Source organism: Elaeis guineensis, unplaced genomic scaffold, assembly GCF_000442705.2.
Source record: "Elaeis guineensis isolate ETL-2024a unplaced genomic scaffold, EG11 Super_Scaffold_1000033, whole genome shotgun sequence".
Lineage (NCBI taxonomy): Eukaryota > Viridiplantae > Streptophyta > Magnoliopsida > Arecales > Arecaceae > Elaeis > Elaeis guineensis.
Genome location: NW_027332424.1, coordinates 11,224,810 through 11,296,898, shown reverse-complemented (window position 1 = coordinate 11,296,898; position 72,089 = coordinate 11,224,810).

Here is a 72,089-nt window from a genome sequence, read left to right as displayed (position 1 = left end):
AGAATTCTCATTTCAATTGACAAGATTTTGGCTTCTAATTTATTTAGACTTCCCGAGTAAGCTCCTCCTAAAATTACATTGATCCCCTCTTCTTTCACTGGGAGTTCCATGTTAGAATATCCCTCACAGGGCAAATGTAGAATTTCTCCCAAAATAATAGGATCTAAGCAGATATCAATTTCCTTAACAGTAGAAGTTACTGTTCCATTGCCATAGTGCAGATTTAGATAAAACTCTCTAACCAAGTCTACATATGTAACTTCCTTGAGAGAACAGTAAAATCCCCAACCTTGGTTTTTTATCTTTGTCCCAAAGGAGAAACCTTCTTTTTCAAAGAATCTAAAATCCATATTCTTGCCGGTTTCAACCTTTCTGTCAGAGAGAGGGATTTTGCTAGGGCTAAGGGGAGACTGAGAGGGACCTGGTGCAGACGCTAGTGCAGACACTGAAGCTGGAATGGGAGCAGAGGAGGTCTGAGAAGCTTGCCTTTTTCTGCGGACGCCTTCTTCCAGCGCACGGACTGATTTTCTTCTTTGAGGGAGTTTCATCTTTGGGGCCATTCTCACCACAAGAGCAGGCAGGGAGACTCGGAAGATTAAATGGGTGAGGAGAAGGAAGGTTACTAGAGGATGAAAAGAGATTTTGGCAGAGAGAAATGATGATTTTGAGAAGAACGGTGGAAGCTAGGGCACGCTCCAACCGCTTTAATCAAGGGAGAAAGATACGAGAAGCTCCTTTCCCAAGGGGGATTTGAGGTGGAGATGAGAAAGGGGAATGATCTTGGGCTAAATCCTTAGTTTTGGAGAGAACAAAGATGAGGACGAAGAGTCTTGGAGGGAGGAAGACGAAGAAGAAGAATGAGTCGGCTCATGAACGGGCTTTAGGTTAAAAAGAAAAGAGCCCGTGGGAAGTTGGCAATAATTTCAAGTATGCCATTGGGTCGACCCTAGGGGGTCGACTCATGAATCACAAAAATTCAGAAAAAAAAATATGAATAAATTCCAAAAAAATTTAAAATTTTAGGAGAAGAAATTTTGCTCAATGACAAGTTGTGAGAATGATAATCTTGAGCTTTTAGGTTTAAGAGAGATGATGGAAATTGAGCTCAAAGATATTTTGACATCGATTTCTTGAAATTGGAGAAACATTTAGGCAAAAGGATCAAGAATTCCTAGATTTCTCCTAATTTCACAGAATCTATCCTCACTAAGGGCCTTTGTAAAGATATCAGCTAATTGATTTTCAGTGCAAACATATTCAAGAATTATATTTTTATTTTGAACATGTTCTCTTATAAAATGATGTCTTATTTCAATATGTTTAGACCTTGAATGTTGAATTAGATTTTTAGTTAGATTTATGGCGCTAGTGTTGTCACATCTTATGGGTATTTCATTAAGTTTGATACCAAAGTCTTCGAGTTGTTGCTTAATCCACAAGATTTGAGCACAACAACTTCCGGCTGTAATGTATTCAGCCTCAGCCGTAGACAATGCTACCGAATTTTATTTCTTACTAAACCAGGAGATTAGGTTAACTCCAAGAAATTGGCAAGTTCTACTCGTGCTTTTTCTGTCTAATCTACATCCAGCAAAATCAGCATCTGAGTATCCTATTAAGTCAATTAGTGAGTCCTTAGAGTACCATAATCCTAGAGTTTGAGTACCATTTAAATATCTAAGGATTCTTTTAACAGCATTCAAGTGAAACTCTTTAGGATTAGATTGAAATCTAGCACACAAACAAACACTAAATATGATATCAGGCCTACTTGCAGTTAAATATAATAGTAAGCCAATCATACCTCTATAATACTTTAAGTCTACACATTTACCTTCATCATCTTTGTCAAGCTTACATGAGGGGCTCATGGGTGTGCCAATTGGTTTGGAGTTCTCCATTCCAAATCTTTTGAGTAATTCCTTGATGTACTTGCTTTGGGTGATGGAGATTTCCTCTTTTGTTTGTTTGATTTGGAGTCCGAGGAAGAAAGTAAGTTCTCCTATCATGCTCATCTTGAACTCCCCCTGCATGAGCTTAGCAAAGTCTTGACAAAGAGATTCATTAGTAGACCCAAAAATTATGTCATCAACATAAATTTGTATAATTAACATATCATTTTGATTTCTTTTAATAAAAAGGGTTGTGTCTACATTACCTCTTGAAAAACCATTATTTAGTAAGAATTTGCTTAGCCTATCATACCAAGCCCTAGGTGCTTGTTTTAAACCATATAGAGCTTTATTTAATTTATAAACATGATTAGGAAAAGCATGATTTTCAAATCCTGGGAGTTGTTCTACATAGACTTCTTCAGCAATATATCCATTCAAAAATACACTTTTGACATCCATTTGAAATAATTTAAATTTCATAAAGCAAGCATATGCAAGTAGAAGTCTAATAGCCTCTAATCTAGCAATAGGTGCAAAGGTCTCATCAAAATCAATTCCTTCTTCTTGATTATAACCTTTAGCAACCAATCTTGCTTTATTTCTTATTACATTTTCATGTTCATCTAACTTGTTCCTAAAAACCCATTTTGTGCCAATTATTGAATAATTTTTAGGTCTTGATACTAAGGTCCATACATTATTTCTTTCAAATTGATTAAGTTCCTCTTGCATTGCATTAATCCAATTATAATCATTTTCAGCTTCTTCAATAGTTTTTGGTTCAAGATGAGATACAAAAGCACAATGATTAAATACTTCTCTAAGTGAAGAATGAGTTTTTACCCCATGCATAGGATCACCAATAATTAGCTCCTTAGGGTGATTGTGAACATACCTCCATTCTTTGGGTAGGTCATTTTACCTTGAGGTTGTTCTTGATGTTCTTCACTTCCCTCATCCTGTTTGTCTTCATGTTCCTTATCCTCTTGAATTGTTGAATCTTTCAGAGTGATCTCCTTCATTCCTTCTATAAGAGGATCTGCATCATCAGCACTTTCATTCTTCCTTGAAGGAAGATTGTTAGATTCATCAAAGACAACATGTATGGACTCCTCTACTACTAAGGTTCTTTTGTTAAAAATTCTAAAAGTTTTACTAGTAGAGGAGTAACCAAGAAAGATTGCTTCATCTGATTTTGCATCAAATTTTTCAAGTCTTTCTTTACCATTATTTAACACAAAACATCGGCAACCAAAAATATGAAAATAAGAAATATTAGGTTTTCTTTCTTTCCAAAGCTCATAGGGGGTTTTCTTTAAAATTTGTCTAATCAAAGCACGATTTAAAATGTAACATGCTGTGTTGATTACTTCCACCCAAAAATATCTTGGAAGGTTGCTTTCACAAAGCATGGTAAGGGCCATTTCTTCTAAGGTTCTGTTTTTCCTTTCTACTACCCCATTTTGTTGGGGAGTCCTAGGAGCAGAGAAGTTATGGCCAATTCCCTTTTCATCACAAAAGTTTTCAAAGTCTTGATTTTCAAATTCAGTTCCATGATCGCTTCGAATATTTTGAATTGAAAATTCTTTCTCATTAGTGACTTTTCGGTAAAATTTAGTGAAAACATGAAAAGTTTCATCTTTGTGTGCTAAAAAGAAAATCCAAGTAAAATGAGAGTAATCATCTATAATTACAAAATCGTATCATTTTCCTCCTAGACTAGTGGTTCTAGTAGGTCCAAATAAGTCCATATGCAAAAGCTCTAAAGGTCTAGAGGTAGAAACAATATTTTTGGATTTAAATGAAACTCTTGTTTGTTTACCTAGTTGGCATGCATCACAAATTCTATCCTTTTCAAAATTCAGTTTTGGCAAACCAAGAACTAATTCTTTCTTAATTAATTTTGAAAGAGAATGCATGCTAATGTGTGCAAGTCTGCGATGCCAAAGCCAACTAGTCTCATTAACTTTAGCATTCAAGGATACTAGGCATTGCATGTTTATTTTGGCTAAATCATTTAAATCTACCATATAAACATTACCATGTCTATGTCCAATAAATTTAATGCCATCATTAATAGACTAGTTACAATGCAAACAGATGATTCAAAAACAACCTTATATCCTTTATCACAAAATTGACTAATGCTTAGTAAGTTATGCTTTAAACCATCTACTAACAAAATATTTTCAATGTATTTGGAGGGAGTGATACCAATGTTACCTATACCGATAATCTTTCCTTTGCCATTATCTCCAAAGGTGACCATCCCTCCATCCTTAGCATCAAGAGTGATGAATTGGGATTCATCACCAGTCATGTGTCTCGAGCATCCACTGTCAAGATACCATTTCCTGTTTCCTCCTTGGGATGCTAGACACACCTCATTTTCGTGTGCCATAAGGCACAGGTTGGCTTGTTCGGTTGAGTTTTCTTTATCGGAGCTTGAGTCATCACTCGCACTCCAAGTGGCCATCATGGCCTTCTTCTTGTACTTCTTGGGACCTTTCTTCAGTTGTGGGCATTCGGATTTGAAGTGTCCCAGCTTCTTGCTTTCGTAGCAGATAAGGAGTTGGTCTTTCTCTTTTTCTTTGCTCTGTTCCCCTTTTGTGAATGGCCTCTTCCTCATCCCCTGTTTCCTTTTTCTTAAAAATTTCTTGAATCTTCGGGTAATGAGTGCCATCTCTTCATCCTGTTCTTCATCTTCAGTGTCATCAGTTTCTTCATCTGGTGGAGCTGTGGATTTGAGGGCAATGGTTCTTTTCTTTTTGACTTCTTCCTCTTGATGTTGCTTCATGCTCAGCTCATGAGTCATCAATGATCCTAGAAGCTCTTCCAAGGGTAGAATGTTCAAGTCCTTAGCTTCTTGAATGGCAGTCACTTTGGCTTCCCAAGTTCTTGGTAAGGACCTGAGAATCTTTCTTACAAGCTCACTGTTAGTATAGGACTTGCCAAGACTCTTTAAACCATTAATAATATCAGTAAAGCGAGTAAACATTCCAGTTATGGACTCATCATGCTCCATTTTAAATAATTCATATTTATGCACAAGCATGTTGATTTTAGACTCCTTTACTTGATTGGTTCCCTCATGGGTTACTTCTAACCTATCCCATATTTCTTTAGCAGATGAGCAAGTAGAAATGCGATTAAATTCGTTAGCATCAAGAGCACAATAAAGAATATTCATTGCTTTAGCATTTAATTGGGCCATCTTCTTATCAACCTCATCCCATTCTTTCTCGGGTTTGGTTGATTCCTCACCATCTATAATTTTAGTGGGTGTGTGAGGACCATTCACTATGATACTCCACATATCATAGTCGAGTACTTGAATGAATATTTTCATCCGAGCTTTCCAATAGGTGTAATTAGACCCATTGAAAAGTGGAGGTCAGTTGGTGGATTGCCCCTCGGCTAGAGAAGTGCCGACATGGGTTGCCATAGATCTTTGGCTCTTTGATTGTTTAGATCAAAGAAGGGCTAGAGCACCGGGCTCTAATACCACTTGTTGCCCAGCTATGCACCCAAGAGGGGAGGGGTGAATTGGGTTTCTAAAAATTTTAAGCTTAACTAATGACTTATGAGAAATGTTTGATAAAGCTAAATAGATAGAGTGAGTAGAATTAATTCAAGACTAATAGCAAGAGCAAGAATGCAAGAAAATAATGAAGAGATAAAGAAGAGCAATTAGACACACACCAAACAAAAAGATTTATAGTGGTTCAGTGCCAACCTTGCACCTACATCCACTCTCCAAGCTTCTACTTAGAAATTCCAATCCACTAATCTTGTATTCAACCCGAATACAAACGTCAGAAACTCCGACTCTAGCTATCCCAAGCTAGTTCACTTATTTTTCGGATACAAGCCAACCCTATACACTCTGATTCAAGGTTCGAAACAACTTTTTCTTGTTTTGGAACCCTTCCAAAACAAAACCAATCACTCAAACTGAGTATAATAATTTATAGCACAATTAAGCACAAAGAAAAGCTCCTACAATGAGCGAATATAACTTTAAATACACTTTACTTAAAAGAAGAAGACCCTTTTTGGATTTTCTCAAGGTGGATGGAGACTTCAAAGTGCACTTGAGGAGTTGGTGAGCTTGGAGTAAAGGCTTCTTGAAAGATTTGAATGAGCTCTTGCTTAGGGCTGAAACGTTGGCTTGAAATCTCTTTTCAAAATCTCTCTCTTTGAATCCTCTCTCTTTCTTCTTTTTGCTCTTCTTTTGTTCTACTTGTTCTTGTTGTTGATTTCCATATTTTTATCCCTTTTATAGCTTTAAGAAATAGTGGAAAATATTCTAGGCTGAAAAAGAGCCGTTAGACCACAATAAATGAGCATTAAAAGTACTTAAAATGGGTTAAAAACTAGCCATTGCGGAAAAATTCCGTCACAGGGGTCGACTCATGAGTCGACTCATGCCTGGGGGTCGACTCATGGGTCGACCTCTGTGTAAAATCGACACAGAAGTGAACGGGATCCATGGTTCTGTAAAACTGGCAAAAAGACCCACAGAGGTCGACTCATGAGTCGACTCATGTCTTGGGGGTCGACTCATGGGTCGACTCACAGGTTTTACCAAGTCTGTGCCGGCCAGAAAAATCAACGTACCAGTCATCTCATGTGCTATGAGTCGACTCATGGGTCGACTCATGAATTTCAATCATGCATATCTTTCAACATACAAGTCCAAAATCAATAAAATTTTCACCATTGGATCACAAATCTTTTGTTCTATCATTTGATACTATCAAATCAGGGTTTTGGTAAAATTATAATTTTGCCTCTGAAGAGCAATAAGGCTTTTTCAAGTGAGAAAATATTGGTACCCCTTCAACTGCTTTGTAATCATCAAAATCAATCTAAGGAGCAACAGATGCCCTTTTTGACCCCAAGCATTCTTCACGCCAATCTTCGCCATCTCCGCCAGCTCCCCGCCGCCTTCAATCTTTCGAGCCCTTTCGGGGAGTTCTCCCACCAGGGCTCCTGCCCCGGAGGTCAATCTCGAGAGGATGCTATGGATCGAGAGGAGTAGGAGGGGGGAGACAGTGGCCTGCAAGTTCAGCGACTGTCGAACTGCCACTGAGGGTTCCCACAGCTTTGAAGGGGGCTCGAGGGAGAATTCCTTCAACAACAGGAATTTAATAACGGAACCAGCCGGTGAGCACGTCCTGCCCGAGAATTTCGAAGTAGTTGAATGGGGCGACACCGATCAAGGGGGTAGAGTTGCCGTCATGAGCTGTGGTGGGTTTCTTGACGTCGTCGGGGTCGAGGGACCAGAGGCGGTCGGCGCTGATGGTGGGATAGTAGAACTTGTTACGGGGGCGGTGGAAGTAGCACATGCCGACCTTGCCGAAGTACCTAGGATGGTGGTTGTTGGGGAGCACACGGTGGTGGTGCATGCTTCCGGTGTCATCACGGCCTCCGAGGTACCTTCATTTTTCCCAATATAGGTCGTCGTTGCCACTGCCGTCGCTGCCACCGCCCCTTGAATTCTATCCCCCCCTTTTCCCCCTAGGGTTGGGGTTTCGACAATGGAGCGGAACGAGGCGGGGGGCTAGAGCCGATGGGATCATCACACGCACTGGAAAATACTGCTGAGAAGGATGGAGCCAGAAGGAGAAGTCGAAAGCTTGAAGCGGTCTCTAATGTATTCTTTTCAAGTCTTGTAGTAATGCTCTTTTTTTCCCGATCCTCAGGGCTTTGTAACGTACACCTTGTTAATCGAGAATGAAAAGAAGATTTTTGTCACCTTGTCCGCACTTTGCGTCAAATTGTCACCTACCGAACTTCTTTCATTCACTATTGCTATTGTTGTATCCCCCCCCTTTTTTTTTTTTCGATGCCGATGTCGTCTGGAGGTCCTTGGTCATCGCCACATCAGCTTGCTTTTCTTGTCGTCTTTCTTCTTCAGCCTCAAGGGCTCTGTAATGTATACTTAATTAATGACATGAGAAAGAAATTTTTCGTTACCTCTTTTACTCACGTGTTGAATTATCATTTGCCGAGCTCCTTTCGGCTTTTGCCTTGCTCGATATCAATGCCGTTCGGAGGTACCCGATTGTCGTCGCATTGACCCATCCTTTTGTTTATGGCCGCAGATTTGTCCGGGGCCACTCGGATTTGATGCCTCCTTTTAGAGTTCGAGCTCGAAGGTCTGAGCTTCCCGTCGCCCCGAGGAAGCCATCTTATCCTTGGCCTGTGTTGAGAGCTCTCTTGGAGACCGAGGATTTTGATAAGAACCCCAATCCTCGCTGAGATGAGGTTCCCTGTATCTTTGATGTAATTTATTTTCCATTCGTCGCTGATGCAGTTCGTCGCTTTCCTTTTTAACCCCCCTCCCCTTTTTCTTTTTCTTTTCTCGAGTGAGGGTTTTTCCTCTACTCTTAGTGGGGTCGCGGGAGCATGGAGGGGCCGCTGAGAAGGTTCCCTTTTTCTTATCTGGTCTCGAATGATCTGATCTTAGTTGGTGTCAAGATGAGGTTCTTCTCCTATTTCTGATGTAATCGGTTTCAGCTCAGGTTAGGACGAGGTTCTCCTTCTGTTCCTGATAGGGCTGCAGGGACACACATGGGCATTGCAGGACCTCTCCTCCCATTCGATTTAAGGGTAACCAGGTCTTCGCCTTTGCTTATGTTAGGGCGAGATTCTCCTCCTGTCCCTAACAGGGCTGTGGGGGCATATATGGGCATTGCTGGGCCTCTCCCTCCATTCGGTCTAAGTGTAATCGGGCCTTCGACTTTGCTCCTGTTAGGGCGAGGTTCTCCTCCTGTCCCTAATAGGGCTGCGGGGGCACGCATGGGTGTTGCAGGACCTCTCCCCCCATCCAGTCTAAGGGTAATTGGGTCTTCGCCTTTGCTCATGTTAGGGCGAGGTTCTCCTCCTGTCCCTAACAGGGCTGTGGGGGCATATATGGGCATTGCTGGGCCTCTCCTCCCATCTGATCTAAGTGTAACTGGGCCTTCGACTTTGCTCCTGTTAGGGCGAGGTTCTCCTCCTGTCTCTAACAGAGCTGTGGGGGCACATATGGGCGTTGTAGGGCCTCTCCCCCCATCCGATCTAAGTGTAACCAGGCCTTCGACTTTGCTCCTGTTAGGGCGAGGTTCTCCTCCTGTCCCTAACAGGACTGAGGGGGCACATATGGGCGTTGCAAGGCCTCTCCCCCCATCCGATTTAAGTGTAATCGGGCCTTCGACTTTGCTCCTATTAGGGCGAGGTTCTCCTCCTGTACCCGATACGGTTTGTTTCGATTGTCCTGTCGATATAGGCTCGTGCCAAGAGAAAAGACATGTGGATATAAAACTTTTATTTAAAGTAAAGTTATCCGTAATACATTCGTAAATTTTTCGAGCTCCATGGTTGCGGGAGGTCTGCTCCTCCGAGCTCCTTGAGGTAGTAAGTTTCGGGCCGGACTACCTCCTTGACTTCATACGGGCTTTCCCAATTTGGGGCAAGCTTTCCTCTATCCTGAGGTTGTGAGACAACGGCTCGTCGAAGCACTAGGTCTCCCACTCTAAAGGCTTTGTTTTTAACCCAGGAGTTGTAATAGCGAGTGACTTTCTGTCTGTAGGCTGCCATCTGGACTTGAGCTACCTCCCACTTTTCTTCTAACAAGTCGAGGTTGGCTTTAAGGCCTTGCGAATTGTGATGTTCGTTGAATGCCACGAATCGTGCTGACGGGAATTTGAGCTCAATTGGGATAACAGCCTCCGTTTCGAAGGCTAGAGCGAAGGGGGTCTCCCCCGTGGGCAATCTTTGGGTAGTTCGGTATGCCCACAATACATGATAGAGTTCGTCTGCCCAAGTTCCCTTCGCTTTTTTGAGCCTTGTCTTGATTCCTTGCAGCAGAGTTTTATTGGTCACTTCGGCTTCGCCATTGGCCTGAGGATGGGCTACCGATGTGAAGTTATGAGAGATGTTCAGGTCTTCACAAAATTCGACGAATCTCACTCCCGTAAATTACCACCCATTATCAGTAATTAGGGTCCTCGACAGGCCGAACCTACAAACGATTGACTTCCAGACGAAGTCTTATACTTTAGCTTCTGTGATTTTCGTCAGTGGTTCGGCTTCAACCCACTTGGTGAAATAGTCAATTGCTACCAGGAGGAACTTCCTCTGCCCCGACGCCACGGGAAAGGGTCCAAGGATATCCATTCCCCATTGTGCAAACGGCCATGGGGCGCTCAAGGGTGTAAGCTCGGAGGCGGGCTGTCTCTGGATGTTGGCATATCTCTGGCATCGGTCACACTTTCTGACGTATTCACTGGAGTCACGATACATTGTCGGCCAGTAGTACCCTTGGCGGAGCAATTTGTGGGATAAGGATCTAACCCCCAGATGGCTTTCGCAGATTCCTTCGTGCACCTCCCACAAGGCGTAGTCGGCTTCCGAAGGCCGGAGACATTTTAAAAGGGGCAAAGTGTATGATCTCTTGTACAACTTGTCCTCGTAAAGGATGTATCGGGAGGCTTGATTTCTGAGCTTTCGAGTCTCTTTTGCATCATGAGGAAAAATCCCGTCTCTGAGATATACCACCAGTGGGTCGATCCAACTGGGTTCATGGCCAATTTTCATCACGGACTGTGATTCTTTCGTACTTGGGCACTTCAGAACTTCAAAGAGAACACCCTTGGGCAATTCAGCCGGAGCCAGCGTAGCCAACTTGGAGAGAAGATCGGCCCTGATATTTTTCATTCTTGGAATCTGCCTGATGTTGAAGCTACTAAAGGCGGGGACAAGCTCCTTTACCTTTTCAAGATATTTAGCCATGCTGTCCTCCCGTGCTTCGTAGTTTCCACTGACTTGTCCCACTACCAATTGGCAGTCGCTGTAAACTTGGAGCCGATCTACTCCTAATTCTTTGGCGATCCTCAATCCTGCGACCAGAGCTTCGTATTTCACTCCATTGTTCGTTGCGAGAAATTCGAAGTGCAGCACGTGCTCCACGACGATCCCCTCTGGACTGATCAAAATCAGGCCTGCGCCTGCACCCGACATGTTGGAGGTTCCATCCACGTAGAGGGCCCAAAAGCAATCAGGGGGGTCTATTTCTTCTTCAAAGGGGTTCGGTCGGGACTTCAGGCCGTCAACTTCACCTTGTTCAGGCTCGGCCTCCTCCGAGATAGTACATTCTACTATAAAATCTATCAATATCTGGGCTTTTACTGTCGGCCTAGGTTGATAGTTGATGTCGATCTCTGTGAGCTCGATTGCCCATTTCGCTATCCTCCCGGAAGCTTCCGCCCAGTGCAGAATTGTCTTAATCGACTGGTCGGTGAGCAACGTTATGGTGTGCCCTTGAAAGTAAGGTCGGAGCCTCCGGGCTGCAATCAACAAGGCGTAAGTTAGTTTCTCTAATTTGGTATACCTGGTTTCGGCGTCTCTCAACGTGCGACTGATGTAGTAGATCGGCCGTTGGATTTTTGCTTCTTCCTTGACAAGAACTGCTGCGAGGGCCATAGGGGAGACCGCCAAGTACAAGAACAACTCCTCTCCAGGCTCGAGGTTCGCCAATAGCAGAGGCGAGCCGAGGTAGCTCCTTAATTCTTCGAATGCCTGTTGATACTCAGTGGTCCAACAGAAATCCTTCGGCCGCTTGAGGGTTTGGAAGAAGGGTAAGCACCGTTCAGCCGACCTCGCAACGAAGCGATTCAGGGCTACCACCCTCCCTGTAAGGCATGGAACCTCTTTTATCGACTTCGGGGCGGCCATCTCCTGGATGGCACGAATTTTCTCTGGATTGGCTTCAATCCCACGCCCCGATACCATGAAGCCCAGGAACTTCCCCGAGGTCACTCCGAAAGTATACTTAGTCGGGTTCAGCTTCATCTTATATCTCTAGAGTGCATCGAAGGTCTCCTCGAGGTCGGCGATGTGGTTCGTTGAAGATTTATTTTCACGAGCATGTCGTCCACATAGACCTCCATGTTGCGGCCGATCTGCTCCTTGAAGATTTTGTTCACCAGCCACTGATAGGTCGCACCTGCATTTTTCAGGCCGAAAGGCATGACCCTGTAACAGTAAAGACCGCGGTTAGTAATGAAAGCAATTTTTTCTTCATCTTTTGGCGCCATTCTGATTTGATTATAGCCGAAGAATGCATCCATAAAGGTGAAAAGCTCATGGCCCGAGGTTGCATCCACCAATTGATCAATCCTGGGTAGAGGGTAGCTATCTTTTGGACAGGCTTTATTCAGCTTTTTGAAGTCTATACACATCCTCCACTTGCTGTTTGCCTTTTTGACTAGGACAATGTTGGAAATCCAGTCAGGATAATTGACCTCTCTAATGAATCCGGCTTCCAGGAGTTTATCCACTTCCTCGGCTATCGCTTTTTGTCTTTCCGGTGCATGACCTCAGATTTTTTCTTTCATCGGTCGATGCTTCAGATCGACGGCCAGACGATGTTCCATGACCTATGCGTCAATCCCCAGCATGTCTGCTGAAACCCAAGCAAAAACATCCATATTTTTTTATAGGAAATCAATGAGCTGCGTTCGCACCTCTTCCCCCAGGTTGGAGCCGATCTTCACCACATGCTCTGTATTCCCATCACTCAAAGGGATCGAAACCAGATTTTCGATTGGCCCGCCCCTTTCCTCAGCGAGATCATCACGGGCGTCCAATCCATCAACCGGACAGAGGTCAGATCGGTCACTTCTTTGCAAGGCTATGCTGTAGCAGTGTCTGGCCAGGGCTTGGTCCCCCTTGACTTCTCCGACCCCCTGGTTAGTAGGAAACTTTAATTTCAGATGGTAGGTCGACACCACGGCCCGGAGGGCATCGAGGCCAGGTCGGCCGAGGATTGCGTTGTAGGCTGACGGTGCCTTCACCGCCAGGAAATCCACCAAAGCCCTGGACTATCTTGGATATCGACCCACAGCTACAATCAAAGTTATTACCCCTCCACTGGGATAGCATCGCCGGTAAATCCTACCAGGGGGGAGCTAATCGGCCCCAAACGATCGTCAAGGATGGATATTTTTGAGAAGGCATCGTAGAACAAAATGTCGGCCGAACTTTCATTATCGATAAGAATGCGGCGCATATCGTAATTAGCTATATTTAAGGAAACTACAACCGCATCGTTATGAGGGAATTGAACTCCCCGAGCATCTTCCTCAGTAAAGGTTATGGACTCCTCAGTCCTTTGCCGCTTGGGAGGTCCAGCCAATACGCCAGTTGTTCCCTACCAGGATTCTCCCGAGATGGTGTTGGTGAAATCGATCGGAAGCCGATCATCGGACTGCTCCATGCCGACTGCTACCGTCGAAGGAAGAAGAGCCTGGGAAACCGAAGATGGGGCCGGGGCTTGCGAAGCCCGCTGAGATCTGGCCGCGGAGGCCGTTGACCGCTTGGAGGATGCCCTTCGAGGAGGCATCAGGTGGAGATCAGGCAGGAAACTGGAAGAGAGGATGCCGGAGAAGATGACTGGAGGCAGGTCCCGTTGAGCGCTCCTTTAAGAATAAGGGTACAGCGAAGACACAGGCCCTTCCTCTAGCGCCAATCCTGTTGGTGCAAAAATCCACCGGCGTTGGAGAAGCTGGAGTCGGGGGAGTCGCGGTCGCCGCCAGGACCTGCAAAGGAAGTCTAAATCGGAGTTGGGGTTGCTCCGGCAAGACCCTCCGATGCTCAAGTCAGTTCTTTGCCTCAACAAGAATGGAGTGCTCGAACAAAAATTTTAGCAGAGTTTCGAGATAGAAATTAGAGCTTAGAGAATAACGTATCTGGGGTCCCCTTTTTATAGGCGGAGGGTGCAACAGACTGATAGCGACATTTGTAACCGTCTGGCGGTGGGCCGCTTGGGGCCAGGAGGAGTTTGTTATGAAGAGTAGTGGAGTGGAATCATGACCATCACCGTGGCCTGCCACGTGGAGCCTGTTGCGAGAAGTGGAGCGGCGTCCATTGTCACGACTTGCCAGAGAGTGGAGGAGCTGCGTAGAATCCATCGTAGGAAGTGGAGCAGAGTCATGGCCATTACTATGGCTTGCCAGGGAGTGGTGGAGCCGCGCGGTATCCGTCGCAGGAAGTGGAGCAGAGTTGTGGCCATTACTGTGGCCTGCCAGGGAGTCCAGGCCTGTCGGCCAAAGCTCGGTTAAGGTGCCTGGCAGAGAGAGGTAGCTATCCATCTGAGAGGAGCTCGAATGTTACTGGCGAACCTTCTACCGTTGGGTGCCTTGGGCGTTAATACTGCAGGCGAGGGCCACTTGCCGTAGGAACTCGGTTAGAGGCTTTCCACAGACGAAGTTCGATTTTGCACAGAATTCAGTAGAGGGTTGACCGACAGTGGATGTCGGATGGTGCTGGAGAGGTTCATTCGCTGGAGGGGTCTAGTTGCTGGATTTCGTGTGTCGTAGGAGTTCACCCGGAATCTGTCTGCTACAAAAGTTCGGTCGGAATTCGATCTCCGTAGAAGCCCGGATGGGGATCATTTGTCGAGGGAACTCGACCGAAGCCTGCCTGCAATGGAGATCCGGAAGGAATGCATCCACAATGGGAGCTTGGGTGAAGGCCTACAGTGAAAATCTGGTGCGGACCGCTCGTAGTAGAAATTTGAAGTAGACCGCTTGTAGCAGAAGCTCGGAGTAGATCGCTTGTGCTAGAAGTTCGGAGTCCGACCTTTGTAGGAGTTCGGATGAGGTCTACCTGCAACAGAAGTTCTGGGCGAAAGTCCGGCTCTCGTAGGAGTCCGGACGAAGACTACCTGCGGCCGGAGTTTGGGGACGAGGTCTGGCTCCCGTAGGAGTCCTGATGAAGACTACCTGCAGCCGGAGTTCGGGGAAGAAGTCCAGCTCCCGTAGGAGTCCGGATGAAGACTACCTGCAGCCGGAGTTCGGAGAAGAAGTCCGCTCCCGTAGGAGTCCGGATGAAGACACCTGCAGCTGGAGTTCGGGGAAGAAGTCTGGCTCCCATAGGAGTCCGGATGAAGACTACCTATAGTCAAAGTTCGAGGATAAAGTCCGACTCCCGTAGGAGTCCAGATGAAGACTACCTGCAGTCGGAGTTCGAGGAAGACGTCCGGCTCCCGTAGGAGTCCGGATGAAGACTACCCGCAGTCGGAGTTTGGGGAAGACGTCCGGCTCCCGTAGGAGTCCGGATGAAGACTACCCATAGTTGGAGTTTGGGGAAGACGTCCGGCTCTCGTAGGAGTCTGGATGAAGACTACCCACAGTCAGAGTTTGGGGAAGACGTCCGGCTCCCGTAGGAGTCCGGATGAAGACTAGAAGGTGGTCGACCACCGCAGAAACTTGGGTGGAGTCCGTCCGTCGTGGAGAATCCGACCTACACTGGTGGGAGTTTATCCGTCGGCAGAACTTGGGAATGTCGCGGAGGCTCGGCCGTCGGAGAGGTTCAGAAAGATGCTGTCGAAGGTCGGATGTTGGTAGAATCCCTGGAGGGTCACTCCTGATACGAACTTCGGTTGGGGGGTATTTTATACCCAACAAAAACTATTTAAGTTCTAAACTTAACTTCTTATTAAGTTTTTTTAATACTTGATCCCTCAATATCTCACAAACTCTCTAATCTGTACATCAATTTTTTTTTAAAAATGCTTGGTTTAACTCGATTCTTAAGTATAATCAAGTGCTTAAATACTAAATACTAACTTACTTGAAGACTTAAGAAATTCAAAAAATTTTATTATTCTCCCCCCAACTTAATCGACATTGTCCTCAATAGAGTAAAATAAAGGGTGCATAAAAAGAGAAAGAAAAGGAGAGATGTTACCAGATCCAGACATCTTTTCAAAATTAGTTCTCCCCCCAACTTAGCCAATGTTGTGCTCAAATTCCTTCAAAAGATACGAAGCAAGACTTGATTAACTTAAATAAAATGCAAAGGAAAGCAAAAGCAAAAGCTGAAACTGGGTTGCCTCCCAAAGAGCACTAAGTTTATTATCTTTAGTTAGATCAAATTATTGACAGGTGCTTCCATATAGAACGATCCTTTATTCTTAAAAAAATAAAGATCAGTTAAAATAAAATAAAAAAATTTGGGTTGCCTTCCAAAAAGCACTAAGTTTATCGTCTTCAGTCAGATCCTACTAATTCTACCTCACTTATCTCGTATCAAATATTGGATTGACAAATTCAAGTGGGTAAAGTAGGTAAAGTGAATCAAGCAGGGCATTAACCTCCTGGACTTGAATTTCTTCAATTGGTTCATTCAGAAAATTTATCTTTACAAGTGATTCGACAGGTAGTTGCCATTGTGGATGAACTCTCTGATCACTAGATGAAAAAATTTTATAAACTATTTCAAATTTTTGATCTGGCCAGAGATTACAGTAAAAATCTTCTTCCCTTGGGTCAATGGTCTAATAGATCTCATCCTGGATCAAGTTTACATCAACTAAGTGATCCTTTTTGTTTTCAAGATTAAAAATATTAAGATCAATGGACATTTTTGTAAATGAGAGCTTCATGAGCCCATCACGACAGTTGATCAGGTGTTGATGGTTGCTAAAAATGGTCTACCTAAGATGACTGGGATGTGACCTTTTGGGTTTGACGCTGGTTTAGTTTCTAGGATCACAAAATCCATAGGGTAAATGAAATCACTGACCTTGATTAGCACATCCTCCATAACTCCCTTGGGGATTCTCACTGATCGGTCTATCAATTGCAATGTAATTTCTATAGGCTTTAATTCTTCTATCCCTAATTTCTCAAAGACTGAATAAGATAAGATATTCACACTAGCCCCTAGGTCTAATAAGGCTCTATCAATGATAATTTTTCTAATGACACATGAGATTGTAGGAGACTCTGGATCTTTGTACTTGACTGGTATATGGCTTGAAAGATATGAACTCACACTAGCTGCCCCAATTTGAACTTTGCTCATCCTCGAGTAAAGAAAGAATTTAGCCTTTTAACTTAAAATTTTGAATTTCACCAAACAATTTTCTAAAGAGCCACTGATGTTCAATGGAGCATGAATAAGGTATGTTATTGGAGTATTAATACTAATCAATGTGGGAGTTAAGCTAAGAACACTAAATATTTTTTGATTTTTTTTAAAATTATTCCTATCTTTATCTCCAAATCATTAACCTCATATGAACAAGTATATTGTTACTTCTATTTTTTATTTATTATTATTATTATTTTTAACGTTGTATTGCTATTAAGTGTCTTAACCCCTTAAGCTTTCTGTTTGACCTATGTAGCGAGTTTTCAGCCAATGACTCTCAAACTAGATGGCTTTAGGGCATTAGGTATAGAATACCCCTCAGACCTACTTACTCGAATCAAACAGACTACGAGTTAAAACTAGCTTTACAATAAAGCTTCTTTACCCTTCATACCTTTTGACGTGAAACTCAATGCTTGCTTAGGCAAAGAGGCCCAGTTACTCAGCATAAAGTACTTAAATTTTTTTTTTTAATATTAAATATATAAAAAATATATATAGTTATCCTACACTAGTTCATAAGAAGTAAACTCTTCTTTGATGCTAGTAGAAAAATTTAAAAATACTCAAAGAAAACTATTTAAGTTCTAAACTTAACTCCTTATTGAGTTTTCTTAATACTTGATCCCTCAATATCTCACAAACTCTCTAATTTGTACATCAATTTTTTTTTAAAAATGCTTGGTTTAACTCGATTCTTAAGTATAATCAGATGCTTAAATACTAAATACTAACTTACTTGAGGACTTAAAAAATTCAAAAATTTTTATTATTCTCTCCCCAACTTAATCGACATTGTCCTTAATAAAGTAAAATAAAAGGTGCATAAAAAGAGAAAGAAAAGGAGAGATGTTACTAGATCCAGATATCTTTTCAAAATTAGTTCTCTCCCCAACTTAGCCAATATTGTGCTCAAATCTCTTCAAAAGATACGAAGCAAGACTTGATTAACTTAAATAAAATGCAAAAAAAAGCAAAAGCAAAAACTGAAAGTGAGTTTCCTCTCAAAGAGTACTAAGTTTATTGTCTTCAGTTAGACTAAATTATTGATAGGTGCTTCCATATAGAGCGATCTTTTATTCTTAAAAAAATAAAAATTAGTTAAAATAAAGTAAAAAAAATTGGATTGCCTCCTAAAAAGTACTAAATTTATCATCTTTAGTCAGACCATACTAATTCTACCTCACTTATACCGTATCAAATATTAGATTGACAAATTCAAGTAGGTAAGGTGGGTGAGGTAAATCAAGCAGGGCATTAACCTTCTGGACTTAAATTTCTTAAATTGGTTCATTCAGAAAATTTATCTTTACAAGTGATTCGACAGATGGTTGCCATTGTGGATGAACTCTCTGATCACTAGATGAAAAAATTTTATAAGCTATTTCAAATTTTTAATCTGACTAGAGATTACAATAATAATCTTCTTTTCTTAGGTCAATGGTCTCATAGATCTCATCCTGGATCAAGTTTACATCAACTAATTGGTCTTTTTTGTTTTCAAGATTCAAAATATTAAGATCAATAGATATGTTTCCAAATGAGAGCTTCATGAGCCCATCACGACAGTTGATCAGGACATTGGTGGTTGCTAAAAATGATCTACTTAGGATGACTGGGATGTGACCTTTTGGGTTTGACACTGGTTCAATTTTTAGGATCACAAAATCCACAGGATAAATAAAATCACTGATCTTGATTAGCACATCCTCCAAAACTCTCTTGGAAATTCTCACTGATCGATCTATCAATTGTAATGTAATTTTTGTAGGCTTTAGTTCTCCTATCCCTAATTTCTCATAGACCGAATAAGGTAAGATATTCACACTAGCCCCTAGGTCTAATAAGGCCCTATCAATGATGGTTTTCCCAATGACACATGAGATTGTAGGAGACCCTAAATCTTTGTACTTGACTGGCATGTGACTTGAAAGATATGAGCTCACACTAGCTGCCAAGAAGATTTTCTTAGGAATATTAGTGGTCTTCTTCTTTGTGCACAGGTTTTTGAAAAATTTGGCATATGTGAAAACTTGTTGGATCATATCTAGTAGAGGAATATTTACTTTCACTTGTTTAAACATCTCTAAGATTTGATCCATATGGGCTGAGTGTTTGTTGGATCTAAGTCTATTTGAAAAAAGAGCTACAGGATTGATGGGTGATGTCTCAAATTGCTTATTCCCTGATGTGGATTCTTCAAGTGGCTTAGGTGGTTTATTAATCTTTGTTAACTCCTTAGACTTATCTGGATCCTTAAACTCGATCTGATCGGTTACTTGCTTATGAGGTGATTTAGACAATGGATCATCTTGATCTTCAGGTGTACCGACATGATTATCTACTTGTTTTTCAGACCTTAAAGTATGAATTACATTTAATTGGTTTATCAGGGCTTCTTGTTGTAGTCCTTGATTGTTTTGAGTTTTAGGATTTGCCTCGGGTTGACTCGATAGTTTATCTTTTTTTCTTCACTTACAGCCATGGCTAATTGACCTAATTGCATCTCTAAACGGGTAATAGCCGGGGTATTGGAAGTTAAAAGCTGGCTTGTGGTCTGCATGAAGTTGTTCAGTGTAGTGTTGGTGCTAGCAGTCTATTTCGCTAGGATTTTCAAACTCTTTTCTAGCGAGTTAAGCCTTTGATCATTGCTGAAACTTGATGGATTATTTGATGATTGAGGGGGTCTGGGGTTGGATTGAGTGAAGGTAGGTCTATTTGAGTTTGACCCTTGTGACCAAGAAAAATTAGGATGGTTCCTCCATCCTGAATTGTAAGTTGGTGCATAGGGATCATTTGTGGGTCTTTGATAGGCTGCGTTCACCTGTGCTACTTCATTCTCAACTGGACCCATCAAGAAAGGATATCCTTCCATCGTGTGGTCTATGGCATTATACCCATTGCAAGTAGTTGTTGCAACTTGGTTCACTTGGATGTATCTCTTGAGTTCTAGGGCCTCTATCCTATGAATTAAAGATGCAAATTTAGCCTCTTCAGCTAGGAAAGGTTGAACTTGATATACACCCCTTCTTGAAGGTGTGAGTCTATCGGGTTCCCTAGTTATCTCCCATTGTAAGCTCTTTTCTGCTAGGTCCTCTAGAAATTGCCAGGCTTTTATAGGCTCTTTGTTCATAAATTGACCCTGACACATTGATTCTAACATGGTTCTAGAGTTTGGGTCTAGTCCTTCATAAATGATTTGGCACAGCCTCCAAGTTTCTATTCCATGGTGTGGGCATTGACTTAAAAGGTTCTTAAAATGATCAAAATACTTCCAAAAAGACTCATTGGGTAATTGATAAAATTGATTAATTTCATTCTTAAATTAGCAGTCTTATAGTGTGGAAATTTTTTTTTCAAGAACACTTTAACAAAATCCTCCCATGATGCTATGGATTGGTTAGGAAGACTGTATAACCATTTTTTGGCACTATTCTTGCGGACAAAGTTGATCAATCTAAGTTTTACAGCATCCTCAATGAGCTGTTGAAGCCGCATCGTGGCGCATACTTCCTCAAATTTTCTCATAAAAATGTATGCATCATCAATTCCAGTGAATTTGGAAAGCATGTTTATGATCTGAGATTTAATTTCAAAATTGACATCAGTTTGTGGCAGTCAGATACATGAGAGTTGGGCTGACTCAATTGGATAGCAAAGATCTTTCAGTACCTGAGGTTCATGTTCGAATTCACCCATGGTGGGTTTAGATGCAAGGTTTGGATCTATTCTCACTAATCAACTAGATATCCTTGTCCAAAAAATTTGAGCATTTTTAGTTATTTTTATCATTTTTTTTTAAAGAGAAGAGGAAAGAGAGATAGATGAGAAGAGAATTCTAAAGATGAGAGCTTAAGAAGTCTTAAATCGAGAGACGATAGAGAAGAGTATTTTAATTAGGATTAATGATTGTAGGTTAGTAATCAAGTTATACAGTCAATCCTAGCTAAGGATAATCCTAGATCTAGACAGCTCCTATCTGTCAAGGTTGTCTTTGAGCACTCCAGGTAAAAGACTAGCCACTCAACTGGTCAGGTAAGTGTAAGGTTGGTGGGGGTCCCCCCGTTGCTTTCTTTAGACACCAACTTAGTTGGCCAGATAAGCGAACGGAACCAATTAAATAACCACCTTCCTTCAGGATGTAGTCCCTGAACTACTTTTCTAGACATCAGTCAAACTGACTGATCCTAACTTGGTCCAACTCTTTGGATCCCTTGTCCTATTGAGCTCGAGAGTCCTTAGAGGGCAACATCTAATTGATTTTAAATTAAGATTTAGGTCAATGCAATATGCAGAATGGTGGTTTGTGGGCCAAAGAAGGGTGATGAAATCTTTACCTTATCTTGTTTAGGGTTTGTGCCCTTAAGATGTTTTATGAAATTATGCAATGCAAGAAGAAAAGATGGCCAGATTTGGTAGTTAGTCAAGAGTAAATTGATTTGTTTTACTTTTTAGGATTTGTGATTAAGTATCTAATTTTCTAAATAGATTATGAGGTGTCAATGTAGAGATTTCTTTTTTTTTTTGAAGAAAATTAGTTTGACTAACTAAGCAAGTTAGAAAGTGTTGGGTATAAAATAACCCCAGCCGAAGTTCGTAAAAGGCCAATCCTTCCAGGGCTCTTCCAGCTTCCGACCTTGTGTGGCATCTTTCTGAACTCCCCCGACCGTCTGAGCTTCCATAATACCATCCGGACTTCTTCGATAATGAGCTCCTCCATTCATCCACTGGGCTGCTCCAAACGCCTTCTGAGCTTCACTATCAGCCTATTTTCTACAGTGATCGACTATTCTCCGAATCTCTTCCAGACTTTTTTCGACCATGAACGACCTTACTCCAAACTTCTTTCGAACTTCATCAATATCCGAGCTTCTCCAACAGCAGGACTTCTACAATAACCAGACTCCATCCAAGTTTCTACAACGGTCGACCGCCTTCCGGATTTCATCCGAGCTAATTTCACCCAAGCTCCTACAAAAGTCGGATTCCAACCGAACTTCTACAACGGATGGATTCCAGACGAATTTCTACAATGGACGGGCTCCACCAGCCGGATCTCTACTTTGAACTTCTATCGCAATCGGACTTTATCCAAGCTCCTACAAGAATCGAACTCCATCCAAACTTCTACAGTAGATGGATCACAGACGAACTTCTATGATGGATAGGCTCCACCAGATCTCTACCCTGAACTTCTTTCGGACCTCGTCAATGACCGAGCTTCCTCAGCAGCAGGACTTCTACAATAAGAAGTCTCCATCTGAGCTTCCATGATAACTAATCTTCGATCGAGCTTCTACAATAAGCGACCTCCTTTCGAACTCCTACGAGAGCTGGACTCCATTCGAACTTCTACAACATAACTGTATCCCAGACTCCTCCAATGTTTGACCTTCCATAGTGTCCTCAAGACTCCTCCAGCAGACGAACCTTCATAATGCCATCCGAACTCCACTGTCGGTCGACCCTCTGTCAGATTCCTCATGAAATCGGACTTCTCCAACAGAAAGTCTCCGTCCGAGCTTCTATAGCAGATGACTTCTGCCTGCAGCATCAGTGCCCAAGGCACCCGACAGCAGTGGACTCGTCAACAACCTCGAAAATATCCGAGCCTCTCTTAGATTGCAGAGACAAGGAGCCATTCCGCTCCATCAGACATCCCAATCGAGCTTCAGCCGTCAGGCCCAAACTCTCTGGCAAGTCACGACAATGGCCACTATCCCACTCCACTCTCTGTAATAGATTCCATATGGCCCCACCACTCTCTGGCAAGTCACGACAACGGACACCACTCCACTCTCCATAACAAACTCCACGTGGCTCTGAACGGCCCACTGACGCCACTACTCTCCGTAACAAACTCGCGTGGCCACGAACGGCCCACTACCAGACAGTTACAGACATCGCTGTCAATCAGTTACGCTCTCCATTTATAAAAAGGGACCCCCAGATACGTTCTTCTCTAAGCTCTAAACTCTATCTTGAAACTCTGCTAAAATCTCATTCGAGTGCTCCATTTCTGTTAAGACAGAGTATTGACTTGAGCGTCGGAGGGTCTTACCGGAGCACCCCCAACTTCGGTTTAGACTTTCCTTGCAGGTCTCGATGGTGGATGCGATCTCCTCGACTCCAGCTTCTCCAACGTCGGTGAAAGTCTGCACCAACAGAATTGGCACTAGAGGAAGGGCGTGTGTCTTCGCAGTACCCTTGTTCTTAAAGGAGTACTCAATGGGATTGCTTTTGATCATATTCTTCAACATTTTCTCCTTCTTCTCCTGCCCGATCTCCACCTGATGCCTCTTCGAAAGGCATCCACCAGGCGATCCATGGCCTCCGCGGTCAGATCTCAACGAGACCCACAAATCCCGACCTCGTTTTCAGTTTTCTAGGCTCCTCCTCCTCCGGCAACGACAGTCGGCATGGAGCAGTTCAACTTGCTGGTTCAGCAGGTTAGGGGCCTCACCAAAGCAGTGCAGGCCATGTAGCAGCAGCAGCAACAGCCGCAGGCATCTGTGCAGCTGAAAAGAGCATCAGCGGAGTTCCAGAATCCGACGATCGGGTGGGCCAGTTGGGCCAGTCACCCTATCTTCCCCAAAAAGGGGAAGCAGAAGGTGGAGAGCTCTCCATCTGATCATGATTCCACCCCCGGAGGGTCCCTACCTCCGTTCCACCAGAAGACCTCCGAGACTCGCAGTCGAGAGGACCTCCTGGATCAAAGATTCTAGGAGATGAACTGACGGATCGAAGAGCTCCGTCATGCTCCCACGGCTTACGGTGAGGATATCTATACTGACCCTCCTTTCTCTCAAATGATTATGCAGGAACCAATCCCGTCAAACTTCAAGCTCCCCCAATTCAAAAGCTACGACGGGACCTCAGATCCGGTTGACCATCTGGAGGTCTTCTGGATAATGATGCTGCTCCATGGTGCGTCAGACACCATCCTATGCTGAGCTTTTCCATCCACCTTGAAGGGAGCGACAAGAAATTGGTACTCGATGCTGAAGTTGGGTACTATCTTCTCCTTTGATCAGATGAGCCACCAGTTCGTTGCTCATTTCGTCAGCAGTCGGCATCCCCGGAGAGGTTCGGAGTCTCTCATCAACATCAAGCAAAAGGAGAGAGAATCCATCCGAACTTACGTCAACCGCTTTAACGCCACCGTGTTGGAGGTCCAGAATCTGAACCAATCAGTTGCAATGACCACTCTGAAGAGTGGTCTTCAAAAGAATGATCTTCTATTTTTTCTGAAAAAGAAGTATCCCAGGGACTTCGCTGATCTGCTGGCTCAGGCTGAAGGATATGCCCGAGCAGAGGAAGCCTTCAAGATGAAAGACGAAGAGGCCTCGAAGGAGCGGCAGGCAGGTGACTCCGACAAGCCCACAGCTAAAAAAGGATCGAGTGAAGCTCGACCATGTTCTCGAACTCCCCCTGGACACAAGCGTGTCCGCACTCCTCCCTGAGCTTGTAGGCAGAGGAGCCCGAACCGTAGGGTTCGACGGAGCTCTCCCCCAGAAAGATTTCACAGCTACGTCCCCCTTAATGCTCTAAAAGTTCAAGTGCTGATGGAGGTCAGGGAGCAGCTGCCAAGGCCGGAAAGGATGTACACACATCCCGGGAAGTGCAACCCTAACAAGTTCTACCTCTATCATCGTGACCACGGCCACGACACAGAAGAGTGTATTCAGCTCCAAGACGAGATCGAGAAGCTCATCAGACGAGGTCAGCTCGACAGATTCATTCGACGCTGACCTGAAGGTAGGGAAGATCGATCGAGGGTCCTGCCACAACTGGAGCCACCAAGGAGGGAGGAACAGCCTGAAGATCAGCCTCCAATCGGGATCATCAACACCATCTCTGGAGGACCCCGATGGGGAGCAGACCTTCTGCGACTATGGGATTCGAAAAATCTATGAATGTATTACCAATAACTTTGCCTTAAATAAAAGCTTCTTTCATATTCGCATATCTTTTCTTTTGGCATGAGCTTGTAACGACAAGGAGTAGCTCCTTCAGACAATCGAAACTGAGTGTGTCAGGAACAAGAGGAGGACCTCGTCCTGACACAAACGAAGGCCCGATTATTTAGAGACCGAATGGGGGGAGAGACCCTTGCAACGGTCTTTATGCGCCCCCACAGCCATGTTAGGAACAGGAGGAGAACCTCGTCCTAACATGAGCAAAATCGAAGCTTTGGTTATTTAGAGATCGGATGGGGGGAGAGGTCCTTGCAACGGCCCTTATGTGCCCCCACAACCATATTAAGAATAGGAGGAGAACCTCATCCTAACATGAGCAAAGTCAAAGGCCTGATTATTTAGAGATCGGATGGGGGGAGAGGCCCTTGCAACGGCCCTTATGCACCCCCACAGCCATGTTAGGAACAGGAGGAGAACCTCGTCCTAACATGAGCAAAGTTGAAGGCTCGATTATTTAGAGACCGGATGGGGAGAGAGGCCCTTGCAATGGCCCTTATGCGCCCCCACAGCCATATTAGGAACAGGAGGAGAACCTCGTCCTAACATGAGCAAAGTCGAAGGCTCGATTATTTAGAGACCAGATGGAGGGAGAGGCCCTTGCAATGGCCCTTATGCACCCCCACAGCCATGTTAGGAACAGGAGGAGAACCTCATCCTAACATGAGCAAGGTCGAAGGCTCGATTATTTAGAGACTGGATGGGGGAAGAGGCCCTTGCAATGGCCTTTACGTGCCCCCACAGCTCTGTTAGGAACAGAAAAAAAATCTCGTCCTAACATGAGCTGAAATTGACTGTATCAGAAACAGAAGAAAACCTCATCCTGACACAAATGAAGACCTGATCGTTCAAGACTGGATGAGGGGGAAAGTCTCCTCAACGGCTCCTCTACACCCCTACAACCCCATTAAGAGCAGAAAAAAAACCCTCACTCAAACACAAAAAAAGAAGAGAAAGAGAAAAGGAGAAAGCGACGAGCTACGCCAGTGATAAGAGAAAAACAAACTACATCAAAGACATAAGGAACCTCATCTCAATGAGGAAGGAGACTCTTGTCAAAAACCCTCAGTCTCTAAGAGGGAACCCAATACTGTAGGAGAAAATCGACTTCCTCAAGGTAATGAGAAGTTCGAACCCCCAAGCTCGAGCGTCGGGAGGAAGCGTCAAACTCGAGTGGCCTCGAAAAGACCTTCGATCATGAACAAAAAGAGCAAATAACACGACGACGATCAGGAACCTTCAAACGACGTCGACATCGAACAAGACAAAAGACGAAAGAAGCTCGGCAAACAATAACTCAAAGCAAGAATAGACAAGGTAATGAGAAAAATTCTTTTCATTTCATTAGTAAAGTGTGCATTACAAAGCCTTTGAAGGCCAAAAAAGAAAAACGACAAGAAAAAAAAGAATACATGGAAGAACAAAAGGTAAAAGAAGCTCTAAGGAAGCTCGGCTTCTTCCGACTTCGAGCTCTCGGTTCCAGTCATTGTCAGAGATTGCTTTAAGTTTTTGACTTCTTCTTCCAGTTTCTTCTTTCTTAAAAGCATCTCCCGATATATCTGGTGGAATCATCGGCTTTCACCCTCCGACTCCTGAAGCCTCTTCCTCAGAACCTCGGACTCTGCCTCGGCATCCTTGACCGCCTGCTGCTCGTAGGCCAGCTGAATCTTCAGCCACTGTAGTTCGGCCTTCTTTTGCCCAAGGGCCACGGACAGTTCTTCCATGGTCCCCCTCAAAGAGAGAAGCTCGTCGGAGCCTTGTGCAGAGATAGCCTGGACTCTCTCAGACAACTGCCTCTGAAGGCGAGCAACTTCATCGGTCACCGTCTTGAGCTTCCTTTGGTAGTCGTCTATTTGCCCACACCAGCCGACTCGATAGGCATTGTAGTTCGCCTCGGCATCCTGTAGCTACTTCTGAAGGTCAGAGAATTTCTTCAATCAGTCTCAATCGTGGTCGGCCTGAGTTGCGAGTCAAGACGAGCTCCCTTCCAACTGGCCGATCTTCTCTCGTGCAGCCGCCAGCTCGACTTCAAGGGAGCTGATCTTAGAAGCCTGAGTCCAAGATTGGTCACTGGCATATTTTCGGAGTTCCTCAAGCTCCGTCACGAAGTCAGCCTTCCTCTGGGTGTAGTCCATGAAACCCTTTTTGTGGAGGTCCCGAAAATGAGTAGCCTCCGCAGTGACTTCCGAATGGCTCTTTTTCAGCCGGTGAAGTTCATCATCCAACTTCTTTGATTTCTTCATCAAGTGACGAACTTTCCTTCTAAGGTTTCAGATCATCGACTTTAGAGGAATCCCCTGTGGTAGGGGAAGAGCTTCGGTAGGGCACTGTCGTTGGAAGATAAGAGCGCCACAACACAAATTAGTGCCAGAAAATAAAAGAGAAGAAACTTCTAGGCAAAGTGAGACCCCTGAAGGAGGGAGGCGGGTTTAAATAAGCGACGAGGTCTGGCGCAGTAATGATTGTGGATCTCCTCTGGTCGATCTACAACTGCCACGTGTCCCACTCACCATGACAGGCGGCTGAAAGTGGCTGACAGCTGACAGAACCATTATTGTGCCATACCTAGAGCAATGCTCCAACGAAAATCTTAAAAAAATCTTTTCGGATCGCCTCGATTTGAAAAGGCTCTAGCGCCAGTGCACCAAATGCCAAAATATCTGAAAACAATCGAGTACGAAAATCGAGGGAGGCAACTTCGACTGTGAAAATTTCTCTGTACTTCCTTCATTCGAAACACGAACTCGGAAGTAGGGGGACTGGTATTGGGTATAAAATAACCCCAGCCGAAGTTCGTAAAAGGCTGATCCTTCCACGGCTCTTCCGGCTTCCGACCTTGTGTGGCATCTTTCTGAACTCCCCCGACCGTCCGAGCTACCATAATACCATCCGGACTTCTCCGATAATGAGCTCCTCCATTCATCCACCGGGCTGCTCTAAATACTTTCTGAGCTTCACTATCAGCCTATTTTCTACAGTGATCGACTATTCTCCGAATCTCTTCCAGACTTTTTTCGACCACGAACGACCTTACTCCGAACTTCTTTCGAACTTCGTCAATGTCCAAGCTTCTCCAACAGTAGGACTTCTATAGTAACCAGACTCCATCCAAGTTTCTACGGTGGTCGACAGCCTTCTGAATTTCATCCAAGCTAATTTCACCCAAGCTCCTACAAGAGCTGGATCCCAGCCAAACTTCTACAGCGGATGGATTCCAGATGAATTTCTACAACAGACGGGCTCCATCGGCTGGATCTCTACTCCGGACATCTATCGCAAGCGGACTTCATCCGAGCTCCTACAACAATCGGACTCCGTCCGAACTTCTACAGTTGATGGATCATAGATGAACTTCTACGACGGATAGGCTCCACCGGATCTCTACCCCGAACTTCTTTCGGACCTCGTCAATGATCGAGCTTCCTCAGCAGCGAGACTTCTACAATAAGAAGTCTCCATCCGAGCTTCCACAACAACTGATCTTCGATCGAGCTTCTACAATAAGCGACCTCCTTTTGGACTCCTACGAGAGCTGGACTCCGTCTGAACTTCTACAGCAGAACTGTATCCCGGACTCCTCCAATGTTCGACCTTCCATAGTGTCCTCAAGACTCCTCCAGTGGATGAACCTCCATAATGCCATCTGAACTCCACTGTCGATCAACCCTCTATCGGATTCCTCATGAAAATAGACTTCTCCAACAAAAAGTCTCCGTCCGAGCTTCTACAGTAGATGACTTCTGCCTGCAGCATCAGCGCCCAAGGCAACCGACAACAATGGACTCATCAGCAACCTCAAAAATATCCGAGCCTCTCTTAGATTGCAGAGACAGAGAGCCATTCCGCTCCATCAGACGTCCCAGCCGAGCTTCAGCCGTCAGGTCCGAACTCTCTGGCAAGTCACGACAATGGCCACTACCCCACTCCAGTCTCTGTAACAGATTCCACGTGGTCCCACCACTCTCTGGTAAGTCGCGATAACAGATACCACTCCACTCTTCATAACAAACTCCATGTGGCTCTGAACGGCCCACTGACGCCACTACTCTCTGTAACAAACTCCGCGTGGCCACGAACGGCCCACTACCAAGCAGTTACAGACATCGCTGTCAATCAGTTATGCTCTCCATCTATAAAAAGGGACCCCCAGATACATTATTCTCTAAGCTCTAAACTCTATCTCGAAACTCTGCTAAAATCTCATTCGAGTGCTCCATTTTTGTTGAGACAGAGTACTGACTTGAGCGTCAGAAGGTCTTGCCGGAGCACCCCCAACTCCGATTTAGACTTTCCTTGCAGGTCCCGACAGCGGATGCGATCTCCTCGACTCCAACTTCTCCGACGTCGGTGGAATTCTGCACCAACAGAAAGCAAAGAAAATAAAAAACTAAGAATAAGACTATTTTTTTTTAAAAAAAATAATCGTATCTAGATTCTCGACAATGGTGCCAAAATTTAATCACTGTCGTAGGAGGTCAAGAAAAAAAACCAACTCAAACTATATAGATAGGGTGAGTCGGGATCGTTTCTACAAAAATTTAGGATGATTATCTTTTTTTTAAAAAAAAATAAAAAAAAATGATTATAAAAGGATTAAAAAGAAATAGAATACAAGAATTAAATTAAAAGTATAAATTAATTTATGAAAGAAAACAATTCAAAGAAATAACCCAGAAATTTCAAATCCACCATGCAAATTAGATTTATTTTTTTTTTCTTATGTTGCAATATTAATTCTTGTGATTAAGATATTACTATAGCTTATCTCTAAGGGATACGGACTGTATCAGTAGATCACAGCTCATCCTATTAGAGTATAAACTATCTAAATTCAATTACAAGATCTAAAGTTTAATCTCACATACTACGATCTATCTCTCTTAAGCATGTACCGTATCCAGAGATCATGGCACGTCAATAGAGGATATAGATCGTGTAGGTTGGATCAATACCTCAAAAAAGAATAAAAAAATACAAAATAAAAGTATAATTTTATTACATAAAAATTAAATACAAAAAAAATAAATTTTTTTTTACAGACTTCATCGTATTTTTAGATTGAAGGGATTTAGTCACGCATCAAGCTCTCTAGTTTCATAATCTCTCAATATTTGATTCTTAAAATTTTTATTTTTTTTTTATTTTTTTAATTTTTTTGATTTTTTTTACTTCCTTGAGTATCTTTTTCTTATAGTCTGATTTTTTATTTTTTTAGCTGCCGGATAGGGGAGGAATTTTTTGATTTCAAGGTATCGGATTATGTCCGACTTCCTAATTCTCTGCGGACTCTTTTTTCTATTAAAATTCTATTTGGCTCTGTTGGTGCAAAAATCCGCTTGCGCCGGAGAAGCTGGAGTCGAGGGAGTCGCGGTCGCCGTCGGGACCTGCAAAGGAAGTCTAAACCGAAGGTGGGGTTGCTCCGGCAAGACCCTCCGACGCTCAAGTCAGTTCTCTGCCTCAACAAGAATGGAGTGCTCGAACGGAGAATTTAGCAGAGTTTTTAGATGAAAGATGAGAGCTTATAGAAAAACGTATTTGGGGTCCCCTTTTTATAGACGGAGGGGGCAACAAATTGATAGCGACGCCCGTAACCGTCTGGTCGTGGGCCGCCCAGAGCCAGGAGGAATTTATTGCGGAGGGTAATGGAGTGGGATCGTGGCTATCGCCGTGGCTCGCCACGTGGAATCAGTTACGGGGGGTGGAGCGGCGTCCTCTGTCGTGACTCGTCATGGAGTGGTGGAATCGCACAGGATCTGCCGTGGAGAGTGGGGCAGAATCGTGGCCATTAATACGGCCTGTCAGGGAGTAATGGAGCTGCATAGGGCCCGCCGTAAGGAGTGGAGCAGTGTTGTCCGTTACAGTGGCCTGCCAGGGGGTCCAGACTTGTCGGCCGAAGTTCGGTTGGAGTCGGTAGTGAGGTCCGGTATCCGTAGGAGTTTGGGCGAGGTCTTTCCACAGTCGAAATAGAAGACGGAGTCTGGTTTCCGTAGGAGTTCGGATGAAGTCTACTTGCAGTTGAAGTCGTGGGCGGAGTCCGACTCCCGTAGGAGTCCGGACGAAGTCTGTCTGCGGCCGTTGGAGTCGAGGACGAAGCCCGGCTCCCGTAGGAGTCCGGGTGGAGTCTTCCTGCAATTAAAGTTAAAGGCAAAGTTCGGCTCCCGTAGAGTCCGGACAAGGCTTACCAGCAGTTGATGTTGAGGACGGAGCCCAGCTCCCGTAGGAGTTCGAGCGGAGTCTACTTGTAGTTGAAGTTGTCGGCGGAGTCCGGCTCTCGTAGGAGCCCGGGCGAAGTCATTCTGCAGCCGTTGAAGTCAAGAATGAAGCTCGGCCCCCGTAGGAGTCCGGGCGGAGTCTTCCTGCAATTAAAGTTAAAGGCGAAGTTTAGCTCCCGTAGGAGTCCGGACAAGGCTTACCAGCAGTTGATGTTGAGGACGAAGCCCGGCTCCCGTAGGAGTCCGGGCGAAGTCCCCCTAGAGGTTGGAGCTGTGGACAGAGCCCATCTCCCGTGGAAGATCGGGCGGAGTCCTTCTTCAGTTGAAGTTGGCGACGTAGCCCGGCTCCTGTAGGGGTCCGAGCTGAGTCCTCCTGCAATTGAAGTTAGGTGCGAAGTCCGGCTGACGGATCTTACCAGCAGTTGAAATTGGTGACGGAGCCCGGCTCCCGTAGGAGTCTGGGCGGAGTCTACCCACGGTTGAAGTTGTCGGCGGAGTCCGGCTCTCGTAGGAGTCCGGACGAAGTCTGTCTGCAGCCGTTGGAGTCGAGGATGAAGCCCGGCTCCCGTAGGAGTCCGGGCGGAGTCTTCCTACAATTAAAGTCAAAGATGAAGCCCGGCTCCCGTAGGAGTCCGGGCGGAGCTCGCAAGGGCTAATCCTGTTGAGAACTTCGGCCGTGGGTATTTTGTACCCAACATTAGTCCTCCTACTTTCGAGTTTGAATTTCGAATGAAGGAAGTACAGAGAGATGGGCATGGCCGAAGTTCTCCCCTCAAATCCTGCGCGTAACCGCCCTTGGATATGTTGGCATTTAATGTGTTCACGTCAGAGCCCTTTTTTCGGTTAAGGCGACCTGAAGAGTCTTTTCAGAACTCCCGTCGAAATATGATCCCAAGCATCGCGCTACAGAAATTTGCGAACAGTCAATCCTCGATAGCGGCGAGTGGGACACGTGGCATGCACCAGTTAGCTTAGGGACACCCGCTGCCATAACTGCGCTAAGATCCGTTGGCTATTTAAACCCCCTACTCTTCCTTCGGGGCTTCATCCTGCCAAAAGGACGGCACCTTTCTTTCATCTGAGAGCCTAACTACTCAGCCACTTCCTCCGCACCAGCCCTTGCCGTCTTCAGCCCCTCGATTCTTCTCTAAGGGGTTCCCACGTCATGCCCTCCACTCCGGAGGCCATCCTCGAAGGGATGTATAGGGCTTGGAGGAAGGCGAGGAGGAGAACAGCGGCCGATGAGTTCTCCGATCATCAAGTGGCCGCTGAGGATCCCCGTCGTTTCAAAGGGGGCCCAAGGAAGAATTCCTTCAACAACAGAGGTTTAATAACGGGGGCCGTCGGTAAAGGTATTCTGCCCGAGAATTTCAGAATATCAAGGTGGGGTGATACCGGTCAAGAGGGCAGAGCTGTCGTCACAAGCTGTGGCGGGATCCTTGATGCCGTCGGGGCCGAGGGACCAGAAGCGGTCGACGTCGACGGTGGGGCAGTAAAACTTGTTGCGGGGATGGTGGAAGTAGCGCATGCCGACCTTGCCGGAGCATTTTGGACGGTGGCTACCACGGAGTATTCGGTGATGACGCATATCTCTGGCGCCATCGTTGCCCCCAGGGTGACTCCGGTTCTTCTTGAAACAGGTCTCCGTCGCCGCTGCCGTTGCCCTTACCGTCCCCGGGAATCTATCCCATCCTTTTCCCCCTGAGGTTGGGACTTCGGAGGTGGAGCGAAACAAGGCGGGGCGAAAGACGATGAGCCCGTCACACGTACTGGACGATGCGGCTGGGAAGGACAGAAATGGGAAGAGAAGTTTGCAGCTTGAAGCGGCCTCCGGTGCATCCTTTCCAAATCGTGTTCGCGAGACTTGCAATGATGTATATATTTTTTTTTCCTGGCCCACCGGGTCTTGTAACGTACATCCTGTCAGTTGAAAAATGAAAAGGAGATTTTGTTACCTCGTCTGCATCTTACATCGAATAGTCGTCTGTCGAACTTCTTTATTCTTCTTTCTTCTCTCTTCCTCCTTTTCTTCTTTTCTTTTTCACGTCATCCCAAGGTCGTCGACAATCTCTTTTATTCATGTTGGATTGTTATTTGCCGAGCTCCTTTTCAACTTTTACGTCGTTCGAAGATACCCGGTTGTCATTTTCCCATCAATGGCTGCAGGCTCGCTTGGGGCCATTCGGGCCTGGGGTCCCTCCTAGGGCTTGAGTTCGGGGATCCGAGCTTCTGTCATCCTAAGTAAGTTGTCCTGTTTTGTGTTGAAAACTTCCTCAAAAGTGGGACTCCCGATGGGAGCCCCAGTCCTTGCGGTGACAGAGTTTTCTGTACCTCGACCGCTGTCCATTTTCCAATCGTAGCTGTCATAGTCCGTTGCCTTCTTTTTTCCTTTTCGCTCGAAGTTTTTCTCTGCTGAAGTCAAGGCGAAGTTCGGCTCCCGTGGGAGTCCGGACAGAACCCTCCTGTGATTGGAGTCGCGGGCGGAGCCCGGCTCCCGTAGGAGTCCGGGCGGAGTCCCCTGCAATCAAAATCAGGTGCGAAGTTCGGCTCCCGTAAGAGTCCGGGCGGAGTCTACTTGCAGTTGAAGTTGTCGCGGAGTCTGGCTCCCTTAGGAGTCCGGACGAAGTCTGTCTGCAGCCGTTGGAGTCGAGGACGAAGCTCGGCTCCCGTAGGAGTCCGGGCGGAGTCTTCCTGCAATTAAAGTCAAAGACAAAGCCCGGCTCCCGTAGGAGTCCGGGCGGAGCTCGCAAGGGCTAATCCTGTTGAGAACTTCGGCCGTGGATATTTTGTACCCAACACTACCCCCATCCGGTCTAAATAGAACCGGGCCTTCGACCTTGCTCAAGTTAGGGCGAGGTTCTCCTCCTGTCCCTAACAGGGCTGTGGGGACTCATATGGGCGTTGTAGGGCCTCTCCCCCATCCGGTCTAAATGGAACCGAGCCTTTGACTTTGCTCAAGTTAGGACGAGGTTCTCCTCCTGTCCCTAACAGGGCTGTGGGGGCTCATATGGGCGTTGTAGGGCCTCTCCCCCCATCCAGTCTAAATGGAACCGGGCCTTCAACTTTGCTCAAGTTAGGATGAGGTTCTCCTCCTGTCCTTAACAGGGCTGTGGGGGCTCATATGGGCGTTGTAGGGCCTCTCCCCCCATCCGGTCTAAATGGAACCGGGCCTTCGACTTTGCTCAAGCTAGGGCGAGGTTCTCCTCCTATCCCTAACAGGGCTGTGGGGGCACATATGGGCGTTGTAGGGCCTCTCCCCCCATCCGGTCTAAATGGAACCGGGCCTTCGACTTTGCTCAAGCTAGGGCGAGGTTCTCCTCCTGTCCCTAACAGGGCTGTGGGGGCACATATGGGCGTTGTAGGGCCTCTCCCCCCATCCGGTCTAAATGGAATCGGGCCTTCGACTTTGCTCAAGTTAGGGCGAGGTTCTCCTCCTGTCCCTAACAGGGCTGTGGGGGCACATATGGGCGTTGTAGGGCCTCTCCCCCCATCCGGTTTAAATGGAACCGGACCTTCGACTTTGTCGGGATGACGTTTCCCTTTCGCTTCTGACACTGTTTGCGCGAATTGTTCAAAGACATACAGGTATGCAACTTTCAATTAAAATGAAGTTATTGGTAGTACACCCATAAGTTTTTCGAGTTCCACGGTCGTGGGAGGTCGGCTCCTCCGAGTTCCTTAAGATAATAAGTTCCTGGCCGGACTACTTCTTTGACTTCATACGGTCCTTCCCAGTTTGGGGCGAGTTTCCCCCGGTCCTGAGGTTGCGAGACAGCAGCTCATCGAAGCACTAGATCTCATGCTTTAAAGACTTTGTTCTTGACCCGGGCGTTGTAATATCGAGCAACTTTCTGTCTGTAGGCTGCCATTCGAACCTGAGCGATCTCCCATCTTTCTTCCAGTAGGTCGAGGTTGGCTCTAAGACTTTGTGAATTTTGATGTTCGTCGAATGCCATGACTCGTGCCGATGGGAGTTTAAGCTCGATTGGGATGATGGCTTCTGTACCGAAGGCTAAAGCAAAGGGGGTCTCCCCCGTAGGTAACCTCTGGGTAGTTCGATACGCCCATAGCACATGATAAAGCTCGTCCGCCCAAGTTCCCTTTGCTTTTTCAAGCCTTGTCTTAATCCCCTGCAAAAGGGTTCTATTAGTCAACTCAGCTTCGCCGTTCGCCTGGGGATGGGCTACTAATGTGAAGTTGTGGGAGATGTTTAGATCTTCACAGAATTCGACAAATTTTGCTCCCGCGAATTGCCATCCATTATCAGTGATTAGGGTTCTAGGCAAACCGAACCTGCACACGATCGATTTCCAGACGAAATCTTGTACTTTCGCTTCTGTGATTTTCGCTAGTGGTTCGGCTTCAACCCATTTGGTGAAGTAGTCGATCGCTACAAGGAGGAACTTTCTTTGTCCAGACGCCATGGGAAAGGGGCCAAGGATATCCATCCCCCATTGTGCAAAAGGCCATGGGGCGCTCAAGGGTGTGAGCTCGGTGGCGGGCTATCTCTGGACGTTGGCGTATCTCTGGCATCGATCACACTTTTTGACATATTCGATCGAATCATGATGCATCGTTGGCCAGTAATATCCTTGGCGAAGCAACTTGTGGGATAAAGATCTAGCTCCCAAATGATTTTCGCAAATTCCTTCGTGTACTTCCCACAAGGCGTAGTCAGCTTCCGAGGGCCGGAGATATTTTAAGAGGGGTAAAGAGTATGATCTTTTGTACAATTTGCCCTCATAAAGGATGTACCAGAAGGCTTAATTTTGGAGCTTCCGAGCCTCCTTCGCGTCCTGGGGGAGAACTCCATCTCTGAGATAGGTTATCAGCGGGTCGACCCAGCTGGGCTCGTGGTCGATCTCCATTACGGGCCGCAATTCTTCTGTACTCGGGTGCTTCAGAACTTCAAAAAGAATGCCTTTGGACAACCCGGATGGAGCCAACGTTGCCAGCTTGGAGAGAAGGTCGGCTCTGGTATTTTCAACCTTGGAATCTGCCTAATGTCAAAGCTACTAAAGGCGGGGGTAAGCTCCTTTACTTTCTCAAGATATTTGGCCATACTGTCCTCCCGCGCTTCATAACTCCCGCTGACTTGCCCCACCACCAGTTGAGAGTCACTGTGTACCCGGAGTTGACCTATTCTCAGTTCTTTGGTGATCCTTAGTCCTGCGATCAGAGCTTCATATTCCGCTCCATTGTTTGTTGCGGAAAACTCGAAACGCAGGGCGTACTCCGTGATGACCCCCTCTGGACTGACCAAAATCAGGCCTACGCCTGCCCCCGACATGTTGGAAGATCCGTCCACATAGAGGGTCCAAAAGCGATCGGAGGGATTAGCCTCTTCGTTGGGGGAGTTCGGTTGGGACTTCAGGTCGTCACCTTTGCTTTGTTCAAGTTCAGCCTCCTCTGGGATGGTGCACTCTACTATGAAATCTGCCAGTATTTGGGCCTTCACTGCTGGCCTGGGTCGATAATTGATGTCGAATTCCGTGAGCTCGATCGTCCATTTCGCCATCCTCCCGGAGGTATCTGCCCGGTGCAGGACCGCCTTGATTGGTTGGTCGGTGAGTAGTGTCACGGTGTGCCCTTGAAAGTAGGGTCGGAGCCTCCGAGCTGCAATCAACAAGGCGTAAGTCAGTTTTTCTAATTTGGTGTACCTGGTCTCGGCGTCCCTCAGCGCGCGACTAATGTAGTAGATTGGTCGTTGGACTTTCGTTTCTTCTTTGACAAGGACGGCCGCGAGGGCCATGGGAGAGACCGCTAGGTATAAAAATAGTTCCTCCCCAGGTTCAGGTTTTGCCAACAACGGGGGTGAGCTAAGGTAGCTTTTTAACTCTTCGAACGCCTGTTGGCACTCAGAGGTCCAACAGAAGTTCTTCAGCTGCTTGAGGGTTTGAAAGAAGGGCAAGCATCGTTCGGCCGACCTCGCGACGAAGCGATTAAGAGCCGCTATCCTCCCTGTGAGGCGCTGAACCTCTTTGATCGACTTTGGGGCGGTCATCTCCTGGATGGCGTGAATTTTCTCTGGATTGGCCTCAATCCCTCGCCCTGATACCATGAAGCCCAGGAACTTTCCTGAGGTTACTCCGAAAGCGCATTTAGTTGGGTTCAGCTTCATTCTATACTTTCGGAGAGCGTCAAAGGTCTCCTCGAGGTCGGCGACATGATTTCTGGAAGACTTGCTTTTCACGAGCATATCGTCCACGTAGACCTCCATGTTTCGGCCGATCTGCTCTTTGAAGATTTTGTTCACCAACCGTTGGTAGGTTGCGCCCGCATTCTTGAGGCCGAAAGGCATGACCCTGTAACAGTAAAGACCGCGATTAGTGATGAAAGCTGTCTTTTCTTCATCTTTCGATGCCATTCTAATTTGATTATAGCCGGAGAACGCATCCATAAAGGTGAGGAGCTCATGGCCTGAGGTCGCGTCCACCAGTTGGTCGATTCTGGGAAGGGGGTAGCTGTCCTTTGGACAAGCCTTATTCAGCTTTTTGAAGTCTATGCACATCCTCCACTTGCCGTTTGCTTTTTTGACCAGAACAACATTGGAAATCCAATCAGGACAATTGACTTCCTTAATGAATCCGGCCTTGAGGAGCTTATCTACTTCCTCGGCTATCGCCTTCTGCCTCTCCGGGGCATGACTCCGGATTTTTTCTTTCATCGGTCGATGCTTTGGATCGACGGCCAAATGATGCTCCATGACTTCTGTGTCAATCCCCGGCATGTCTGCTAGAACCCAAGCGAAAAAGTCTGCATTCCTTCGTAGAAAATCAATAAGATGCGTCCGCACTTCCTCCCCCAGGTTGGAGCCAATTAGCGCCACATGCTTCGCGTTCCCATCATTCAAAGGGATTGGTACCAGATCTTCGATTGGGCCGCCCCTTTCTTCGGCGAGATCATCGCGAGCATCTAGTCCATCGACAGGACAGGGGTCAGCCTGATCGCTTCTTTGCAAGGCGATGCTGTAGCAGTGTCTGGCCAGGGCTTGGTCTCCCCGGACCTCTCCGATCCCCTGGTTGGTGGGGAACTTCAACTTCAAATGGTAGGTCGAAACGACAGCTCGGAGAGCATTGAGACCGGGTCGGCCAAGGATTGCATTGTAGGCGGATGGCGCCTTCACCACCAAGAAATTCACCAGAGCCCTGGATTGCTTTGGATATTGACCCGCGGCCACAGTCAAAGCTATCATTCCTTCCGTCGGAACGGCGTCACCGGTAAACCCTACCAGGGGGGAGCAAATCAGCCTTAGATGACCGCCAAGAGCGGATATTCTTGATAAGACGTCGTAGAACAAGATGTCGGCCGAACTTTCATTGTCGACAAGAATGCGACGGACGTCGTAATTTGCCATATTCAAGGAAACTACGACTGCGTCGTTATGAGGGAATTGGACTCCCTAGGTGTCTTCTTCGGTAAAGGTTATGGGCTCTTCAACCTTTTGCCGCTTGGGGGATACAGTCGGTATGTTGGTTGCCTCCCGTCGGGATCCCCCCGAAATGGTGTTGACGAAATCCGATAGAGGCCGATCGTCCGGCCACTCCTCATCGGCGACCATAGCCGGAGGTAGTTGCGCGAATGCCTCACGAGAAGGCATCAGATGAGGAAAGGAGGAGTGGGTGCCGGATAAGATGACCGGAGGTGGATCTGTTGAGCGCTCCTTTAAGAACAAGGGTACTGCGAAGACACGGCCCTTCCTCTAGTGCCAATCCTGTTGGTGCAAAAATCCGCTTGCGCCAGAGAAGCTGGAGTCGAGGGAGTCACGGTCGCCGCCGGGACCTGCAAAGGAAGTCTAAACCGGAGGTGGGGTTGCTCCGGCAAGACCCTCCGACGCTCAAGTCAGTTCTCTGCCTCAACAAGAATGGAGTGCTCGAACGGAGAATTTAGCAGAGTTTTTAGATGAAAGATGAGAGCTTATAGAAAAATGTATCTGGGGTCTCCCTTTTATAGACGGAGGGGGCAACAAATTGATAGCGACGCCCGTAACCATCTGATCGTGGGCCGCCCAGAGCCAGGAGGAATTTATTGCGGAGGGTAATGGAGTGGGATCGTGGCTATCGCCGTGGCTCGCCACGTGGAATCAGTTACGGGGGGTGGAGCGGCGTCCGCTGTCGTGACTCGTCATGGAGTGGTGGAATCGCACAGGATCCGCCGCGGGGAGTGGGGCAGAATCGTGGCCGTTAATACGGCCTGTCAGGGAGTAATGGACCTGCGTAGGGCCCGCCGCAGGGAGTGGAGCAGTGTTGTCCGTTACAGTGGCCTGCCAGGGGGTCCAGACTTGTCGGCTGAAGTTCGGTTGGAGTCGGTAGTGAGGTCCGGTATCCGTAGGAGTTTGGGCGAGGTCTTTCCGCAGTCGGAATAGAAGATGGAGTCTGGCTTCCGTAGGAGTCCGGACGAAGTCTACTTGCAGTTGAAGTCGTGGGCGGAGTCCGGACCGGACGAAGTCTGTCTGCGGCCGTTGGAGTCGAGGATGAAGCCCGGCTCCCGTAGGAGTCCGGGTGGAGTCTTCCTGCAATTAAAGTTAAAGGCGAAGTTCGGCTCCCGTAGGAGTCCGGACAAGGCTTACCAGCAGTTGATGTTGAGGACGGAGCCCGCTCCCGTAGGAGTTCGGGCGGAGTCTACTTGCAGTTGAAGTTGTCGGTGGAGTCCGGCTCCCGTAGGAGCCCGGGCGAAGTCTGTCTGCAGCCGTTGAAGTCGAGAATGAAGCTCGGCCCCCGTAGGAGTCCGGGAGGAGTCTTCCTGCAATTAAAGTTAAAGGCGAAGTTCGGCTCCCGTAGGAGTCCGGACAAGGCTTACCAGCAGTTGATGTTGAGGACGAAGCCCGGCTCCCGTAGGAGTTCGGGCGAAGTCCCCCTAGAGGTTGGAGCTGTGGACAGAGCCCATCTCCCATGGGAGATCGGGCGGAGTCCTTCTTTAGTTGAAGTTGGCGACGTAGCCCGGCTCCTGTAGGGGTCCGGGCTGAGTCCTCCTGCAATTGAAGTTAGATGCGAAGTCCGGCTCCCGTGGGAGTCAGGACGGATCTTACCGGCAGTTGAAATTGGTGACGGAGCCCGGCTCCCGTAGGAGTCCGGGCGGAGTCTACCCGCGGTTGAAGTTGTCGGCGGAGTCCGGCTAAGTCTGTCTGCAGCCGTTGGAGTCGAGGACGAAGCCCGGCTCCCGTAGGAGTCCGGGCGGAGTCTTCCTGCAATTAAAGTCAAAAACGAAGCCCGGCTCCCGTAGGAGTCCGGGCGGAGCTCGCAAGGGCTAATCCTGTTGAGAACTTCGGCCGTGGGTATTTTGTACCCAACAGGCTCTATTTTATTTTGCATCTCAGATGTAAACTCGCACCCAATTCTCCTGTTTACATCGCTCTCCAGCTCTCATGTCGCATCGGCATCCCAATCGTAAGAAAACCGCGTCGCTCGCCCTGTTCACGCGCTCCACTCGGATCCACTCTTCCAGGACCGCACTCCACGGTGAGCTCCCACGCCCAAACCCACGCTCGGACCCACATGAATGAAGCCTGTCACTTGAACCATGCTCCAACTCCCTGTTTTGAATTCTTCCCTAAGGTTCCCACCAAACGCTGAGCCGCTGGGTCCTTGTCCCATGAACCATCCAAAAGCCGCTGGTCCCATGTGCATTTGAACCACTGTTAACCCGCCAACAAACCACTCCTTTCAAACTCATGTACCAGGCCAAGGTTCTTTCTCCCTTGCTTCATTTAATTGCATTGATCCCTCCAAATAGCTTGATCCAATTCTTTCTCTCTCTCTTCTTTTTTTTTTATTCATAAAACCTCTATCAGATATCAATAAATTATTATATATCATACACGTGAAAGATCTAAATTTGGACATGAGCTTCAGCGGCACATGCTGACGGACCTTTTACTTGTTGATTTACGATTAAATCTCATAATTAATTATTTTTTACAAAAAAATATAAAAAATATCAAATATAAAATAATATGATTAAATATTAGATATTTTAATACTTTTTATGTTACATTTGATGCACTGATCACTGATCATAGGATATAAATGTAGTCATAGTTAAAAGCTGATAAATTGAGTGAAATTTATTTTGAATCAGATTTTTTAATATAATTAGTTTCAAAATTTGATATATAATTATATATTTTAATATTTGAAATATACTGATATTATTAAATTTATATTTTGAAAATAAATTTAACTACGTTTGTATACTAATTAATGATAAATTATGTTTTGATATTTGTAACTTATATTATCACATAAATTATTTAGTTAAAATAACTATTACTTACTAGGCTGTTTAGTTTATTACTTTATATTTTACTATTTTTATAGATTTAAAGATCTAACTTAACTAGGAGATTTTATATAAGAGAGAGAATTAGAAATAGAATTTGATATTTTTATTTTATATCAGAATTTATTGAAGTTGATGAAAAACTATAAAATTTTATTTTATAAGATATTAGATTTAGTTATTTGAATTAAAATTAAATATTAATTATTTAAATTTTATTTCACTGTTACTTTATGATATCCTAATGAGATGTCTTATATGCTCATAGAGAAAAATTCTCTATTAGTATGCAGTAGTTACTATGACCCTTGGCTAGTGATCTTGGATCAAAGGCGTGATACCAAGATAATATATTCTCCTTTCTCCTTTTTTTTTCTAGCATCGCCGTCACCGGATTTGCCCAGTAAGCCATCGATTTCTCTGTGAATAAGGTCTCCCCTATTCTCTTGACTTTTTATCTTTTATTTCATCAACTATTGTCGATTGTTGATGTGTCAGGGGTGTTGCCGTGTCGTCGCTCGATGCTGTCGAAGGTTGCTGTCTCAGGCTTCACAGCTGTGGTGGGAAGAAGAAGGGAGGGGAGGGGTGATCAGTTTAAAGAAGAAGAAGAAAAGGGTGAGAGGGCTATCTCTCTCCTCTCTCTTTCTTCTTTTATTTTATTTCCTTTCTCTTTCTAACCAAGATGATGAATTTGTATAAGAAAAAAGATTTAAGTGACTTGATGGTGGAACCCCTAGCGAGTTGGCGGAGGGTTTAAAATAAATAATTTTTATTTTATTTTTTAAAAAAATTATAAAAATATTTTCTCAATTTTAGTCCAATTTTACTTACATATCTTATACTTTAAAAAATATTAAACTAATCCTTCTATTTATCGATATGTTTCAATATACTCCAACCGTCTACATTCATTTATAGAATTTTATAAAAAGATGAAAATATCCTAATCTCCATCTCCTTCTTCCTTCCTTCCTCCTCTCTGATTGATCCCCTTCTCCTCTATTACTAACATCCTACTTTCTCCCTCCTCCTTCCCTTTCTTCTCCTCCCCTTCTCACCTATTTCCCCTCCACGGTGGCTTTCTTCACCTTACATTCCTTTATCTCCTCTCCTTCCACCTCATCCACTTCTTCTCCTCATCCTCCTCTTCCAAACCATCCAAAAACCATTTCCCTCCATAGTGATCCCCTCCACCTCCATTCTTTCTTACCGGCAACCCATCCTTCTTCCTCTTCTTCCTCTCCATCCTCTTCTTTTCCTTATCCTCCTCCAACTTATTTTTTTCTAACGGCCCCTCTCCCCTCCTTCCCTTCCTCCACACCACTTCTTCTCCTCATCCTCTCAGCTCCTTCTCATTCTCTTCCTCCTTCAAACTCACCCATGAGCCTTATCCTTCTATGATGGTTCCCTCCACATCCATCTCTTCTCACGAGCAATCCATCCTTCTCCCTCTCCTTCCTTCTCATCTATTTTTCTCCATAGTAGCTCCCTCCATCTCCATCCATCCCTCCACCTCCTTTCCTTCTCATCCTCCTCCTCCTCTAAGTCACCTATAAATCCATCCCTCTATGGTATCCCCCTCCACTTCTGTCCCTTTTTGCCGGTAACTCATCTTCCCCCTCCCTTAGTCTTCATCCTCTTATGCTCTTTGTCCTTCTTCTCCTCCTTCAATCAATTCCTTGCCAGCCACCCTTCTTTCCTCCCCTTCCTCCTCATCAACTCTTCTTCTTCTCATCCTCTTCGTGCTCCAAGCCCCCTCAATGAGTGAGAGATATTTCCATCCATTGAGAGAAAAAGTTAACATCATTTATTAGTAAAATGAATGGCTAGACTATATTAGAATAAATCGATAACTAGAAGAGTCAGTTTGATAGTTTTTAAAGTATAGAGGTGTAAATAAAATTGAGCTAAAACTGGAGAGATATTTCTATAATTTTTTTAATATTAAGATTGATTCTATAGGAGAATAATTTTTTGGACAAGAAACCTTTGAGCAAGTTCCTCAGCACTTGATTTGTAAATTGAGGTGTGGATTGATATTTAGGAGGTTAATTCATTGCCAATGGAGATAAGGATTCTTAGGCACAAACATCGGTATATATATTTAGTTATGCACTGCATGATTTTGATTTTTTATGGCTGATATTTATTTTATAATTATCAATATGATTATTTATATTTTTTATATCACATGTTTGTATGAAACATCGAAGGCTTTTCAAATAATTTGGGTTATAATAACATCCTTGAGAATCTTGAAAAGAATATAATATGATACAATATTTTTTTTAAAATAATTAAGATTTAATCAATTGATGATCAAGAAAGAGATGTCTAGACTAGCCACATTAAACTATGAATAGCCTCATTATAGGCAGGAACGTGACACTGAGAATAGCGTATCATGGGTGTTGGGTATAAAATACCCACAGCCGAAGTTCTCAGCGGGATTAGCCCTTGCGAGCTCAGCCCGGACCCCTACAGGAGATGGACTCTGTCCATAGCTCCAACCTCAAGAGGGACTCCGCCCGGACTCCTACGGGAGTCGGGCTTCGTCGCCAACTTCAATCGCCGGTAAGATCCGTCCGGACTCCCACGGGAGCCGGACTTCGCACCTAACTTCAATTGCAGGAGGACTCCGCCCGGACTCCTACGGGAGTCGAGCTCCATCGCCAACTTCAACTCCAGGAGGACTCCGACCGGACTCCTATGGGAGCCGGGCTTCGCCCACGACTCCAACCTCAAGGGGGACTCCGCCCGGACTCCTACGGGAGCCGGGTTTCGTCGCCAACGTCAACCGCCGGTAAGATCCGTCCGGACTCCCACGGGAGCCGGACTTCGCACCTAACTTCAATTGCAGGAGGACTCCCCCCGGACTCCTACGGGAGCCGAGCTCCATCGCCAACTTCAACTGAAGAAGGACTCCGTCCGAACTCCCACGGGAGATGGGCTCTGTCCACAGCTCCAACCTCAAAAGGGACTCCGCCCGGACTCCTACGGGAGCCGAGCTCCATCGCCAACTTCAACCGCCGGTAAGATCCGTCCAGACTCCCACGGGAGCCGGACTTCGCACCTAACTTCAATTGCAGGAGGACTCCGCCCGGACTCCTACGGGAGCCGAGCTCCATCGCCAACTTCAACCGTCGGTAAGATCCGTCTGGACTCCCACGGGAGCCGGACTTCGCACCTAACTTCAATTGCAGGAGGACTCCGTCCGGACTCCTACGGGAGACGAGCTCCATCGCCAACTTCAACTGCCGGTAAGATCCGCCCGGACTCCCACGGGAGATGGGCTCTGTCCACAGCTCCAACCTCAAGAGGGACTCCGTCCGGACTCCTACGGGAGCCGAGCTCCGTCACCAACTTCAACCGCCGGTAAGATCCGTCCGGACTCCCACGGGAGCCAGACTTCGCACCTAACTTCAATTGCAGGAGGACTCCGCCCGGACTCCTATGGGAGCCGAGCTCCATCGCCAACTTCAACTGCAGAAGGACTCCGCCCGAACTTCTACGGGAGCCGGACTTCGTCCGCCACATCAACTCTGAGAAGACTTCGCCCGGTCTCCTACGGGAGCCGAGTTTCATCCTCGACACCAACGGCCGCAGACAGACTTCGTCCGGACTCCTGCGGGAGCCGGACTCTGCCCACGATCCCAACTGCAAGTAGACTTCGTCCGGACTTCTACGGGTGTCGGACCTCGCTACCGACTCCAACCAAGCTCCGACCGACAAGTCTGGACCCCCTGGCGGGCCACAATAACGGACAACACTGCTCCACTCCCTACGGCGGACCCTACGCGACCCCATTACTCCCTGACAGGCTGTATTAACGGCCATGATTCTGCTCCACTCCCTGCGGTGGATCCTGTGCGATTCCACCACCCCCAGATGAGTCACGACAGCGGACGCCGCTCCACTCCCCGTAACTGATTCCGCGTGGCAAGCCACGGCAATAGCCACGACCCCGCTTCACTACTCTCCGCAATAACTTCCTCCTGACTCTGGGCGGCCCACTACCAGACGGTTACAGGCGTCGCTATCAATATGTTGCCCTCTCCGTCTATAAAAGGGAAACCCCAGATACGTTATTCGATAAGCTCTCATCTTTCATCTAAAAACTCTGCTAAATTCTTCGTTCGAGCACTCCATTCTTGTTGAGGCAGAGAACTGACTTGAGCGTCGGAGGGTCTTGCCGGAGCAACCCCACCTTCGGTTTAGACTTCCTTTGCATGTCCCGGCGGCGACCGCAACTTCCTCGACTCCAGCTTCTCTGACGCAAGCAGATTTTTACACCAACAGGATTGGCACTAGAGGAAGGGGCCTGTGTCTTCGCAATACCCTTGTTCTTAAAGGAGCGCTCAACGGATCCACCTCCGGTCATCTTATCCGGCACCCACTCCTCCTTTCCTCATCTGCCCACTCCTCCTTTCCTCATCTGATGCCTTCTTGCGAGACATTCGCACAACTACCTCCGGCTATGGTCGCCGACAAGGAGTGGCCGGATGATCGGCCTCTATCGGATTCCGTCAACACCATTTTGGGGGGATCCCGGCGGGAGGCAACCAACATACCGGCTGTATTCCCCAAGCGGCAAAAGGTTGAAGAACCCATAACCTTTACAGAAGAAGACACCCAGGGAGTCCAATTCCCTCATAACGATGCAGTCGTAGTTTTCTTGAATATAGCAAATTACGACGTCCGTCGCATTCTTGTCGACAACGGAAGTTCGGCCGACATCTTGTTCTACGATGCCTTTTCAAGAATGTCCGCTCTTGGCGGTCATCTGAGGCCGATTTGCTCCCCCCTGGTAGGGTTTACCGGTGACGCCATTTCGACGGAAGGAATGATAGCTTTGACTGTGGCCGCGGGTCAATATCCAAAGCAATCCAGGGCTCTGGTGAATTTCTTGGTGGTGAAGGCACCATCCGCCTACAATGCAATCCTTGGCCGACCCGACCTCAATGCTCTTCGAGCTGTCGTTTCGACCTACCATTTGAAGTTGAAGTTCCCCACCAACCAGGGGATCAGAGAGGTCCGGGGAGACCAAGCCCTGGCCAGACACTACTACAACATCGCCTTGCAAAGAAGCGATCAGGCTGACCCCTGTCCCGTCGATGGACTAGATGCTCGCGATGACCTCACCGAAGAAAGGGGCGGCCCAATCGAAGATCTGGTACCAATCCCTTTGAATGATGGGAACGTGGAGCATGTGGCGCTAATTGGCTCCAACCTGAGGGAGGAGGTACGGACGCGTCTTATTGATTTTCTACAAAGGAATGCGGACGTTTTCGCTTGGGTTCCAACAGACATGCCGGGGATTGACACGGAAGTCATGGAGCATCATCTGGCCGTCGATCCAAAGCATCGACCGACGAAAGAAAAAATCCGGAGTCATGCCCCGGAGAGGCAGAAGGCGATAGCCGAGGAAGTGGATAAGCTCCTCAAGGCCGGATTCATTAAGGAAGTCAATTATCCTGATTGGATTTTCAATGTTGTTCTGGTCAAAAAAGCAAACGACAAGTGGAGGATGTGCATAGACTTCAAAAAGCTGAATAAGGCTTGTCCAAAGGAAAGCTACCCCCTTCCCAGAATCGACCAACTGGTGGATGCGACCTCAGGCCATGAGCTCCTCACCTTTATGGATGCATTCTCTGGCTATAATCAAATTAGAATGACGTCGGAAGATGAAGAAAAGACAGCTTTCATCACTAATCGTGGCCTTTACTGTTACAGGGTCATGCCTTTCGGCCTCAAGAATGCGGGCGCAACCTACCAACGGTTGGTGAATAAAATCTTCAAAGAGCAGATCGGCCGAAACATGGAGGTCTACGTGGATGATATGCTCATAAAAAGCAAGTCTTTCAGAAATCATGTCGCCGACCACGAGGAGACCTTTGACGCTCTTCGAAAGTATAGAATGAAGCTGAACCCAACTAAATGCGCTTTCGGAGTAATCTCAGAAAAGTTCCTGGGCTTCATGGTATCAGGGCGTGGGATTGAGGCCAATCCAGAGAAAATTCGCGCCATCCAAGAGATGACCGCCCCAAAGTCGATCAAAGAGGTTCAGCGCCTCACAGGGAGGATAGCGGCTCTTAATCGCTTCGTCGCGAGATCGGTCGAACGGTGCTTGCCCTTCTTTCAAACCCTCAAGCAGTCGAAGAACTTCTGTTGGACCTCTGAGTGCCAACAGGCGTTCGAAGAGTTAAGAAGCTACCTTAGCTCACCCCCGCTGTTGGCAAAGCCTGAACCTGGGGAGGAACTATTTTTATACCTAGCGGTCTCTCCCATGGCCCTCGCGGCCGTCCTTGTCAAAGAAGAAACGAAAGTCCAGCGACCAGTCTACTACATTAGCCGTGCGCTGAGGGACGCCGAGACCAGATACACCAAATTAGAAAAACTGACCTACGCCTTGTTGGTTGCAGCTCGGAGGCTCCGACCCTACTTTCAAGGGCACACCGTGACGCTACTCACCGATCAATCGATCAAGGTGGTTTTGCACCAGGCTGACACCTCCGAAAGAATGGCAAAATGGGCAATCGAGCTCATGGAATTCGACATCAACTACAGACCTAGACCAGCAGTAAGGGCCCAAATACTGGCAGATTTCATAGTAGAGTGCACCATCCCAGAGGAGGCCGAACCTGAGCAAAGCAAAGTTGATGACCTGAAGTCTCAACCGAACTCCCCTAACGAAGAGGCCAATCCCTCCGATCGCTTTTGGACCCTCTATGTGGACGGATCTTCCAACATGTCAGGCGCAGGTGCAGGCCTGATCTTGGTCAGTCCGGAGGGAGTCATCGCGGAGTACGCTCTGTGTTTCGAGTTTCCCACAACAAACAATGGAGCAGAATATGAAGCTCTGATCGCAGAACTAAGGATCGCCAGAGAGCTGGGAATAAGTCAGCTCCGGGTGCACAGTGACTCTCAACTGGTGGTGGGGCAAGTCAGTGGGAGTTATGAAGCGCGGGAGGACAGTATGGCCAGATACCTTGAGAAGGTAAAGGAGCTCACCCCCGCCTTCAGCAGCTTCAACATTAGACAGATTCCAAGACTGGAGAATACCAGAGCCGATCTTCTCTCCAAGCTGGCGACATCGGCTCCGACCGAATTGCCCAAAGGCATCCTCTTTGAAGTTCTAAAACACCCGAGTACAGAAGAATCGCGGCCCGTAATGGAGATCGACCACGAGCCCAGCTGGGTCGACCCGCTGATAACCTATCTCAGAGATGGAGTTCTCCCCCAGGACGCGAAGGAGGCTCGGAAGCTCCGAAATCAAGCCTCCCGATACATCCTTTATGAGGACAAATTGTACAAAAGATCATACTCCTTGCCCCTCTTGAAATGTCTCCGGCCCTCGGAAGCTGACTACGCCTTATGGGAAGTACATGTGGGGATTTGCAGAAACCATTTGGGGGCTAGATCTTTATCCCATAAGCTGCTCCGCCAGGGATATTACTGGCCAACGATGCATCGTGATTCGATTGAATATGTCAAAAAGTGTGATCGATGCCAGAGATATGCCAACATCTAGAGACAGCCCACCACTGAGCTCGCACCCTTGAGTGCCCCATGGCCTTTTGCACAGTGGAGGATGGATATCCTTGGCCCTTTTCCCATGGCATCTGGGCAAAGGAAGTTCCTCCTCGTAGCGATCGACTACTTCACCAAATGGGTTGAAGCCGAACCACTAGCAAAAATCACGGAAGCAAAAGTACAAGATTTTGTCTGGAAATCGATCGTGTAGGTTCGGTCTGTCTAGAACCCTAATCACTGATAATGGACGACAATTTGCGGGAGCAAAATTCGTCGAATTCTGTGAAGATCTAAACATCTCCCACAACTTCACATCAGTAGCCCATCCCCAGGCGAACGGCGAAGCTGAGGTGACCAACAGAACCCTTTTGCAGGGGATTAAGACAAGGCTTGAAAAAGTGAAGGAAACTTGGGCGGACGAACTTTATCATGTGTTGTGGGCGTATCGAACTACTCAGAGGCTACCTACGGGGGAGACCCCTTTCGCTTTAGCCTTCGGTACGGAAGCCGTCATCCCCATCGAGCTTAAACTTCCGTCAGCATGAGTCGTGGCATTCGACGAACATCAAAGTTCGCAAGGTCTTAGAGCCAACCTCGACCTACTGGAAGAAAGACGGGAGATAGCTCAGGTTCGGATGGCAGCCTACAGACAGAAGGTTGCTCAATATTACAACGCCCGGGTTAAGAACAAAACCTTTGGAGTGGAAGATCTAGTGCTTCGACGAGCCGCTGTCTCGCAACCTCAGGACCGAGAGAAACTCGCCCCAAACTGGGAGGGACCGTATGAAGTCAAAGAAGTAGTCCGGCCCGAAACTTATTATCTTAAGGTACTCGGAGGAGCCGACCTCCCACGACCGTGGAGCTCGAAAAACTTGCGGATGTACTACCAGTAACTTCATTTTAATTGAAAATCACATACCTATATGTCCTTGGACAATACAAACAAACTGTATCAAAAACGAAAGGGAAACCTCGTCCCGACAAGGTCGAAGGTCCGGTTCCATTTAGACCGGATGGGGGGAGAGGCCTTACAGCGCCCTAATGTGCCCCCACAGCCATGTCAGGAACAGGAGGAGAACCTCATCCTGACATGAGCAAGGTCGAAGGTCCGGTTCCATTTAGACCGGATGGGGGGAGAGGCCCTACAACGCCCATATGCGCCCCCACAGCCCTGTTAGGGACAGGAGGAGGACTTCGTCCTAACTTGAGCAAGGTCGAAGGCCCGATTCCATTTAGACCGGATGGGGGGAGAGGCCTTACAGCGTCCTAATGTGCCCCCACAGCCATGTCAGGAATAGGAGGAGAACCTCGTCCTGACATGAGCAAAGTCAAAGGCCCAGTTCTTTTACACCGGATGGGGGGAGAGGCCTTACAGCGCCCTAATATGCCCCCACAGCCATGTCAGGAACAGGAGGAGAACCTCGTCCCAACATGAGCAAAGTCAAAGGCCCGGTTCTTTTAGACCGGATGGGGGGAGAGGCCTTACAGCGCCCTAACGCGCCCCCACAGTCGGGCCGGGAACGGGAGGAGAACCTCACCCTGGCTCGAGCAAAGTGGAAGGCCTGGACTCCTACGGGAGCCGGGCTCCATCCACGAAGCCAAGGAAGACTCCGCCTGGACTCCTACGGGAGCCAGGCTCCGTCCACGACGCCAAGGAAGACTCCACCCGGACTCCTACGGGAGCCGGGCCCCATCCACGATGCCAAGGAAGACTCCACCCGGACTCCTACGGGAGCCGGGCTCCGTCTACGACGCCAAGGAAGACTCCACCCGGACTCCTACGGGAGCCGGGCTCCGTCCACGATGCCAAGGAAGACTCCACCCGGACTCCTACGGGAGCCGGGCCCCATCCACGATGCCAAGGAAGACTCCACCCGAACTCCTACGGGAGCCGGGCTCCGTCCACGACGCCAAGGAAGACTCCGCCGGACTCCTACGGGAGCCGGGCTCCGTCCACGACGCCAAGGAAGAATCCGCCCGGACTCTTACGGGAGCCGGGCTCCGTCCACGACGCCAAGGAAGACTCCACCCGGACTCCTACGGGAGCCGGGCTCCATCCACGACGCCAAAGAAGACTCCACCCGGACTCCTACGGGAGCCGGGCTCCGCCTATGACTCCAATCACAGGATGGTTCCGTCCGGACTCTCACGGGAGCCGAACTTCGCCTTGACTTCAGCGGAGAAAAGTTTCGAGCGAAAAGGAAAAAGGAAAGCAACGGACCATGACAGCTATGATTAGAAAATGGACAGCGGTCGAGGGTGACAGAAGCTCGGATCCCCGAATTCAAGCCCTAGGAGGGACCCCAGGCCCGAATGGCCCCAAGTGAGCCTGCAGTCATTGACAGAAAAATGACAATCGGGTATCTTCGAACGGCGTAAAAGTCGAAAAGGAGCTCGGCAATGACCTTAGGACGACGTGAAAAAGAAAAGAAGAAAAGGAGGAAGAGAGAAGAAAGAAGAATAAAGAAGTTCGACAGACGACTATTCGATGCAAGATGCAGACGAGGTAACAAAATCTCCTTTTCATTTTTCAACCAACAAGGTGTACGTTACAAGACCCGGTGGGCCAGAAAAAAAATAAATACATCATCGACGACATCGAGAACACGGTTTGGAAAGGATACACCGGAAGCCGCTTCAAGCTGCAAACTTCTCTTCCCATTTCGTGTCCAGTGCGTGTGGCGGGCCTATCGGCTTTCGCCCGCCTTGCTTCGCCCACCTCTGAAGTCCCAACCTCAGGGGGAAAAGGGTGGGATAGATTCCGGGGCGGTAAGGGCAACGGCAGCGACGACGAAGACCTGTTTCAAGAAGAACTGGAGTCACCTGGGGGCAACGGTGGCGCTAGAGATATGCGTCATCACCGAATACTCCGTGGTAGCCACCGTCCAAAATGCTCCGGCAAGGTCGGCATGCGCTACTTCCACCGCCCCCGCAATAAGTTTTACTGCCCCACCGTCGACGTCGACCGCTTCTGGTCCCTCGGCCCCGATGGCATCAAGGATCCCGCCACAGCTTGTGACGACAGCTCTGCCCTCTTGACCGGTATCACCCCGCCTTGCTACTCTGAAATTCTCGGGCAGAATACCTTTACCGGCAGCCCCCGTTATTAAACCCCTGTTGTTGAAGGAATTCTTCCTTGAGCCCCCTTTGAAACGACGGGGATCCTCAGCGGCCACTTGATGACCGAAGAACTCATCGGCCGCTGTTCTCCTCCTCGCCTTCCTCCAAGCCCTAGACATCCCTTCGAGGATGGCCTCCAGGGTGGAGGACATGACGTGGGAACCCCTTAGAGAAGAATCGAGGGGCTGAAGACGGCAAGGACCGGTGCGGAGGAAGTGGCTGAGTAGCTAGGCTCTCAGACGAAAGAAAGGTGCCGTCCTCTCGGCAGGATGAAGCCCCGAAGGAAGAGTAGGGGGTTTAAATAGCCAACGGATCTTAGCGCAGTTATGGCGGCGGGTGTCCCTAGGCCAACTGGTGCATGCCACGTGTCCCGCGTGTCCCACTCACCGCTATCGAGGATTGACTGTTCGTAAATTTTCGTAGTGCGATGCTTGGGATCACGTTTCGGCGGGAGTTCCGAAAAGACTCTTCAGGTCGCCTTAACCAAAAAAAGGGCTCTGACGTGCGCACATTAAATGCCAACATATCCAAGGGCGGTTATGCGCAGGATTCGAGGGGATAACTTCGGCCATGCCCATCTCTCTGTACTTCCTTCATTCGAAATTCAAACTCGGAAGTAGGGAGACTAGTGTTGGGTACAAAATACCCACGGCCGAAGTTCTTAACGGGATTAGCCCTTGCGAGCTCAGCCCGGACCCCTACAGGAGATGGGCTCTGTCCACAGCTCCAACCTCAAGAGGGACTCCGCCCGGACTCCTATGGGAGCCGGGCTTCGTCGCCAACTTCAACCACCGGTAAGATCCGTCCAGACTCCCACGGGAGCCAGACTTCGCACCTAACTTCAATTGCAGGAGGACTCCGTCCGGACTCCTACGGGAGCCGAGCTCCATCACCAACTTCAACTCCAGGAGGACTCCGATCGGACTCCTACGGGAGCCGGGCTCCGTCCACGACTCCAACCTCAAGGGGGACTCCGCCCAGACTCCTATGGGAGCCGGGCTTCGTCGCCAACGTCAACCGTCGGTAAGATCTGTCCGGACTCCCACGGGAGCCGGACTTCGCACCTAACTTCAATTGCAGGAGGACTCCGCCCGGACTCCTATGGGAGCCGAGCTCCATCGCCAACTTCAACTGAAGAAGGACTCCGCCCGAACTCCCACGGGAGATGGGCTCTGTCCACAGCTCCAACCTCAAGAGGGACTCCGCCCGGACTCCTACGGGAGCCGAGCTCCATCGCCAACTTCAACCGTCGGTAAGATCCGTCCGGACTCCCACGGGAGCCGGACTTCGCACCTAACTTCAATTGCAGGAGGACTCCGCCCGGACTCCTACGGGAGCCGAGCTCCATCGCCAACTTCAACCGCCGGTAAGATCCGTCCGGACTCCCACGGGAGCCGGACTTCGCACCTAACTTCAATTGCAGGAGGACTCCGCCCGGACTCCTACGAGAGCCAAGGTCCATCGCCAACTTCAACTGCCGGTAAGATCCGCCCGGACTCCCACGGGAGATGGGCTCTGTCCACAGCTCCAACCTCAAGAGGGACTCCGTCCGGACTCCTACGGGAGCCGAGCTCCGTCACCAACTTCAACCATCGGTAAGATCCATCCGGACTCCCACGGGAGCCGGACTTCGCACCTAACTTCAATTGCAGGAGGACTCCATCCGGACTCCTACGGGAGCCGAGCTCCATCGCCAACTTCAACTGCAGAAGGACTCCGCCCGAACTTCCACGGGAGCCGGACTCCGTCCGCCACATCAACTCTGAGAGGACTCCTCCCGGTCTCCTACGGGAGCCGAGTTCCATCCTCGACACCAACGGCCGCAGACAGACTTCGTCCGGACTCCTGCGGGAGCCGGACTCTGCCCACGACCCCAACTGCAAATAGACTTCGTCCGGACTTCTACGGGTGCCGGACCTCGCTACCGACTCCAACCAAGCTCCGACCGACAAGTCTGGACCCCCTGGCGGGCCACAATAACGGACAACACTGCTCCACTCCCTGCGGCGGACCCTACGCGACCCCATTACTCCCTGACAGGCTGTATTAACGGCCATGATTCTGCTCCACTCCCTGTGGTGGATCCTGTGCGATTCCACCACCCCCAGATGAGTCACGACAGCGGACGCCGCTCCACTCTCCGTAACTGATCCCGCGTGGCAAGCCACGGCAATAGCCACGACCCCGCTCCACTACTCTCCGCAATAAATTCCTCCTGACTCTGGGCGGCCCACTACCAGACGGTTACAGGCGTCACTATCAATCTGTTGCCCTCTCCGTCTATAAAAGGGAAACCCCAGATACGTTATTCGATAAGCTCTCATCTTTCATCTAAAAATTCTGCTAAATTCTCCGTTCGAGCACTCCATTCTTGTTGAGGCAGAGAACTGACTTGAGCATCGGAGGGTCTTGCCGGAGCAACCCCACCTCCGGTTTAGACTTCCTTTGCAGGTCCCGACGGCGACCGCGACTTCCTCGACTCCAGCTTCTCCGACGCAAGCGGATTTTTGCATCAACAATGGGCAAGAATATAGCACTGAGAATAGCTTTGTCATTGACAGAAACATGGTACTGAGGATAAGTCATGAAACCATAATTAAGTAAAAGAGGCTTTACTTAATTATATATGTATAATATATCGTTTTTCAAAAGAATGGATATTTTGATGGTGTATGATGTATGCCATATATCGGTATTAAGTAATATTGAATACTTGACATTACATTTTTTAGTTTATGTTTTCTTTTGATATTATTTATTTGTTTTTTCCAAATTATATTCCTGTATTAATGTGATTGTGTGGAGATTCTTACTTTGTTGTAAAGCTCATAACTTTTCTTTTTTTTTTTCAAAGTTATGGGATGCTTGTATTTAACTAAGGTTAGGATTTTGATTTGAAAGGATTGACTAAATAGAGCATCATGAATAACAGTTGGATGATCAAGCTTTATAAATCATATAAGATTTGATATTTATTAATAAAGAATATTTATTATAAATTGAGATCAATAATATTCATGGGGATCTTGAGGTTATAATGTATTTTAAGACTTTGCATATTTTTTAGGACTTTATTTTAAGAAGTTTGTGATCATTATATGGCTGATCTAGATGTTAAGTTTGGGGCATGATAGTGTCTGATCAGGTATAGAGATATGGTGAAAAAAGAAGGTGGATTGGAGAAGATAATCATATTAAGAGTTACATGACTCTTCTTTCCCTCCCCTCCAATTCATGCCAAAACTAAGAAATTTTTGGGAAGAGCACTTATGCTATTTCATAAAAGTTAACCTCTCGAGTGATTCTCATATCATAGCGTGGCTTAAAAAGTTTTGGGATTAGTTTGAAACTTTTTAAACTTTGAGGATCAAATACAACAAGAGTAAAGTTTAAGAAATGTTATTATAATTTTTTCTTTTTTATTATACTTAAATGTTAACTAACAACCTACTAATTGTCTTTAATATATCTAAGTATTGAAAAGAATAATTTAAATAATCGACTAAGGTAAAGAATCTATGCATATCAATCACTTCATTTCTAACGGATTCCACCACTTTGACCTTCAATAGTCCCTCTTAGTCTCCCACTTATCTTTGTTTTTCGAATCTTGATCATCTTGGGATTTGCAAGAAGGCTTGCAACAAAGTCCCCTTAGAAAATTGATAAAAATTGTTTAATCAGAGTATTAAATGGCTATATAGAAGCACTAGCAGCTAGACTAAAATAGATATAGGGGGACTGTCATAAATTTAATCTTGAATTCTAAAATAATCATACCTCTAGTCATTATTGCTCAAGCCCAATCAAATTAATGATCAAGAAAATTGCAAAAAATATCATAAGATGAATCTTATAGATAAATCTACCTTATTTCTATCTGGCAAAGAATACTGCAAAAAAGTACTTCTAGTCTATACCAGAGGATTTCAATGACTATATATGATGGAGAGTCAAGACTATATTTATAGGCTAGACTAAGGATTCTTTTGGATTAGCATAACTTCTTTCTTCCATCAAGAAAATACAACTATAATGGAGCCCTTATTTTGACTTGAGTCTATTTTTATCGCAAAAAAAATTTAAATAGTCATCATCACCGTAATTATCTTAAATTATTTTTAATGATAAGGTTACAAGTGGGCCATATCAAGTTCCTAATATTTTGAGATGAGTATAACATTCACTCAGTTGGCCCACGTGTTACAATCAAGATACCAAATAGGAGATAAATAAAACTATAATATAGCCATAAACCAACTCAAGTTAAAACTTTCACTTACATAAAAAATTTCAATACATAAATCACAGTGATTATATCCTATAAATTGAATACTTGATAAGTACATAAATATCTCAATAAAAATATCAAAATATATACTGATTTATCTTTATTTCTTAAAAATTAATGTTTTTGTTTATGTTTTTGTAGAAAAGATGATTGTTAATGTAAAGAGCCCGATTCTCAAATTAACAGAAAGAAAATTGAGAGCAAATCGAATGTAAAATAGATCCCTGAAGGTGATCCAAAGGCAGCCTACAAATCATCTAGAAGCCCGGCCCATAGAAGGTTTGCTCGGCCCAAAATATGGCTTAATGCAGACTGGTGTATTTTCGAAAGGGTCCACATGGGCGTGTTCATGGTGGACATGGGCGGTCAACAGAAGGTCCACGAGAGACGTTTAAACATGATTAATGAATGAAAGAAGAAAGCAATTTAAATATAGCTTGTGACAGGGGTTTTAAATGTTGGGTCCACAGCTTCTTTGGGTCCACAATAGCAATTTAAACTAAGAAAACAAAGCAGCCGGCTTCCATCAAAACAGTAAAGTGGTCTTTGGTGGTTTAAATGGTCAGGGGCCCATAAGGAATTCAAAAACATATGGACGCTGGGATCTCGCGTGAAACAAGATGCTGGGACGTGGGTAAAATTTTGAAATCCTAATCAAAATAGAAGACGGTGGGCATTAAAAGTCCGGAGATGCTTATAGCTTAAAGATGCTGTGCTCTATAAATAGAGGAGTTCGGAATAAAAGAAAGGCAGATTGAACGAACAGCAGCAGAAGTAGAGAGAAAGAACAGAAGCGGCAGCAGAACAGAATTTTTTTTATTATTTTAGATTAAAAAAAAAATAAATATAGAACCGGAGATCTTAATGCATGGCTAAATTCCTTCAACTAAAAAATACGATGAAGCCTATAACCGGATTTTTATTTTCATTCATATATTTAATTTTCATACAATAAAATTATATTTTTATTTTATATATTTTTATTTTTCTAAAGTATTTATCTAGCCTACACGGTCTATATCCTCTACTGATTTGTCATGATCCCTAGATATAGTACGTACCTAAAAGAGATAGATCGTGGTACGTTAGATTAAACCTTATATCTTGTGTTGGGTGTAAAACCCCCCCAGCCGAAGTTCGTGTCCGGAGTGACCCCTCGGGGATTCTACAAGAAGACTCCGTCCGGACTCCTACGGGAGCCGGACTTCGCCCTCGACTCTGATCGAAAGAAGACTCCGTCCGGACTCCTACGGGAGCCGGACTCCGTCTCCGACTTCAACTACAGGCAAACTCCGTCCAGACTCCTACGGGAGCCGGACTTCGCCCTCGACTCCAATCGCTAGAAGACTCCGTCCGGACTCCTATGGGAGCCGAACTCTGCCCTCGACTCTGATCGAAAGAAGACTCCGTCCGGACTCCTACGGGAGCCAGACTCCGTCTCCGACTTCAACTGCAGGCAAGCTCCGTCCGGACTCCTACGGGAGCCGGACTCCGCCTCCAACTTCGGCTGTAGGCAAACTCCGTCCGGACTCCTACGGGAGCCAGACTTCGCCCTCGACTCTGATCGCAAGAAGACTCCGTCCGGACTCCTACGGGAGCCGGACTTCGCCCTCGACTCTGATCGAAAGAAGACTCCGTCCGGACTCCTATGGGAGCCGGACTCCGTCTCCGACTTCAACTGCAGGCAAACTCCGTCCGGACTCCTACGGGAGCCAGACTTCGCCCTTGACTCCGATCGCAAGAAGACTCCGTCCGGACTCCTACGGGAGCCAGACTCCGCCCTCGACTTTGATCGAAAGAAGACTCCATCCAGACTCCTACGGAAGCCGGACTCCGTCTCCGACTTCAACCACAGACAAGCTCCGTCCGGACTCCTACGGGAGCCGGACTCCGCCTTCAACTTCAGCTGCAAGCAAACTTCATCCGGACTCCTACGGGAGCCGGACTTCGCCCTCGACTTTGATCGAAAAAAGACTCCATCCGGACTCCTACAGGAGCCGGACTTCGTCCTCAACTTCGAACGTTGGTAAGCTCTGTCCGGACTCCTACGGGAACCGGACTCCGTCTCCAACTCCAACTGTAGACAAGCTCCGTCCAGACTCCTACGGGAGCCGGACTTCGTCCCCAACGTCGACTACAGGAAGACCTCGTCCGAGCTCCTACGGGAGTCGGACTTCGCCTCCAACTCCAGCTACAGACTCCAACCGAACTTCAGCCGACAAGTCTGGACCCCCTGGCAAGCCACAGTAACGGCTACGACTCTGCTCCACTTCCTGCGGCAGATCCTACGCAGCTCCATTACTCCCTGGTAGGCCGCAGTAACGGCCACGATTCTGCTCCACTCCCTGCGGCAGATCCTGTGCGGTTGCACCACTCCCTGACGAGTCACGACAACGGACGCCGCTCCACTCCCCGCAACTGATTCCACGTGGCGAGCCATGGTGACAGCCACGACTCCACCCCATTACTCTTCATGATAAATTCCTCCTGGCCCCGTACGGCCCACTACGAGGCGATCATAAACAGTCGCTATCAACCCGCTGCTCCCCCAGTCTATAAAAGGGGACCCCAGATACATTATTCTCTAAGCTCTATTTTCTATCCCAAAATTCTGCTAAAATTTTCGTTCGAGCACTCCATTCTTGTTGAGGCAGAGAACTGACTTGAGCATCGGAGGGTCTTGCCGGAGCAACCCCACCTCCAGTTTAGACTTTCTTTGCAGGTCCCGGCGGCGACCGCGACTCACTCGATTCCAGCTTCTCTGACGCAAGCGAATTTTTGCACCAACAGGATTGGCGCTGAAGGAGGGCGTGTGTCTTCGCAGTACCCTTGTTCTTAAAAGAGCGCTCAACGGAACTGCCCCCGGACATCTTTTCCGACGTCCTCTCCTCCTTCCTCCACTAGATCCTCGCCTGATGCCTTCTCGCGAAGCATCCACATGGCGACCCACGGCCTCCGCGGTCGGACCTCAGGCTCCGACCTCGCCTCCAGTCTCCCAGGCCCCGCATCCTCCGGCAATGGTGGCCGGCATGGAGCTGTCGGATAATCGACCTCCGACGGATTTCGCCAACACCATCTCGGGAGGATCCCGGCAGGAAGCAACCAATTACTAGCCGTACCTCCCAAGCGACAAAAGATTGAGGAGCCCATAACCTTTACTGAAGAAAATACTCAGGGAGTCCAATTTCCTCATAACGACGCGGTTGTAGTTTCCTTGAATATAGTAAATTATGACGTCCGCCGCATTCTCGTCGACAATGGAAGTTCGGCCGATATTTTGTTCTATGACGTCTTCTCAAGAATATCCATCTTTGACGGCCATTTGAGGCCGATTAGCTCCCCTCTAGTAGGGTTTACCGACGACGCTGTTCCGATGGAGGGAATGATAACTTTGACTGTGGCCACGGGTCGATATCTAAGGCAATCCAGGGCTCTGGTGAATTTTCTGGTGGTGAAGGCACCGTCAGCCTACAACGCAATCCTCGGCCGACCTGGCCTCAACGTTTTCTGAGCCATCATGTCAACCTACCATTTGAAGTTGAAATTCCCTGCCAACCAGGGGATCGGAGAGGTCCGAGGAGACCAAGCCCTGGCCAGACACTGCTATAACATAGCCTTACAAAGAAGCGACCAATCCGACCCCTATCCAGTTGATGGGCTGGATGCTCGCGACGACCTCGTCGAAGAGAAGGGCGGTCCAATTGAAGATCTAGTACCGATCCCTTTGAACGACGGGAATGCGGAGCATGTGGCGATGATCGGCTCCAACCTGGGGGAAGAGGTGCGGATGCGTCTCATCGATTTTTTATGAAAGAATGTGGACGTCTTCGCTTGGGTTCCGACGGACATGTCGGGGATCGACATGGAAGTCATGGAGCACCGCTTGGCCGTTGATCCCAAGCATCGACCGATGAAAGAAAAAATCTGAGGTCACGCACCAGAGAGGTAGAAGGCGATAGCCGAGGAAGTGGACAAACTCCTTAAGGCCGGATTCATTAGGGAAGTCAATTATCCTGATTGGATCTCCAACGTTGTCCTAGTCAAAAAAGCAAACGGCAAGTGGAGGATGTGCATAGACTTCAAAAAGCTGAATAAAGCCTGCCCCAAGGACAGCTACCCACTGCCCAGAATTGATCAACTGGTGGATGCGACCTCGGGCCATGAGTTCCTCACCTTCATGGATGCATTCTCCGGCTATAATCAAATCAGGATGGCACCGGAAGACGAAGAAAAGACTGCTTTCATTACTAACCGTGGCCTTTATTGTTACAAGGTCATACCTTTCGGCCTCAAAAATGTAGGTGCAACCTACCAGCGTTGGTGAACAGAATCTTCAAGGAGCAGATCAGCCGCAACATGGAGGTCTACGTGGACGACATGCTCGTAAAAAGTAAATCTTCCATGAACCACGTCGCCGACCTCGAAGAGACCTTCAGCGTCCTCCAAAAATATAAAATGAAGCTGAACCCGACTAAATGTGCTTTCGGAGTGACCTCAGGAAAGTTCTTGGGCTTCATGGTATCGGGGTGCGGAATTGAGGCCAATCCAGAGAAAATTTATGCCATCCAGGAGATGACCACCCCAAGGTCGATAAAAGAGGTTCAGTGCCTTACAGGGAGGGTAGCAGCCCTGAATCGCTTTATCGCGAAGTCAGCCGAACGGTGCTTACCTTTTTTCCAAACTCTCAAGCAGTCGAAGAACTTCTGTTGGACCCCTGAGTGCCAACAGGCATTCGAAGAACTAAGGAGCTACCTCGGCTCACCCCCACTGTTGGCAAAGCCAGAGTCTGGGGAGGAACTGTTTTTATACCTGGCGGTCTCTCGCATGGCCCTTGCAGCAGTCCTTGTCAAAGAAGAAGCAAAAGTCCAATGGCCGATCTACTACGTCAGTCGCGCGTTGAGAGACGTCGAGACCAGGTATATCAAATTAGAAAAACTGACTTACGCCTTGTTGATTGCAGCCCAGAGGCTCTGACCCTACTTTCAAGGGCACACCGTAACGCTGCTCACAGACCAACCGATCAAGGTGATTCTGCACTGAACGGATGCCTCCGGGAGGATGGCAAAATGGGCGATCGAGCTCACAGAATTCGACATCAACTATCGACCCAGACCAGCAGTGAAGGCCCAGATATTGACAGATTTTATAGTGGAGTGTACTATCCCAGAGGAGGCCAAACCTGAACAATGCGAAATTGATGGTCTGAAGTCCCGACCAAACTCCCCCAAAGAAGAGGCAGATCCCTCTGGGTGCCTTTGGGCCCTCTACGTGGATAGGTCTTCCAATATGTCAGGTGTAAGTGCGGGCCTGATCTTGATCAGTCCAGAGGGAGTCATCGTGGAGTACGCTCTGCGCTTTGAGTTCTCCACAACAAACAATGGAGCAGAATATGAAGCTCTGATCGCAGGACTGAGGATCGCCAAAGAGCTGGGGATAGATCAGCTCCAGGTCCACAGCGACTCTCAACTAGTAGTTGGACAAGTCAATGAAAACTACGAAGCACGGGAGGACAGCATGGCTAAATACCTTGAAAAGGTAAAGGAGCTCGTCCCCGCCTTCAGCAGCTTCAACATCAGACAGATTTCGAGGTCGAAAAATACTAGGGCCGACCTTCTCTCCAAGTTGGCAATGTTGGCTCCAGCCGAATTGCCCAAGGGCGTTCTCTTTGAAGTTCTAAAGTGCCCGAGTACGAAAGAATCGTGGCCCATGATGGAAATTGACCACGAGCCCAGCTGGATCGATCCACTGATAACCTATCTCAGAGACGGAGTTCTCTCCTAGGACGCAAAAGAGGCTCGAAAGCTCAGAAATCAAGCCTCCCGATACATCATTTATGAGGGCAAGTTGTACAAGAGATCATACTCTTTGCCCCTTTTGAAATATCTCTGGCCTTCAGAAGCTGACTACGCTTTATGGGAGGTGCATGAAGGAATCTACGGAAACCATTTGGGGGCTAGATCTTTATCCCACAAATTGCTCCACCAAGGATATTACTGGCCGACGATGCATCATGACTCGATTGAATACGTCAGAAAGTGTGATCGATGCCAGAGATATGCCAACATCCAGAGACAGCCCGCCACCGAGCTTACACTTTTGAGTGCCCCATGGCCTTTTGCGCAATGGGGGATGGACATCCTTGGACCCTTTCCCATGGCATCGGGGTAGAGAAAGTTCCTCCTTGTAGCGATCGACTATTTCACCAAATGGGTTGAAGCCGAGCCACTAGCAAAAATCACAGAAGCAAAAGTGCAAGATTTCGTCTGAAAGTCAATCATATGCAGGTTTGGTCTGCCCAGGACCCTAATCACTGATAATGGACAGTAATTCGCTGGAGCAAGATTCACCAAATTCTGTGAAGATCTAAACATCTCCCACAACTTCACATCAGTAGCCCATCCTCAGGCGAACGGCGAAGCTGAGGTGACTAACAGAACCCTTCTGCAGGGGATCAAGACAAGGCTTGAAAAAGCGAAGGAACTTGGGCAGACGAACTTTATCATGTGTTGTGGGCATATCGAACTACCCAAAGATTGCCCACAGGGGAGACCCCCTTTGCTTTGGCCTTTGGAACGGAGGTCGTCATCCCAATTGAGCTTAAACTCCCGTCGGCATGAGTCATGGCATTCGACAAACATCAAAATTCGTAAGGTCTTAAAGCCAACCTCGACTTGCTGGAAGAAAGGCGGGAGGTAGCTCAAGTTCGAATGACAGCCTACAGACAGAAAGTCGCCCGCTATTACAACTCTCAGATCAAGAATAAAGCCTTTAGAGCAGGAGATCTAGTGCTTCGACGAGCCACTGTCTCGCAACCTCAGGATCAAGAGAAGCTCGCCCCAAACTGGGAAGGCCCGTATGAGGTCAAAGAAGTAGTCCGGCCCGAAACTTATTACCTCAAGGAGCTCAGAGGAGCAGACCTCCCATGACCATGGAGCTTGGAAAACTTACGAATGTATTACCGATAACTTTATTTTAAGTAAAAGTTGCATATCTACATGTCTCCCCTCTTGGCACTAGCTTATATCGACAGGGCAGTCAAAACAAACTATGTCGGAAGTAGGAGGGAAACTTCATCTCGACAAAGTCGAAGGCCCGATTCTCTTTAGACTGGATGGGGGGAGAGGCCCTGCAATGCCCATATGCGCCCCTACAGCCCTGTTAGGGACAGGAGGAGAACCTCGCCCTAACTTGAGCAAAGTCGAAGGCCCGATTCTCTTTAGACCGGATGGAGGGAGAAGCCCTGCAACGCCCATATGCGCCCCCACAGCCCTGTTAGGGACAGGAGGAGAACCTCGCCCTAACTTGAGCAAAGTCGAAGGCCTGGTTCTCTTTAGACTGGATGGGGGGAGAGGCCCTGCAACACCCATATGCACCCCCACAACCCTGTTAGGGACAGGAGGAGAACCTCACCCTAACTTGAGCAAAGTCGAAGGCCCGATTCTCTTTAGATCGGATGGGGGGAGAGGCCCTGCAATGCCCATATGCGCCCCCACAGCCCTGTTAGGGACAGGAGGAGAACCTCGCCCTAACTTGAGCAAAGTCGAAGGCCTGATTCTCTTTAGACCAGATGGGGGGAAGGGCCCAGCAACGCCCATATGTGCCCCTACAGCCGCATTAGAGACAAGAGGAGAACCTCGTCCTAACCAGAGCTGAAACCTGTTACGACAGAAATAGGGAAAGAACCTCGCCCTGACATCAATTAAGGTCTGGTCATTCAAGACCAGACGAGAAAAAAGGGGACCTTCCCCAGCGGCCCCTTGCAATAAAACTTCATCCGGACTCCTACGGGAGCCGAACTTCACCCTCGACTTTCATCGAAGAAAGATTCCGTCCGGACTCCTACGGGAGCCAGACTTCGTCTCTGACTTCGACCGCTGGTAAGCTTCGCCCGGACTCCTACGGGAGCCAAATTTCACCTCTGACTTCAATTGCAGGTAGACTCCATCCGAACTCCCACGGGAGCCAGACTTCGCCCCGACTTCACCTACGGGAGCCAGACTCCCGCAGCTCCACTAAGAGCGGAGGAAAAAATCCCACTCGAAAAAGAAAAAAGGGGAGAGGGGTTAAAAGGGAAAGCGATGGACTACGTCAGCGACGAATGGAAAACAAACAGCGTCAAAGATACAGAGAATCCTATCTCAGCAAGGATTGGGGTTCTTATCAAGAACCCCAGCTTTCAAGGAAGCTTTCAACGCAAGCCCAAGATAAGACAACTTCCTCAGGGTGACGGAAGTTCAGACCTCTGAGCTCGAGCCCTGATGGGGGGCACTAAACCCGAGTGGCCCCAGACGAATCTGCGGCCACGGACGAAAAAGATGGGTCGATACGATGGCAATCAGGTACCTCTGAACGATGCAAAGGTCGAAAAGAAGCTCGGCAAGCGATAATTCAACACATGAGTAAAAGAGATAGCAAAAAATTTTCTTCTCATATTTTTCATCAAATATGCATTATAGAGCCATTAAGGTTGAAGGAAAAGGATAACTGAAAGGCGAGCCGGCGTGACAACTACCGGTAACCTACGGACGGCGTCAAAAAAAAAAAAAAAAAGAAAGAAGAGAAAAAGAAAGAAGGGAATACAACAATAACAATGGTAAAGGAAAGAAGTTCGGCAGACAACAATTCGATGCAAAGTACAGACGAAGTAACAAAATCTCCTTCTCATTTTTCGATTAACAAGATGTACGTTACAAGACCCGGAGGGCCAGAAAAGAAAACATTATTACAAGGCTCGGATACAAGGCTCGGAAGGGATACACCGGAGGCCACTTCAAGCTGTAGACTTCTCTTCCCGGTTCTGTCCTTCCCAGCCGCATTTTCCAGTGCATGTGATAAACCTCTCGGCTCTCTCCCCCCGCCTCGTTTCGCTCTATCTCCGAAATCCCAACCCTAGAGGAAAAAGGATGGGATAGAATTTAGAGGGCAGCAAAGGCAATGACAGCGGCGACGACGACCTGTTTCAAGAAGAACCGGAGTTACTCCGGAGGCAGCGATGGCGCCGGAGATACGCGCCACCACCGGGTGCTCCATGACAACCGCCGTCCTAGGTGTTCCGGTAAGGTCACATGCGCTACTTCCACCATCCCCGCAACAAATTTTACTGCCCCACCGTCGGCGCCGACTGCTTCTGGTCCCTCAGCCCCGACGACATCAAGGATCCTGCCACGGCTTGTGACGACAGCTCTGCCCCCTTGACCAATGTCGCCCCGTTCAGCTACTCCAAAATTCTCAGGCGGAATGCCTTCACCAGTTGTCCCCGTTATTAAATCCCTGTTGTTGAAGGAATTCTCCCTCGAGCCCCCTTTAAGGCGACGGGAACCCCCAGTGACAGTTTGACAACCGGAGAACTCACAGATCGCTGTTCTCCTCCTCGCACTCTTCCTAGTCTGTGGCATCCTCTTGAGGTTGGCCTCCAGGGTGGAGGCCCCAGCGGGAGAACCCCTCGGAGAGACTCGGGGAACTGAAGATGGCGGAGAGCCGGCGGAGATGGCAAAGACCGGCACGAAGGACGCTCGGAGTCGGAAAGGGCACCGATGGAGTGGCTGAGTGGCTAAGCTCTCAGGTGGAAGAAAGACGTCGACCCTCAGGCGAAGTGAAGCCCCTGGAGGAAAGGCGGGGGCTTAAATAGGCAATGGAGCCTGGCGCGTTATGGCGGCAGGTGTCCCTAGGCCAACCAGTGCCCACCGCGTGTCCCACTCACCACGGCCTAGGGTTGACCGTTCGCGGACTTTCATGGCGTGACGCTTAGGATCACGTCCTAGTGGGAGTTCCGAAAAGACTCTTCGGGTCGCCCTAATCGAAAAAAGGCTCCAGCATGCACGCATTAAATGCCAAGATTTTCGAGGGCGGTCGTGTGCAGAATTCAAGGAAACGACTTCGGCTGCGAAAATTTTTTGTACTTCCTCTGATCGAAACTCGAACTTGAAAGTAGGAAGACTGGTATTGGGTGTAAAACCCCTCCAGCCGAAGTTCGTGTCCGGAGTGACCCCTCGGGGATTCTACAAGAAGACCCCGTCTGGACTCCTACGGGAGCCGGACTTCGCCCTCGACTCTGATCAAAAGAAGACTCCGTCCGGACTCTTACGGGAGCCGAACTCTATCTCCGACTTCAACTGTAGGCAAACTCCGTCTGGACTCCTACGGGAGTCGGACTTCGCCCTCAACTCCGATCACAAGAAGACTCCATCCAGACTCCTACGGGAGTCGGACTCTGCCCTCGACTCTGATCAAAAGAAGACTCTGTCCGGACTCCTACGGGAGCCAGACTCCATCTCCGACTTCAACTGCAGGCAAGCTCCGTCCGGACTCCTACGGGAGCCGGACTCTGCCTCCAACTTCGGCTGCAGGCAAACTCCGTCCGGACTCCTACGGGAGTCGGACTTCGCCCTCGACTCTGATCGCAAGAAGACTCTGTCCGGACTCCTACGGGAGCCGGACTTCGCCCTCGACTCTGATCGAAAGAAGACTCCGTCCGGACTCCTACGGGAGCCAGACTCTGTCTCCGACTTCAACTACAGGCAAACTCCGTCCGGACTCCTACGGGAGCCAGACTTCACCCTCGACTCCGATCGCAAGAAGACTCCGTCCAGAGTCCTATGGGAGCCGGACTCCGCCCTCGACTCTGATCGAAAGAAGACTCCGTCCGGACTCCTACGGGAGTCGGACTCCATCTCTGACTTCAACCGCAAACAAGCTCCGTCCGGACTCCTACGGGAGCCAGACTTCGCGTTCAACTTCAGCTACAGGCAAACTTCGTCCGGACTCCTACGGGAGCCGGACTTCACCCTCGACTTTGACCGAAAGAAGACTCCATCCGGACTCCTACAGGAGCCGGACTTCATCCTCAACTTCGAATGCTGGTAAGCTCCGTTCGGACTCCTACGGGAGCTGGACTCCGTCTCCGACTCCAACTGCAGACAAGCTCCGTCCGGACTCCTACGGGAGCCGGACTTCATCCCCAACGTCGACTGCAGGAAGACCTCATCCGAGCTCCTACGGAAGCTAGACTTCCCCTCTGACTCCAGCTACAGACTCCAACCGAACTTCAGCCGACAAGTCTGGACCCCCTGGCAGGCCGCAGTAATGGCCACGACTCTGCTCCACTCCCTGCGGCAGATCCTACGCGGCTCCATTACTCCCTGGCAGGCCACAGTAACGGCCACGATTCTGCTCCACTCCCTGCGGTGGATCATGTGCGGTTCCACCACTCCCTGACGAGTCACGACAAGGACACCGCTCCACTCCCCGCAACTGATTCCACGTGGTGAGCCATGGTGACAGCCATGACTCCACCCCATTACTCTTCATGATAAATTCCTCCTGGCTCCGTACGGCCCACTACGAGGCGATCATAAACAGTTGCTATCAACCCGCTGCTTCCCTAGTCTATAAAAGGGGACCCCATATACGTTATTCTCTAAGCTCTATTTTCTATCCCAAAACTCAGCTAAAATTTTCGTTCGAGCACTCCATTCTTGTTGAGGCAGAGAACTGACTTGAGCATCGGAGGATCTTGCTGGAGCAACCCCACCTCCAATTTAGGCTTCCTTTGTAGGTTCCGACGGCGACCGCGACTCACTCGATTCCAGCTTCTCCGACGTAAGCGAATTTTTGCACCAACATCTTGTAATTAAATTTAGATAGTTTATACTCTAATAAGACCAGCCGTGATCTATTGATACAGTCTGTATCCCTTAGAGATAAGCTATACTAATACCCTAATCACAAGAACTAATATTGCAACATAAAAAAAAATTTAATTTGTATGGTGGATTCAAAATTTCTGAATTATCTTGCTGACTTATTTCCTTTCACAAATTAATTTATACTTACAATTTAATTCTTATTATTTTATTTCTTTTTGATCCATCTACAATTAATTCTCTTTTATTTCTTCTTCAAAAAGAAAAATAATCATCCTAAATCTCTGTGGAAACAATCCCGACTCACCCTATCTATATAGTTTGAGTTATTTTTTTTTATTTTTGATTGCCTACGACAGCGATCAAATTTTGATGCCGTTACCGAAGATCTAGGCATGATTATTTTTTTATATAAAAAAAAACTTTTTTTAGTCTTATTCTTAGTTTCTTTTTATTTGCTTTCTAACTTGCTTAGTTACTTAGTTAAACTTACTTTCTTCCACAAAAAAAAAGAGAAGAAAAAAAATTCTCTACATTAACACCTCATAATCTACTTAGAAAATTAGATGCTTAATCACAAAATCTAAAAAGTGAAATAAATCAATTTACTCTTCACTAATTAGCAAATTTGGCCACCTTTTTTTCTTATATTGCATAATTCCATAAAACATCTTAAGGGCACAAATTCTAAACAAGATAAGGTAAAAATTTTATCATCCTTCTTTGGCCCACAAACCACCATCCTACATATTGCATTGACCTAAATCTTAATATAAAATCAATTAGACGTTGGCCCCTAAGGACTCTCAAGCTCAATAGGATAAGGGATCCTAAGAGTCGGACCAGATTAGGGTTAGTCAGTTTGATTGGTGTCTAAAAAAATGGTTCAGAGTCTACATCCTGAAAGAAGGTAGTTATTTAATTGGTTTCATTCACTTATCTGACCAACTTAGTTGGTGTCTAAGGAAAGCAACGGGGGGACTTCCACCAACTTTATACTTATCTAGCCAGTTGAGTGGCTAGTCTTTTATCTGGAGTGCTCAAAGGCAACCTTGGCAGTTAGGAGCTATCTAGATCTAGGGTTATCCTTAGCTAAAATTAACTGCATAACTTGATTATTAACCTACAAATATTAATCCTAATTAAAATATTCTTCTCTATTGTCTCTCGATCTAGGACTCCTTAAGCTCTTATCTTTAGAATTCTCTTCTCATCTATCTCTCTTTCCTCTTCTCTTAAAAAAAAATTACAAAAATAACTAAAATTTTCAAATTTTTTCTTGGACAAGGATATCTAGTCGATTAGTGAGAATAGATCCAAACCTTGCATCTAGTCCAGTAGACCTTAAGCCCACCATGGATAAACTTGAACATGAACCTCGGGTCCTTAAAGACCTTTACTATCCAGTTGGGTCAGTCGAACCCTCATATATCTGACTGCCACAAACTGATGTCAATTTTGAAATTAAACTCCAGATCATAAACATGCTTCCCAAATTCATCGAAATCGAGGATTCATACATTTTTATGAGAGAATTTGAAAAAGTATGCACCATGATGCAGCTCTAACAGCTCACTGAGGATGCTGTAAAACTTAGGTTGATCAATTTTGCCCTCAAGGATAGTGCCAAAAAGTGGTTATACTGTCTTTCTAACCAATCCATAGCATTATGGGAGGGTTTTGTTAAAGTATTCCTGAAAAAATTTAAGACTGCCAAATTTAGGAATAAAATTAATCAATTTTATTAATTATCCGGTGAGTCTTTTTGGAAGTACTTTGATTATTTTAAGAACCTTTTGAGTCAATGCCCACACCATGGAATAGAAACTTGGAGGCTATGCCAAATCATTTATGAAAGACTAGATCCAAACTCTAGAACTATGTTAGAATCAATGTGTCAAGGTCAATTCATGAACAAAGAGCCTATAGAAGTCTGACAATTTCTAGAGGATCTAGTGGAAAAGAGTCTACAATGGGAGATTACTAGGAAACCCGATAGACTCACACCTTCAAAAGGAGGTGTATATCAAGTTCAACCTTCCTTATCTGAAGAGGCTAAATTTGCATCTTTGATCCATAGAATAAAGGCCCATTGACCTAGAGAAAAATTTTTTTGACTGTAATCTCTGGTCAAACCAAGAATCTGAAATAGCTTATGAAATTTCTCCATCTAGTGATAAGAAAGTTCATTTACAACGGCAACCACCTGTCGAACTACTTGTAAGGATGGATGAACCAATACACAAGCCATCGATTGACGAAGCACTGAAACTAGAACTCAAAACACTCCCTGAGCACCTCAAATATACGTATCTAGATCCATCGAAAATCCTACCCGTAATAATTGTATCAGACCTAGATCAAACCCAAGAGGAGAAATTTTTAGCTGTCCTCAAAGAAAATAAGAAAGTCATAGGTTGGACCATGGTTGACATCAAAGGAATCAACCCTTCAATTATCCAATATTGAATTCATTTAGAAGAAAAAGCCAAGCCAATTAGAGATCCTCAAAGGAGACTTAACTCAGCTATGAAGGAGGTAGTGAAGAAAAAGATTCTCAAGTTATTAGACAATAAAATTATCTACCCCATTTCAGATAGTTCATAGGTTAGCCTAATTCAAGTAGTACCTAAAAAGTCAGAGGTAATAGTGGTCCAAAATGAAGTAAATGAATTAGTATTGACTAGAGTCCAAACTGGATGGAGAGTCTGTATTGATTATAGAAAATTAAATGTAGCCATAAGAAAGGATCATTTTCTCCTACCATTCATTGATCAGATGTTGAAAAGGTTAGTCGGATATGAGTTCCATTATTTTCTTGATGGATATTTCGACTATAATCAGATTTCTATAGCACCAAAGAATCAAGAGAAGACCATATTTATCTATCTATTTGAAACTTTTGCCTATAGATGCATGTTTTTTGGCTTATGTAATGCTCCATCTACTTTTCAAAGGTGCATGGTCAGCATCTTTACTGACATGATCGAGAGATTTCTAGAAATATTCATGAATAATTTTTTCATCTTTGGCTCCACCTTCTTCGAGCGCTTACATTACCTAAGACTAGTCTTAGTAAGGTGTAAGGAGAAACACTTAGTGCTTAATTGAAAAAAATACCAATTCATGGTCAAAGAAGGCATAGTACTTGGCTATGTTATCTCAAGAAAAAAAATTGAAGTGGATAAAGCCAAAGTAGACCTGATTGTAAATCTTTTACCACCCAAATCAGTCAAAGAAATTCACTCATTCTTAGAACATGCTGGCTTCTATAGGAGGTTCATCAAAAATTTTAGCAAAATAACTCAACCACTAATCAATCTTCTTGCCTAAGATGTCAAATTTGATTTCACTTTCGAGTGCCTCGATTTTTTTGAGCATCTTAAAAAGGCATTGACATCTGCACCCATCATTCACCCACTTGATTGGACTCAACCTTTCGAACTCATGTGTGATGCATCTGATCACACCATCAGAGTCATTTTAGGATAAAAAATTGATAAGCTACCACGAGTCATTTACTATGCTAATAGGACCCTTAATGATACGCAGCTTAACTACTCAATCATTGAAAAAGAGTTCTTGACGATCGTCTTTGCCCTTAAAAAGTTTAGATCTTATTTGGTTGGGTCATATGTCATTGTATACACTGATCACTCAGTCATTAGACATCTCTTGATAAAGAAAGATGCAAAAGCATACTTAATCTGATGGATTTTACTTCTTCAAGAATTTGACTCAGAAATCAGGGACAAGAAGAGAACTAAAAATATAGTGGCTGATCACCTGTCTCGATTGACTGATACACCTTCTAACGAACCATTAATAGAAGAGTCTTTTTCTGATGAACAACTCATATCCGTGACCAAAGAACCATGGTATGTTGATATTGTCAATTACTTAGCCACTGGTAGGATTTTCTTTTATTAGACCACTCAAGATAAACACAAATTTTTTATCCAAATAAAGTATTTTATTTGAAATGATCCATATCTGTTTAAATAATGTTCTGATCAAATCATTAGAATATGTGTCTCAGACCATGAGATCAAAAGTATCTTGTCTTTTTGTCATGACCAAGCTTGTGGTGGCCACTTTGGATCCAAGAAAACTATCACAAAAGTTTTTCAATATGGATTCTATTGACCCAATTTATTTAAAGACATACATAAGTACTGTAAAAGCTGCACTAGATGTCAACAAGTAGGACGGAT